Below are 71,445 nucleotides of genomic sequence, written 5' to 3'. Positions count from 1 at the left end.
CGCTCACTGTGCTGTGTGTGTGCACCAGGTTGTGACTGACATGAGGTTGTGGCTGAGAGATGCCATCTCAACCCTGACAGACAATGCCCTACAGCTGATGTCCACCATGGTGGAGCGGGCAGCAGCGTAAGACGGATACACACTGGGACACGCAAACACACACTTGTAGCTGTGCTTTTTAAAAGTTGCCCTATATCCTCTTTCTGAACCTCAGAGAAATTGACGTCCTCTTTCCTGGTTACACCCACATGCAGAGAGCTCAGCCAATCAGATGGAGCCACTGGATTCTCAGGTGACTTTCAATTGAGTGAATCCTACACGTTATATATATTTTTCTATATATATCTCTCTGAATGAGATGATGTTTTGTTCATATCGGTCTTGTGTGTTTGTTTCCCGACTCGCTGGTTGAACCAACCTTCAGTCATGCTGTTGCTCTAAGCAGAGATGTTGACCGACTTCTGGAGATCAAGAAAAGGGTTAATGTTTTACCTCTCGGCAGGTACGCTGTGAACACACACTAACTATCTGACACTGATTTTCACCCACAGAGGGGACCAGTTAATGAGAATGATTACCTTCGCAAAATACTTTTGCGGAGGTTATGTTTTGATCGCTGTGTATTTATTTGTAAATATGTCTGTTTGTTATTCGCATAACTCAAAAAGTATTAAACCGAATCGCATGAAATTTGGTGGGATGATTGGCTGTTTGGCTGTTATCCGGGGACCATTTGATTAGATTTTGGGAGCGATCGGGTCAAAGGTCAAAATCATAAAAATGTCAAAATCATCTTTTTACCATAGCGTTTTTAATTTGTGTCTAATTTGCATGATACTAATGCCAAAATGTTCAGAACTTAATGCCCAATCGTGTGATATCCACCACGACACAATGCCGTCATTACCCTTGTTAGCGAAATGGGGGTCAAAGGTCAGGGACTCACGACCTTCCAAAATGTGCGTTTTGTGTTTTCGGCTGTTTGCAGAGACCTTTTTGCATGATGGTCAACGACTAGGACCGGAACAAATGCTCAAGCAGGACGTTAAATGCTTTCGAGTTGAGAGGCCCCTCGACCACGGTATTCACAGAGGAGGCATTATGATTCAGGCTCCACAGGGGATGGCTCCAGCGAGTTTGGACAGACTATCCACAGCACTGGAGTACACAGGAATCGCCCTCCACACCCACCGAAGGACAATCAACATCGTGACCGTGTACAGGCCTCCATCGCAGGGTCCTACGATTTTCAAAGATCGTCTTCAACAACTAATGACCACACTGGACACAGAAAACCTGACGGTCCTCCTCGGAGATTTCAATTTTGACCTGCTGGACACCCCTAACCATGACATCCTCCAGCTGATGGCTCACCACGGTTTCAGTCAGTGTGTAACCGGACCAACGACTGACCAAGGATCACTGCTGGACCACGTCTACGTCAACCAGCCAGTCACTGTACATGTGGATGTCGTGGACACATATTATTCAGACCACGATATCATTTGCGTCTCTCTGCAAATGTGACTTTTCACCTATGATGAGATGTATTCCTACTTCTAGTTCTTGTATATTATACACAATTATCACTGGTTCATGTATGACTGCACACGCTTAGGTCAGTTAGAATACTACGTTTTATTTTCGGCTGATGTATTGTTAGTAACATCTAGTTCATGTATTGTGTTTCAATAGGAGTATATATGGTGTTGTAAGTCTTCTCAAATTATTCTCAACGCAAACAAAAGTTTCAAAATTAATAAACAAAATCACAGGTATTAATCTTCATGCATTTGGCCTTGATGTTTCAATGGTAATGTTCAGGGAACTTGTTTCACGAACGTCCGGTTTTGGACATGTATGTTCAGGTACTTGTCCAAACAATTAATAAAATACATATCAACAGAACAACCATTTCTGTGTCTTATATCTTCGCAGCACATACAGTCCAAATTGTATCAAATACCATTACATGGTTTTCTTTCGAAATTAATAAATCAAGGCTGATGTTCATACATAATTATTTTGTGATGTTTACCACAATATCTGGTATCAAGTTACATCAATTTACTGTTCCCCACACTCTCATGCCAAGTACCAAAAAGTGGCTGCGGCGAAGGTATGCGCTCTACCGAGTGCCCGTTCTAGTTTGAGTATAGATTATTAACGTGCTATTGAACACCACATTACAGAGTAATCGATGTTGAGCTTGTGAAGCGTTTACTGTCGCGCTGCGACAAACGGCTGTTTTAATAATCTATGAATATATGTATTTAGTTTAATGTGTATTTATTCAGTTTGTTGAATTGATTGATCGTCTATTAATTGGTTTACAGATATTTTGACGACTATTTTGCATTATTAAACGTTTTTAGTCACAGGTGACGTAACGGAAAACACACCCAAAGTTAAGAGGTTACACATGCCTGGAGGTTAAAAGAGGTATTGCTCTGTGCAACAGGATTTTAAAATATATAGATATAACTATATATATATAAAAAAATATTGTTGCATGTGTGTATATATATGTATATTTAAGTATATTTAAGTATATATATATATATATATATATATATACTTTTATATAACTATATATATATAATATATATAAGTGTGTGTATATATATCCCGTGGCGAGCACAGAAATCCAATAGCGAGACACCATATATGAATGTATGGTGTGTATATATATATATATATATATATATATATATATTTATATATATATATATAGTATGTATCGCTCCCCCCCTCCCACCTCCCCCCTCCCCCCTCTGCTTGCGTGAAGCAACCAGTTGGCACTTCGTCAGCAGTGAAGGAAGTGCACAATGCATCACTCCTACCGCCCCCCCACTCCGACTGCGCGCGTGCCTGCCAGAGAGGGTGTAGGGAGCAGAGTGCCCCCTCCAGCCTCTCCCTCCCCTTACTGTTTGCCCACCGTGCAAGCAGTGGGGGGAGGGGGGAGGGGGGAGGGGGCAGAGATCTAACTCTGCTCCCTCCACCCTCCCCCTCCCCTTACTGTTTGCCCACCGTGCAAGCAGTGGGGGGAGGGGGGAGGGGGGAGGGGGCAGAGATCTAACTCTGCTCCCTCCACCCTCCCCGGTCCCCTTACTGTTTGCCCACCTCGCAAGCAGTAAGGGGAGGGGGAGGGGGGAGGGGGCAGAGATCTAACTCTGCTCCCTCCCCCCTCCCCGGTCCCCTTACTGTTTGCCCACCTCGCAAGCAGTAAGGGGAGGGAGCAGAGTGGAGGGGGCAGAGATCTGGCTCATCTCTGCTCCCTCCACCCTCCCCGGTCCCAGTCTAAGGAGTCTGTTGGAAATCACTTCTATTTATATCTTTGCTTCTGTTTTCCGTGATGTCACTGCCTACGTGGCAGAGTCTTTGATCTCTCTCAGTGACGTCACAGGTGACGTCACTGAGAGAGATCAAAGCCTCAAATAACTGCTATACGCTGCCAGTGACATCATCTGTTCTGAGTTGTGGGGGAGGAGCTACTTTTCTTTTGTTGTTATTTGAGTCTTTGATCTCTCTCAGTGACGTCACAGGTGACGTCACTGAGAGAGATCAAAGCCTCAAATAACTGCTATACGCTGCCAGTGACATCATCTGTTCTGAGTTGTGGGGGAGGAGCTACTTTTCTTTTGTTGTTATTTGAGTCTTTGATCTCTCTCAGTGACGTCACAGGTGACGTCACTGAGAGAGATCAAAGCCTCAAATAACTGCTATACGCTGCCAGTGACATCATCTGTTCTGAGTTGTGGGGGAGGAGCTACTTTTCTTTTGTTGTGACATCAGAATAAACTGATGTCACTGGTAGCAGTTATTTGAGTCTTTGATCTCTCTCAGTGACGTCACAGGTGACGTCACTGAGAGAGATCAAAGCCTCAAATAACTGCTATACGCTGCCAGTGACATCATCTGTTCTGAGTTGTGGGGGAGGAGCTACTTTTCTTTTGTTGTTATTTGAGTCTTTGATCTCTCTCAGTGACGTCACCTGTGACGTCACTGAGAGAGATCAAAGCCTCAAATAACTGCTATACGCTGCCAGTGACATCATCTGTTCTGAGTTGTGGGGGAGGAGCTACTTTTCTTTTGTTGTTATTTGAGTCTTTGATCTCTCTCAGTGACGTCACCTGTGACGTCACTGAGAGAGATCAAAGCCTCAAATAACTGCTATACGCTGCCAGTGACATCATCTGTTCTGAGTTGTGGGGGAGGAGCTACTTTTCTTTTGTTGTGACATCACTGTTGTGACATCACTGAGAGAGATCAAAGCCTCAAATAACTGCTATACGCTGCCAGTGACATCATCTGTTCTGAGTTGTGGGGGAGGAGCTACTTTTCTTTTGTTGTGACATCAGAATAAACTGATGTCACTGGTAGCAGTTATTTGAGTCACAGGTGACGTCACGGAAAACACACCCAAAGTTATAAATAGAAGTGACTTCCACCAGACTTCTTAGACGGGGACCGGGGAGGGTGGAGGGAGCAGAGTAGAATCTCTGCCCCCTCCACCCTCCCCCCTCCCCTTACTGCTTGCACGGTGGGCAAACGGTAAGGGGAGGGGGGAGGGTGGAGGGGGCAGAGACGCCACTCTGCTCCCTCCACCCTCTCTGGCAGGCGCACAAGCGGTGGGGGGAGGGGGGAGGTTGGAGGGATGCATACTGTATATTTACATATACAGTATGCATCCCTCCAACCTTACTGCTTGCGCGGGGTGCAAACAGTAAGGGGTATATATATATATATATATATATATACACATTATATATATATATATATATATATATATATATATATATATATATATATATATATTTATATATACACATCATATATATATATACACACCATATATATACAGTATGTATCTCTGGCCTGAATGTTACCATAGTGCAGCAGACAGATAGAAAACCTCTTTAATTTCTTAAAAGTTGGTTTAATTTAGTTTTTGGCCAGAAGATGAACCATCTAGGCGCATCTCGCCCCTCCCCCTCCCCTTACTGTTTGCACCCCGCAGTTGTTGTTGTTTTCAGTGGCGCCATCGCTGGAACCCCATTCGACATCGACAGGGAGCTGCTGCGGAAAGGTCAGGCTACTAAAATACTACCAGATTATTAGTCTCCTGTCAAACGTGCACTCATGAGGCAGCTGTCTTTTGTGTCTTGTTTGTTAATGAAATGCGTATTTCACATCTCCTCATCGGTAGAGTTGGAGTTTGATAGCATCAGTCTTAACAGCATGGATGCCACGGGCCAACGGGACTTTGTGGGTACGTAAACCATACATGAGTGTCAGCTCTCATCTATTACAATGAAATGGCCCTTTTTCTGTTTTCCTAAGTGACCTCTTGTTTGCATGTGTGTTTCTTTAGCGGAGTTCTTGTTCTGGGCTTCGTTGTGTTTGACCCATCTCAGTAAGATGGCCGAGGACCTGATGCTGTACAGCACAAAAGAGTTCTCCTTTATCTCTCTCTCTGACGCTTACAGGTGAGTTTAGCTTTTATTACGTGGTCCTTAATTTACAGTTTGCTTATGTTCTTAAGGCTGCACACACTTTAAAACATTAATTTGTGGTTATTTACTTCTCCATGTGTGCATTAATTAATATTTAATATGTTTAAAGCTCTGGGTGAATTTTAATGGTGAGTGATGTTTGTAAAACATTGATTACTGCACTTGATGATAAATGTGTACATCTGATCATTTTAATAGAAATTCATTAATGTAACCTTTTTTTTGTCAAATGTCAAAATGTGTGATATATTTGTATAATTTCATCAAACATATGTGATTAGACACGGTTGCTTCCTGTTTCAATGCCAAAATAAATCCTTTTCTAATCTTTTACTGATCATAAAAGGATGAATGTGTCAATGTGCATCGACCGCAGACTTTTCACTCTGTCCACCATCAGCTAGAAGCTTTTGTCTGTAAGATCAGATCCTTCATGGGACTTTCTGCAGAATCAAAGCTTTCTTGTCAAACTTTTGACTTTCCGTATTTCAGTGTGCTGGGTTCATGATGACACTGAAGGGCCTGCCCAGCAGCTACAACAAAGACCTGCAGGTATGAAAGTGTGTCTTAGTGCTTTCACTTCATAAAAGGACTTTCTCTCTAACTTTACACACTGTCCTTCTTCACCAGGAGGACAAGGAGGCCATGTTTGACTGCTATGATACGGTTCACGCTGTGCTGCAGGTGACAACTGGAGTCATGTCAACTCTCAAGGTCAGAGACTTAAAACATTATTTTGAAAAAAACTTGGTTGTGACTACTTGCTTTTACTTTTATATAAAACCTTTTTCTTTTTTGTTACACCCAAGAAAAAAAGTGTTCAGAGTCTGTCACTGTTTGTCGTTGCATTGTCAGAGGCACATAATGTAGAAACCATGCATGTATAAAGAAGGTGATATTTACAACATCCCAGATTCACCAATTTCACAGCACTGCAAACTATTTCCTGATCTTGGTTTGATAGCCTTTTAATGTTCCTCCTGTAAAAAGCAGCATTGTCGACTTGTAACAAACATTAAAAGAGGAGAAAATGTATTCAAACTGATTTGGATTCAATTAGATTGTCGGCTGACAATAAGTGATTTTCCTTTCAAAAGACAACATGACAATGATTCTGTTTTCGTTGATGTTTTAGATTAACCAGAGTGTGATGGAAGCCGCTCTCAGTTCGGACATGTTGGCTACTGACTTGGCCTACTACCTTGTGAGGAAGGGGGTGAGTGGTGTTTAGCTATACTCCCATTCAAATGCAAATTGCAAGAGTATTTTAATTTTTTTACCAAATTTGATTCTAAATAATCTGAAGCTGAAGAAGGAGGCCTTTCGAGCCTGATTGGTCGAGGGGTCTCCTGAAGCAGCTGACGGGTACCGGCAAGCCAGAAGAGCTACAGCTGCGGACAAAAGAACTAATATATGATTTAATGTGTATTTGTGTGTAATCGTGTGTTATTCTGTGTTGCAGGTGCCGTTCAGAGAGGCCCATGGTATTTCAGGTAAAGCTGTGTTTGCAGCTGAATCCAAAAATATCGCCCTGAATCAACTCACTGTGGGTGACCTGAGTGCTGTTAGGTGACTCTCTTCTTCTCATTCTAACATTAAACACCTTGTTTAATGAAACAGGATTGTTAGGATTTTCTACAACAGCCATTTAGATTTTCTCAATTTACCCTCTCTTTCTCCATTTCAGCCCTCTGTTTGGAAGTGACGTATCCTCAGTGTGGGACTACAGGAGCAGTGTGGAGCAGTACAGCGCCCCCGGAGGCACAGCCAAGTGTAGCGTTGCTGCACAGGTAGAACACCTGAGGAACTGGCTCCATGTTTTAGTTTGTACTGCAGAACGCCCTGTGGATTTTCACTCCGATGCCTCTCGACAACCTGTTCACGGTTTTTAGTTGGAACTATAAAGCATGGATCCGCCTTTTTCGGAGAATCATCAGGATGCTCAATAATGCAAATTCCTCCACTTTGGGGAAGGAATCCGAAGTGTGTTAACAGAACATCAGGCAATGTCTGATCAGCACCGATCCTCAACAACGCCCAGTCATGCTTGTGCCCTGACGCATCATGGCAGTTTTCAAATCCAGCAACTTCTTCCACTTCTACTCCTGACTCCATCTGGCCTACACTTTCATAAGAGAAATCGACTGTGAGCTTCTCATTAAGCTGCCCTGTACTCTCATTTTTTCTTTTTCAGGCTGAGTTGTAATGACAGACAAGAAGGTGATGTAGTATCTTACCAACAAGAAAAGGTCATACAAATTATTAACTGTTACAGTACACATGGAATCCTCATTATCAATGATATGTATTGTGATTTACTAATGACACCGCAATAAAAACCACAGATGTAACATGGCCATTAGTCTTTTTTGCGTGTGGCATGACAACATTGTATTAAACCTATCCAACCAGTGTGTGCACCTCTTTTGTTACTGGAGCACCTATATCTCGCTCACTCTTATACACAAAACTTAAGAGACCAAACGAAACCTAATGTGCATCGTATTAAACCAAGGAATGTATAACCTATTAACCAAATTAATAACAATACATATGCCTAAAATAATATTAGATTTCAACAAAATAGTAAATGCCGATTTTGTATAACTTAAAATTGGCATGATGCCCTATTACATATTTATATAATCAGCAACTCATATCCAAGCAACCAATACCACAGATAAAGTGTTTTGTCATTACTTTAGGCTAATGTGAGTAATATGTAAACGTGTTCGATACACACGGCTATACCTAACCGCTGGTTGTACAGTGGTTATAGGAACACCGTCCACTCTGACTTGGGGACAACTTGACTTGTAAGTGTAAAGATAAGTTAAACAATAGTCAGAAGACACCTATTACTTTTGTTTCGTTGTTTCTATATATGTTTCTTATTCATATTCTCGCTATAAAGTCCACTGCAACAGTCTCACAAAAAAAGAAGTTACACAAGAATATTCTGTTAACAAGATACGGTTTACAGAATGTTTACCTAAATTAACCGAAAACGTAGATTATTAAGAACCAGTATGATAATAGTACAATATATATTTAGTTTGAACTCACCAAAAACAGGTATAATCAAACAGTCGGTTTGAACGTGTTGCCTCTTTTACAGAAGACCAAACATGAATAGACAGAGAATGCGCTGTTGCCCACACAAGATGACCGTACTATGTTGTCCTTTGTCATGAATGCAGATTTGGAATAAACTGCTGTTACCACAAGCCTGCTCAGCTCCATGAGATTCATTTGGCCAGGAGACATCTCACAGAGGGTTAGCAAATAACATGATGCTGTTGATTTGCTGTACACAAGTAGCAAATGCTGCCTATAATTCAGGGTGTCCATACATGTGCTATTACGATGTAAAAGTACTGTGTTTGTGTGTATCGATTTAGCCTACTTGGTGATGCAGTCCTTTTTTATACTCCAGATTTCTGGAGAGTGGTCTCGAGGACTTTTTGTGATCAAACCTGAAGATGAGGACATTCACACTGCCAATGAGCGCAGACTAAAGGTGAAGTAGAGCGTGTTTGTTTTTCATTAAATGAGTAAAATTGGATTTCATATAATAATAACATGACGGTTCAGGGTTTGTTACATACTGTATATAGTGTTTTGTGACAATGGACATTTCTATGTTTGAGTCCTCTTACTCAATAAGGACGCAGGCATTAAATGATCTTGGGTTTTTCAGTCAGCTAATTACAGGATGAATCTATTTTAATTGAAAAATAATATAATTTTTTTTAGTTCAGAACTGCGGTAAGCTCTTATTTTAGAGGTTAATGTTTGCTGTCATTCACCTACTTGTTTTTGCTCTTTTCATGGGATATGTTAAAAAGGAATACAAATAGAATAACGGCAGTCTTATCTTTTAAGTGCCAACATCATCATGGAGCAATTGGAAGAATAATCAACAAGGATAATTTTAGTATTTTTATCCTTTTAGTTATGGGCTATAAACTTAGCAGTATAATGTTTCACTGTTGGGTGATGACTGATGAGCGATGTTGTAATGTAGTCCCTTCACTGCTTGTTTTTCCTTGTTTCAGGAGCTGATAGGTGCACCTGCAGGGAAGCTGCACACTGGCAGGAGCAGAAACGACCAGGTTTGTCTTTCTAATATTAAAGCTGTAGTTGGGTACCTGATAAAGTGAGACGCTCACTGTGCTGTGTGTGTGCACCAGGTTGTGACTGACATGAGGTTGTGGCTGAGAGATGCCATCTCAACCCTGACAGACAATGCCCTACAGCTGATGTCCACCATGGTGGAGCGGGCAGCAGCGTAAGACGGATACACACTGGGACACGCAAACACACACTTGTAGCTGTGCTTTTTAAAAGTTGCCCTATATCCTCTTTCTGAACCTCAGAGAAATTGACGTCCTCTTTCCTGGTTACACCCACATGCAGAGAGCTCAGCCAATCAGATGGAGCCACTGGATTCTCAGGTGACTTTCAATTGAGTGAATCCTACACGTTATATATATTTTTCTATATATATCTCTCTGAATGAGATGATGTTTTGTTCATATCGGTCTTGTGTGTTTGTTTCCCGACTCGCTGGTTGAACCAACCTTCAGTCATGCTGTTGCTCTAAGCAGAGATGTTGACCGACTTCTGGAGATCAAGAAAAGGGTTAATGTTTTACCTCTCGGCAGGTACGCTGTGAACACACACTAACTATCTGACACTGATTTTCACCCACAGAGGGGACCAGTTAATGAGAATGATTACCTTCGCAAAATACTTTTGCGGAGGTTATGTTTTGATCGCTGTGTATTTATTTGTAAATATGTCTGTTTGTTATTCGCATAACTCAAAAAGTATTAAACCGAATCGCATGAAATTTGGTGGGATGATTGGCTGTTTGGCTGTTATCCGGGGACCATTTGATTAGATTTTGGGAGCGATCGGGTCAAAGGTCAAAATCATAAAAATGTCAAAATCATCTTTTTACCATAGCGTTTTTAATTTGTGTCTAATTTGCATGATACTAATGCCAAAATGTTCAGAACTTAATGCCCAATCGTGTGATATCCACCACGACACAATGCCGTCATTACCCTTGTTAGCGAAATGGGGGTCAAAGGTCAGGGACTCACGACCTTCCAAAATGTGCGTTTTGTGTTTTCGGCTGTTTGCAGAGACCTTTTTGCATGATGGTCAACGACTAGGACCGGAACAAATGCTCAAGCAGGACGTTAAATGCTTTCGAGTTGAGAGGCCCCTCGACCACGGTATTCACAGAGGAGGCATTATGATTCAGGCTCCACAGGGGATGGCTCCAGCGAGTTTGGACAGACTATCCACAGCACTGGAGTACACAGGAATCGCCCTCCACACCCACCGAAGGACAATCAACATCGTGACCGTGTACAGGCCTCCATCGCAGGGTCCTACGATTTTCAAAGATCGTCTTCAACAACTAATGACCACACTGGACACAGAAAACCTGACGGTCCTCCTCGGAGATTTCAATTTTGACCTGCTGGACACCCCTAACCATGACATCCTCCAGCTGATGGCTCACCACGGTTTCAGTCAGTGTGTAACCGGACCAACGACTGACCAAGGATCACTGCTGGACCACGTCTACGTCAACCAGCCAGTCACTGTACATGTGGATGTCGTGGACACATATTATTCAGACCACGATATCATTTGCGTCTCTCTGCAAATGTGACTTTTCACCTATGATGAGATGTATTCCTACTTCTAGTTCTTGTATATTATACACAATTATCACTGGTTCATGTATGACTGCACACGCTTAGGTCAGTTAGAATACTACGTTTTATTTTCGGCTGATGTATTGTTAGTAACATCTAGTTCATGTATTGTGTTTCAATAGGAGTATATATGGTGTTGTAAGTCTTCTCAAATTATTCTCAACGCAAACAAAAGTTTCAAAATTAATAAACAAAATCACAGGTATTAATCTTCATGCATTTGGCCTTGATGTTTCAATGGTAATGTTCAGGGAACTTGTTTCACGAACGTCCGGTTTTGGACATGTATGTTCAGGTACTTGTCCAAACAATTAATAAAATACATATCAACAGAACAACCATTTCTGTGTCTTATATCTTCGCAGCACATACAGTCCAAATTGTATCAAATACCACTACATGGTTTTCTTTCGAAATTAATAAATCAAGGCTGATGTTCATACATAATTATTTTGTGATGTTTACCACAATATCTGGTATCAAGTTACATCAATTTACTGTTCCCCACACTCTCATGCCAAGTACCAAAAAGTGGCTGCGGCGAAGGTATGCGCTCTACCGAGTGCCCGTTCTAGTTTGAGTATAGATTATTAACGTGCTATTGAACACCACATTACAGAGTAATAGATGTTGAGCTTGTGAAGCGTTTACTGTCGCGCTGCGACAAACGGCTGTTTTAATAATCTATGAATATATGTATTTAGTTTAATGTGTATTTATTCAGTTTGTTGAATTGATTGATCGTCTATTAATTGGTTTACAGATATTTTGACGACTATTTTGCATTATTAAACGTTTTTAGTCACAGGTGACGTCACGGAAAACACACCCAAAGTTAAGAGGTTACACATGCCTGGAGGTTAAAAGAGGTATTGCTCTGTGCAACAGGATTTTAAAATATATAGATATAACTATATATATATAAAAAAATATTGTTGCATGTGTGTATATATATGTATATTTAAGTATATTTAAGTATATATATATATATATATATATATATATATATATATATACTTTTATATAACTATATATATATAATATATATAAGTGTGTGTATATATATCCCGTGGCGAGCACAGAAATCCAATAGCGAGACACCATATATGAATGTATGGTGTGTATATATATATATATATATATATATATATTTATATATATATATATAGTATGTATCGCTCCCCCCCTCCCACCTCCCCCCTCCCCCCTCTGCTTGCGTGAAGCAACCAGTTGGCACTTCGTCAGCAGTGAAGGAAGTGCACAATGCATCACTCCTACCGCCCCCCCACTCCGACTGCGCGCGTGCCTGCCAGAGAGGGTGTAGGGAGCAGAGTGCCCCCTCCAGCCTCTCCCTCCCCTTACTGTTTGCCCACCGTGCAAGCAGTGGGGGGAGGGGGGAGTGGGGAGGGGGCAGAGATCTAACTCTGATCTATTTCTGCTTTGATCTCTCTCAGTGACGTCACAGGTGACGTCACTGAGAGAGATCAAAGCCTCAAATAACTGCTATACGCTGCCAGTGACATCATCTGTTCTGAGTTGTGGGGGAGGAGCTACTTTTCTTTTGTTGTGACATCACTGTTGTGACATCACTGAGAGAGATCAAAGCCTCAAATAACTGCTATACGCTGCCAGTGACATCATCTGTTCTGAGTTGTGGGGGAGGAGCTACTTTTCTTTTGTTGTTATTTGAGTCTTTGATCTCTCTCAGTGACGTCACCTGTGACGTCACTGAGAGAGATCAAAGACTCAAATAACTGCTATACGCTGCCAGTGACATCATCTGTTCTGAGTTGTGGGGGAGGAGCTACTTTTCTTTTGTTGTGACATCACTGTTGTGACATCACTGAGAGAGATCAAAGCCTCAAATAACTGCTATACGCTGCCAGTGACATCATCTGTTCTGAGTTGTGGGGGAGGAGCTACTTTTCTTTTGTTGTGACATCAGAATAAACTGATGTCACTGGTAGCAGTTATTTGAGTCACAGGTGACGTCACGGAAAACACACCCAAAGTTATAAATAGAAGTGACTTCCACCAGACTTCTTAGACGGGGACCGGGGAGGGTGGAGGGAGCAGAGTAGAATCTCTGCCCCCTCCACCCTCCCCCCTCCCCTTACTGCTTGCACGGTGGGCAAACGGTAAGGGGAGGGGGGAGGGTGGAGGGGGCAGAGACGCCACTCTGCTCCCTCCACCCTCTCTGGCAGGCGCACAAGCGGTGGGGGGAGGGGGGAGGTTGGAGGGATGCATACTGTATATTTACATATACAGTATGCATCCCTCCAACCTTACTGCTTGCGCGGGGTGCAAACAGTAAGGGGTATATATATCCGCTGCTGCGGAAAGGTCAGGCTACTAAAATACTACCAGATTATTAGTCTCCTGTCAAACGTGCACTCATGAGGCAGCTGTCTTTTGTGTCTTGTTTGTTAATGAAATGCGTATTTCACATCTCCTCATCGGTAGAGTTGGAGTTTGATAGCATCAGTCTTAACAGCATGGATGCCACGGGCCAACGGGACTTTGTGGGTACGTAAACCATACATGAGTGTCAGCTCTCATCTATTACAATGAAATGGCCCTTTTTCTGTTTTCCTAAGTGACCTCTTGTTTGCATGTGTGTTTCTTTAGCGGAGTTCTTGTTCTGGGCTTCGTTGTGTTTGACCCATCTCAGTAAGATGGCCGAGGACCTGATGCTGTACAGCACAAAAGAGTTCTCCTTTATCTCTCTCTCTGACGCTTACAGGTGAGTTTAGCTTTTATTACGTGGTCCTTAATTTACAGTTTGCTTATGTTCTTAAGGCTGCACACACTTTAAAACATTAATTTGTGGTTATTTACTTCTCCATGTGTGCATTAATTAATATTTAATATGTTTAAAGCTCTGGGTGAATTTTAATGGTGAGTGATGTTTGTAAAACATTGATTACTGCACTTGATGATAAATGTGTACATCTGATCATTTTAATAGAAATTCATTAATGTAACCTTTTTTTTGTCAAATGTCAAAATGTGTGATATATTTGTATAATTTCATCAAACATATGTGATTAGACACGGTTGCTTCCTGTTTCAATGCCAAAATAAATCCTTTTCTAATCTTTTACTGATCATAAAAGGATGAATGTGTCAATGTGCATTGACCGCAGACTTTTCACTCTGTCCACCATCAGCTAGAAGCTTTTGTCTGTAAGATCAGATCCTTCATGGGACTTTCTGCAGAATCAAAGCTTTCTTGTCAAACTTTTGACTTTCCGTATTTCAGTGTGCTGGGTTCATGATGACACTGAAGGGCCTGCCCAGCAGCTACAACAAAGACCTGCAGGTATGAAAGTGTGTCTTTGTGCTTTCACTTCATAAAAGGACTTTCTCTCTAACTTTACACACTGTCCTTCTTCACCAGGAGGACAAGGAGGCCATGTTTGACTGCTATGATACGGTTCACGCTGTGCTGCAGGTGACAACTGGAGTCATGTCAACTCTCAAGGTCAGAGACTTAAAACATTATTTTGAAAAAAACTTGGTTGTGACTACTTGCTTTTACTTTTATATAAAACCTTTTTCTTTTTTGTTACACCCAAGAAAAAAAGTGTTCAGAGTCTGTCACTGTTTGTTGTTGCATTGTCAGAGGCACATAATGTAGAAACCATGCATGTATAAAGAAGGTGATATTTACAACATCCCAGATTCACCAATTTCACAGCACTGCAAACTATTTCCTGATCTTGGTTTGATAGCCTTTTAATATTCCTCCTGTAAAAAGCAGCATTGTCGACTTGTAACAAACATTAAAAGAGGAGAAAATGTATTCAAACTGATTTGGATTCAATTAGATTGTCGGCTGACAATAAGTGATTTTCCTTTCAAAAGACAACATGACAATGATTCTGTTTTCGTTGATGTTTTAGATTAACCAGAGTGTGATGGAAGCCGCTCTCAGTTCGGACATGTTGGCTACTGACTTGGCCTACTACCTTGTGAGGAAGGGGGTGAGTGGTGTTTAGCTATACTCCCATTCAAATGCAAATTGCAAGAGTATTTTAATTTTTTTACCAAATTTGATTCTAAATAATCTGAAGCTGAAGAAGGAGGCCTTTCGAGCCTGATTGGTCGAGGGGTCTCCTGAAGCAGCTGACGGGTACCGGCAAGCCAGAAGAGCTACAGCTGCGGACAAAAGAACTAATATATGATTTAATGTGTATTTGTGTGTAATCGTGTGTTATTCTGTGTTGCAGGTGCCGTTCAGAGAGGCCCATGGTATTTCAGGTAAAGCTGTGTTTGCAGCTGAATCCAAAAATATCGCCCTGAATCAACTCACTGTGGTGACCTGAGTGCTGTTAGGTGACTCTCTTCTTCTCATTCTAACATTAAACACCTTGTTTAATGAAACAGGATTGTTAGGATTTTCTACAACAGCCATTTAGATTTTCTCAATTTACCCTCTCTTTCTCCATTTCAGCCCTCTGTTTGGAAGTGACGTATCCTCAGTGTGGGACTACAGGAGCAGTGTGGAGCAGTACAGCGCCCCCGGAGGCACAGCCAAGTGTAGCGTTGCTGCACAGGTAGAACACCTGAGGAACTGGCTCCAGAAACGGACACAGTGACCTCCACCTAATTTCACTTTAAAAGGTTCAGGTTTACTGTCACAATTTAGATTATTAGGAAATGTCAGATTTAGGTCAAAGGGACTTATTTATGACTTGAAAACCATACTGCCTTTCAATAGTCTCCTCTCCTGCTTTAAAGTACATATCATGTGTCAGTTGGTAGCTATGTAACCAGGGGAGGTTTCACCGTTCATAAGTGTTGCAAAGGAACCGACAATAAATAAATGTTACTCAAACTAACAGTGTTTTATAGGTTGAGCCATTGAAACAACTGATTTCCACCACACAGATAATCCAAAGTAATTCATCTTGTTAACACCCCACAGATGGTCCTGCTTAATGGCACAGATAGGCTTGTGTTAACTAATAAGTCATGAATGGTTTAACCAGAGTTACAGCTAGAACAGCAAAAATGGGTGTGGTGTTAATTTAACAATAACATACATACTATCACTGTCTAATACAGTTACTTAATGTAATAACACTCACCTGTCAATGAGCTCCACACAATGCATATTGTGATGAGGCAAAGCAAATGGAGTTCTATAGGATATATATATATTTAGTTTAATGGGTTATATAGATGTTTGAGGGAAAAGTGCAACACATTTCAAAATGTTTGTACAGAAACCTGCAAAAATACTTCAGAAACAGAAACACTCCGTGATTAGTGTCAGACTCTAAAGACGATCGGTATATCGAAACATTCCCAGAGAAATGCTTCAAGGGTTCAAGGGAATTTGCTGGTTTGTACTGTCAATTTCTTTTTTTCTAGTTAATCTGGCAGTACATTTCTCCCCAGTGTTCATTTAAATGTTAGTTATACACAAAGCATTGCATTAGGCACTTGATAAGTCATATCATAAACAGGAGTTGTTACACTGGCTTAGAATTACAGGTATTTATGTACATTTATAACTTATTTGGGTTTTTTCAAACACAAGTGTACAGTACAAATGAAATGCCTTCATCATCTAATCTGCTATGTTAAATTGTCACAGTGAATAGAAATGGCAGTAAATGAAAAAGTCCCAGAGCTTGTAACTCTTACTTACTGTAAACCCCTAATTCTACACTTTGTCATCACACTTCTATCAGAAAAACACATTTAGGGAAAAGATTTGAATTGAGTGTGAAAATTTAAAATATAGACTTCTAATGGCAACAAAAATAAGTAAAAGTAAAAGGCCTAACTGAGGTAAAGACTAAACAGAGACTGAGCGTTATCCAGAGGTGCACAGTTTACTTTCATGTTGCACAATAACGTCGCTGTAATTCATGTGCAAATGCAGGTGACTGATTCTTTGAATGAACTATCACACAGGTAAAAGTTGCCTTTATACATCCAGTAGTGTTTGTCATTTGCATCAATCATATGTTTCATGTGCTGGATCAGTGAATCAGACACGTTGTCCCGAGCACAACGGGGAGAACACCGAGCCAAAGGCGGGTCACGCTCGTCAGAGCTGCGCTCGCCTTGGACCGGTACACAACTCTGCCATCCAGAGGCTGCGTGGGTCTGAAGATGTCAGTCATGGGCTGTCCCGTCCAGAATCGACACTGCTGAACTATCACATCCAGCTGGAGTGGAGAGAAAAACAGATTTAACATGTTTTAGTCAGAAGTTGCATACTTATTGCAGTTTTATACTGCAAAAAAGAGACATTGATGTGTATTTTAGTGACTCAAAGATTACTTTTCCAGGCTCAGATCCTTCTGACTTTCAGCATTTACGTTATCAAAGTTGAAATTATAAGAGACACATCCTATTTTTAAAAGGGCAATTCAACCCCCAAAAAAATAGCAGAGTGCCATACAGTCCCGTAAATTTGAGAGAAGGCAAACATCTCTACAGCCCATACCTCCAAAACTAGGCAACTCGCACCAGTAACATAACATCTCTTTACCAAACGTGGTCATGTAGGAGTCATTTCATGAATAATTTCAAGGATATAAAAATGTTTACCTGGATCTGTATTTTATATCAAAAGTTTGAAGGTTTACAGATTTGTTGAGGAAATCCAACCTGGAGCACTATCTCTTTATAGCTGCTCACCTGTCGACTGCTGATGGACAGGGTCCTGTGAAACACCGTCCAGGCAACTGCCTGTTCACATCCTGGAGTTGTCATGGAGCCCACATAGCGGTAGTAACTGTGCAGGTCCTTCGCTGACGGGATAATATCACTGAGTTGAAAGTTAGGGATCACTGTGCCGCTGCCTTAACACAGAAAGACAGGTGGTAAAAATTCAAGGTTTAATTCAGTTTATTTTGTATAGCCCAATATCACAAATTTGCCTCAGAGGGCTTTACAATCCGTACACATACGACATCCCTGTCCCAGGACCTCACATCGAATCAGGAAAAACTCCCCAAAAATAACCTTTCACAGGGAAAAAAAGGGAAGAAACCTTCAGGAGAGCAACAGAGGCCCGGATGGACAGATGCAATAGATGTCATGTGTAGAGAAGGTTAACTTACATGTTCAAAAAGACCTAAAAAAGGATCTCAATAAAAGGCTCAGGGCCCTTTACCTATAACAACTCTTACCATTGTTTTGCACTCGGCCCAAAGCGGCTATTACTGCGTCCAAAGGAGGATAATCATCTGAGGTTTCCTGTGAGGACGACACCATCAACATTGGGACACAAGCCTCAATTGTCTTTTTCAATTTGTATTAAAAATGTCATCAAGAAGAATAAATATGAATACATTACCTCAAACAGGAAGGCAAGCAGAGCTATACCCGCCATGTCATGTTCTGCCTCAGCCAGAGAGCCGTACGGCTCCTTGATGTGGACTATATGCAGCTGGAAACCCAAAACACAGCGAATGAGTTACAGTATTATGATTATGTTCTATTAAAGTCTACTTTAAGTAGAAGGGGATGAATTTGAGACTTTACGACAGCTCACTGTTACACACAACTGTGTTAAACATGAACTCCCCTCTGATTGTAATGTTCATTAACTGTGTGGTTGCAAATGATATTGTGGCTCCTGTGTGACATACCTCCATGGGGTACCTCTCTCCGTCAATGGTGTGCTCGGATCCTGGCCTCCCATTACCTCCCCAGTGGAAGTGAAATTGGGCGGCTCTGTAGTGACCAGGCAGAGCTCCTCCTGTCAGTCGGACCGACTGCGGCAGAGCAAAGTGAGCTACAGGGAAAAGTATGCAAATGTAAAATTTAAGAGAATATCAACAAACCAGAGATGTTCAACATCTGGTAAAAATCTGCAGGGTACGAGAGTAACAAAGTGGGCTCTTAATTACCAGAGTGTCCTTTGTTTTCCACTGTAATGTTGATCGCGTCGGTGTGGCCGATGAAGTTGAAGGGTGGCAGGGCGCTGTTGACGTGCACTTTGCTGGTGACGATGTTAATTGGTGATTGGCGTAATCCACCACAGCTGGGAAACTGAGCTGACCAGTGGATAGGGTCTAAAAGATTCAAACAGCAGCAGCAACAGCATCACATTTTGGGCTTTACTGACTGACCCTGAGCTCTTTTTCTCCGTGCTCCTGAAAGAACAGCCGTCAGTTCACCTCTCTGTTGTGAATAGATTGTGCTGCTAATACCACTGGGAATGAACATTATATAGTTGGCCTGTAGTTGTTCTCCGCTAATTGTTTTGGTGCAAAACTATAAATAAGATATTGAGGGCGTGATCAAGAAGGACTATTTTAATTTAAACCGCCTGATAACATGTTTTCAAAGCTTCTAAAAGGTAATCTGGGTAATCTCTGCTTCAGCTTGATAAACTAGAGGTGTTTGAAAGAAGTGGGCATTTAGGACACATGTAGGGGGATCTAAAGAAGGACAGAACTGAGTGGCATTATGAATCCAGTAGAGAAACATGTTGTCCACTTACACAGCCTCAGAGAACAAGCTGTGAACAAAACACTGATATGTTTCCAGATAATTCAATTGATGGGGTGAACATTTGAGTTGCCTTTTTACACATCCAGCAAACCATAATATTAATGTGGAGTTGTATATCTGTCCACCTGATGAATGTATATGCATATTAGTCACTCTCCCTTCTTAGCTCTGTTTTTGGTCTCCACCAACTCCTTTCGCCGCTAACTGTTCCTCAATGTGGTTTACAGACGCTTTGGCAGATCACAAACTTGTTATTGATTTGTCAAGTGTGTTTGTCTCTTATACTTGGTAGTCTTTCCAGTTGCGTCTTACCTCTGCATGTGTCGTCACAGGAGTACTGGCTCTGGTAACACCACTGAGCTGCAGAGAAAGCACAGCACTCAGTTCAGACACAGACAGACAGAATGCTTCCCTTGTGCCAAACAACACAGCGTTCAATAAATTAGTATTAATTCTTCTCATTTTTACACTTCATTAGACAGTGTTTTTATTCTCAGTCAGCAATCTTACTGGTGTGGAACTAATGTGTTTGCGCTCTGCAGTTGAACTTTGAGAAGTCAGAGCGGGTCAAACATTTTCTTTCTCACACACACACGCACACGCACACACACACGCAAACACACACAAAAGCCAAGATAATTATTAGTCTCACATTACTTATCCTGTCCTTCAGATGCCTCTTTGTGTTCATTAGTTCAACATAAATTCTCTAATACCACTTATATGAACAAACCATGACAATAGTCAGCAATGTTATATTAACAGTATACAACAGTCACAGGACACCTCTCAGTGACGTCCTCAGCAGTTGTTATAGGTGCTCAGTTCAATGCACTTTAACTTTAACACTTTTACACAAACACTAAATAAATGACTTTGACCTTGATCATCTAGGGTTAAAAAGAAACCACAATGACTGCTTAATGAGAACGTATGTATTCAGCCAACTAGCTAGAATGCTGCTGTATTGACAATAGGCTAAAATACACAAAACAGTCATTATTTACAACATGTGCTTTGTTGGGGCATTCATTAAATTAAATAAATCTAAAATTAAGTGTTCCTCTATTGTTATGATGTTGGGTTTTTAAGACAAAACATCTGTCACCTGTTAGCTTACTGAAAAATGTGTTCTCATAACACGGTCAACAAGACACCAGACAGCTTTGATCGAAACGCTACGAAACGTGCTGCTAAAGTTCAACCCACAGGCAGCGAAGTGACCACCACCCTCTATCTTAAAACATTTTAAGTATGACTACAGTGATAACAGTGATATCACCATCGCCACTGACCTCTAAATGTGACCTCTACGTGATTCGTGTTTGCGAAATTTCTCACAAACTCACTTCCTTAGACAGTGTTGTGGCTGTTAAATAACATAATGTCAATATAGCTGATATAAAGTCAATATAGTGATTTAACATAATGCCTGTTAAATCACAGCAGAAGCTATATTGACTCTGTATATATTTTTTAAATGAATAGAAGCCGTTATCTTTTATTGTTTCCAATGATCATGTCGAGAACCAAAACCAGTGAGTTGTAGATAAGAAGATATAGACAGATTTGTCATCTTTCAGACAAGTGAGTGGTGTGTTGTGCAGAAGTGGTTGTGATTACTCTGATTGGATCCGACTCCCTCACTGCGCCGCTGCATTAACCGTGTCCATCACACAGGTGCTGGTGAAGTCATTCAGTCTTGTGCTGGTGTTGTGTATTGTGTTGCAGATGTGAATGAAACTCCAGTGTCTGACTCAGTGGTGGGAATGAAAGGCGCTATAGAGAACCATTTAGCTAATATAGGAACACAGATTAACCCCGCCGAAGCTCCCACAATGCCATTCTCTGAAAGGGGACTACAGTTCTCACCAACTGAGAACAATGCACAGGTGGAGTTTGGCTTTGCTCCACCTGGCTCATACACATGCACCAAACTGAGCAGCACAGAAAAGTCAAACCTGAGACAACCCACTGTAAATACACCAGCTGTATTTCTTTTCTTTCCCTTATAATTATTATAATTACAACATATTTCTAATGAACCAGCATCCTGGAAACATTTATTTAATCAGCAATTTCCAACTTTTTAAGCCTTTGAAACAACACAATGTACATTTTGAAAGAAGAAATAACACATTGTTCCTTGTGCAATAGATAAGTTGAACTCATAATATAAAGCACTTAAGATCAATTCAATATGCTTTACTTGGTCTGGTGTGACCAGTAGATTGTGGTGGCTAAAGTTACTGCCTGCTGTTAAACGAAGCAATGCCTTTTAGAGCTGCAAAGCTTAGCACATTATATGCAATTAGGTCATCAACAGAAATGTAGGCAGCAACTGTTTTGATCATTGATTAACTTTGTTTTAATCTTTATTTTGGGGGGGAAATTTGCTATTTGTTATAGTCTTACATTGTAGTTTTATGTTTTGGACGGTTGATTTGACAAAACAAGACAGTAAATGATGTCACCCCAAGCTAAAAAAGAAAATTGTGTTTTTTGGATGTTTTATACATCACAAGGCAAAGATGAAAGACACACTGTTACAAACATTAATATGTTTGTATGTTGTGCTGCATAAATGTTATAGTTGTAAATGCCAAAATGGTTTTAGGTGTCACATGAAGTATTTCAAGCCACATTCACAAAGAAGAACAACTCTATTTATCTTAATTAAATTCTGCAACAATATCTTTAGTATATCTTCAGTAGCTGCAATCTCTGCAACATAATATTCTTAATGTTGTGCTGAAATAATGCTCTCAAATTACAAGACTGAAGTGTAAACTGAACCCAAGCATAGCTTTTGTATGCCGTTTTAAATGTCATACTGCTAGAAGTGTGTGTGTGTGTCCTACCTGTGCACTGAGAGAGGAGAGAAAGCACAGTCAAGAGGTAGACAGAAAAATCCATGATCAGCACAGAGACCAGAAAAGATCCTGACAGACTAAATTCAGCTGCCTTCACATATTGACTCTGAGCTGCATTTGAGGGTGGGAGGGAGACGGTCAGGTGTTTGACAAAAGGTGTGTGTGTGTGTGTGTGTGTGTGTGTGTGTGTGTGTGTGTGTGTGTGTGTGAGAGAGCGAGAACTGAGAAAGTTGTCAGGTGTCTGATCAAAGAAAGACGGACACCTAGTGGAAAAATCATTTATTGTGTTGTCATTTTCAGTTAGTTTCCTGTGTGTTAAAGTCTTAAATCTGCCTTTTTTAAAAGCTGGGTCACAATCCAAGAAACACATTACAACTGGATATTAAATGTGTCGCACATTTACAAAAAAACTAAATTAAAGGGAAGCTCCGTATTTTAAACAAAGTCTGTTTCCAAGTTTGGGTAGGACGACATCATATGTGAAAATATTTGTATCTCGTCTTTTGGCTCCAGAGGAAATTCATTCTGATAAATTGTCAAATGAAAAGATTCGGGAGTGTGGAATTAGAAAGAGGTGAGTTAAACAGACTTCTATAGCTCATTCCTCATCTCTGCTTCATGCGGATGCAAAATGCATTCACTTGAGAGAAAAAGATTTGCCGTTTCTGAATGAATGAGATCATTATCTCAGTAATTATGAAACATGATATAACATGCAACCAAAAATCTGTTAAGTGCATCTTAACATTTTCTTTGATTGCATGTCGGTGACATTTAGCAGGTCTTTCTCTCTGTGTGTGTGTGTATGTGTGTATGAAAGCGCACACATACACACACACACCACTTGTCTCCCCGGTACACAGTAAAATGCCCAATCCAATTCAAAGGCACCAGTTTCATTTATAACTGGAGATTGTAGCTTTTGGAAAGAATAATGGTAGTACATTAAATAAAGAGAGTAAATGTAAAACATTAAGCGTTTAAAGAGCCTATCATGCAACCAAAGTTCTGCCTCTGGCCTTATTGCAGGCTTGGTGAAAGATGTTGTGTGCACCTAAATGAAAAGGTTAGTAGCACCAGAGCAACACAAAGTTCATCTGGGCCTCTGTGGTTTGGGTTTGAGACTTTGTGAGACTTGTGTCTTTAAGTAATTTGGTGCTATTAGTTTGTCAACTTTGCACATCAGGAAGTTGCAGTTGTCCAGTGGTAAAGCCCATTTTGATCTGCTGGACATCGCCGTGTTTCAGGGTCAGTTGAACCGGCATGTCTAGCTTCACGGATATAAGAGGATGTATCTGAAATTAATTCAGGCTGGTTCATGATGTTAGTGACACAATCAGGCAATTGTCTCACTCACATCATTCTTCAAAGGCCAGTTTGCTGGATTCTACTAAACAGAAGGACTTAAAAGTTTTTTCAAAGTACTAATGGATTGGTGCAAGCCCTTCTTTAGCACACCATGAAGTGATATATGCACGATTACTAGCTGAGAAAAGGAACCAAATTAAATAAAACCAATGGCTGTATTTTCCCTTTAAATGGAGGGTGGAGGTATTTGGCTTATCTGTACGATGTAGAGATGTACGATGAAGAGATGTGGAGTGACTGAGACCTCTTGACTGGTGAGATGCTCCTCTGCACACGCTGTGCGTCCTCCAGTCTGTTGGTTGGCCCAAGGAAGTCGCTTTCTCTCACAAAGCATTGGGTGCAAAACAAGAAAAACAACAGCATTGGCAGAGCAATATTTGGTTAATCTCTTTTAAATAAAAAATATTACCAAATCTAGTATCTCAAAAATCTAAATGATTGAATTAACCGTACATTCAAGGTTACAATTCAGAAAAGCTGCTGCACATGAAAAACTCATTTACTTTGTGCTTTCAGCTTGCTATCGTTCTGCTCTTATTCTACTCTCCCTGTTGTTTATCTCCCTGCAGCCAACAAAAATAGTACATTAGCATTAAAATATACTTCAATTACCAAAAGTAAAAGTACTCATGTGCAGAGGTGACCGTTTCAGAAAAATATATTTTATATCATTGGATTATTATTATCATTATTGATGCATTAATGTGTTCATCATTTTAATGTTGCAGTGGTTAAAGGTGCAGCTAATTTCAATATACTGCTGAGTTTTGTACTACTACTAACTAACTAACTAATACTACTAACTAAAATAAATGTAGTGCAGTAAAAAGTACAATGTAATGGAGTAGAAGTATATAGCATAACTTGGAAATATTCAAGTCAAGTACTTCAGTGCAATCCTTGAGTCAATGTATTTGCATTCCACCACAGACTGAGTGATTTTTAGGTATCGTGTTAATTCATAAAAATAGAGCAGATTTTATTTTCCTCTTCCCAGAATTACCATAATAACTATCTTATTAATTAAGAAAAACAGCAAAAATGCATTATGATTCTGTACCGGATTGGCTATACAAATGAAATAATTTATTTAAAACAAACAATACAATTAAAATCAAATCACAAACTAATAGATACAATATGTTTAATTGAATAATAATCCAATATAGAAATACATGTATGTATGCATTTGTATATTACAATATTAATTACACATCCCTTAAAATGTCAATCAATAGGATAAAAAAACAAAAATGGTTACAAGCTTGCTTAAATGTGTTACAGTCATGCAACACATTTAAGTTCAATAGCTGAACCATCATTGAAATGGAATAGACACAAAGTGAACTGTAGGTTTCTCTACACAATAAAAACTGCTTACGCAGAAATTGCAACTACCTTCATTTGTTTCAGCCCTTCATTTAACGCATTGTGTTACTTCAATGTACATGATATTTAATAGCAAAATCAATAATGTCTATTTAAAGTTTTTTTGTAAGTATGTACATGTGATCTTACGGGTTACATTGGAACATACCAATGTTGAACACAAATTTAAGAGCCATACATAAATAATTACCTTCATGAAAAATAAGATGCTTGCTACATTGAAACATATGACACAGTTATTGAAAAACTAAAACATCTCCCCCAAAAATGTCCCATCTTATGGCGCTCCTGAGCAGACGCTGATCTGATTCATACAGACACTCATTGTTGAAATGGTGTGACATTCATGCTTTTCTTTTCTTCAAACAGGACACTCGTTGTCTGTGGAGCAGCAGGAAGTCTTCAAAGGACATAATTCTGGAGGGAATAAGCAGACATTTGATCACCTTTCTTGAAGTCCTATACTTCACCGTCAAGCATCTCAAAGCTATAAGCTGTGACCTGTGTGCCGCACTGGGGGCGCCGTCCTGTTTGTATCACCAGTAAAAGTGTGTTAGTAGTATCAGCTAAATGTACTCAACGTATCAAAAGAAAGTACTCATTATGCAGTAAAAGTATCCTGTGTTTTACTATTAATGTTGTTGGATGAGTATGACCGATGCTTCCATGGTATGCTGCTAATTTGAACTACTTTACATACTGATGTGTTGTTTGATAAATAGCAACGCATGCATATTCGACAAGATCATCATTCGTCAACTTCTCATGAGCTCAGAAAAACAGCCTTGTTTTTCAGCTTTGTTATTATACATTTTCCAGATGATCTTTGTGGTTTTTTAATAGTTTATTTATCTTAAGAAGGAGGAGATTTTTCTCAACATATGAAGGTTTATCAGAAAGCATAATCACCAAATTTGGAGATATGTGATTTTAACTGCACAGGAAGGTTATGAAATATCGTAATTTGAAAGGAAACTAAAGCCGGCGGACAAATGCAAAGAAGTAATATATCTATCTCCATATCTGCCCCCTCCCTCTGGAACTCTCTCCCCAAACTCATCCGAGACTGCACTGATCTTTCCTCATTCAAATCCCAAATCAAAACCCACCTGTTCAGAACTGCTTTTAATGTGTGATTGTTTGTTTTTATTTTTGTTTTCTTATCAGGGTCCGAGCGACTCAAAGTCCCTATTTATTTGTTTTACCTGTATTTTAGCTATTCTTATTTATTTATTTTTAGCTTTTAGGATGTTTTAATTATGTGAAGTGTCTTTGAGTACTATGAAAAGCGCTATATAAATTAAATGCATTATTATTATTATTATTATAAAAAATGTCCCTCTGACATGTAGTTTGCATGAAATGGAAACACTCAAGTAAAGTACAAGTACCTTGAATGTGTACTTTTTGAAACTGAAATGAAACCTCTTGGCATCTACATATACACTAGAAGAGCGATCAGTGTTCGGCCTCCTTGTGACTCACCGTGTGAACATGTTTTATCTGTGTGTGTCTCCTGAGCGACTCACCTGCAGCACCACAGCAGCCACCACAGCCAGGACGGCCAAGAGCGCCCTGCGCCCGATCCAGCTCAGGTCCACGTTATTGAGGATGAAGAAGCGCGCCCAGCCCAGTTTCTTGAGCGTGTGAGGCGGGTAGCGCATGCTGTTCACACCCTCCATCTTCAGCTGCTTGATGAGACAACTACGCAGGTGGCTCAGCTGGTCAAAGCTGAACTTCCCGTGGTAGCAGCCCATACCACTGTTTCCTGTCCAGGAAAACAGAGGGAGACGGTTCGACTGTGTGGACACATTTTGGAGTCTAGCTTTAAATCAATCAAAAATATTCTGATGTGGGATCCAATATTTGAGCACGTGGACAGAAATTAAACCGAAAACAGTAAAAGAAGGTAAAATAGACAATGTGATAAGAATGATCATATCTGGTTGTTTCTTGTTTAACAGATCTATAGATGAAATAGATATTACTCAGGTTCATTAAGCCATCAACTCTAAAATCTCTAAAGTACTAACTTTAAAAACAGTTGGATTTCTACATGATGGTAACTGAACACACATGTTGCACATGTGCTCTTTTCTCTTCAATTTAAACACTGCACAGCTTTCCATTATACAATATATATATATATTAATTGTAGATTTCTATTTGTATTCATAGAGAACTACATTCGTATTTATATTTGTATATTTTGTAAATACAAATATCAAAGTGTTTGGATGTGAAAACCTGATCCTGAACCAAATATCTTTACTGTGATGGATTGATAATCTTCAACAAGTTCCAATAACTTTTTAGACTGATTTCATTATTCTTCCATGAAGTCACACTAGAGGGCAGCGTTATGCCCCTCTGCATGACCTTCACAGTTCGTACTGAGGGAGTGAACAGCTCCGTTCCCCAATGAGTCAAAAAGCAAGAGAGAAACTAAGTGAACTCTTGTTTTTAGTGCCATGTCTACAAAGAGTTGTCTCTGTTAGGACTCACCCACTCCTCCGAAAGGCAGCGAGCTGACAGAATAGTGCACAAGACAGTCATTGGCCAGCAGTCCTCCACTGGAGGTCTCGTCTGTCATTCTCTTTATCACCTGAGGAGAGAATTCATTCATATGCTCATGAATCTGTAACTGCACACTGTAGACGTCTGCATCCGTCAACTGCTCTGCGTCTGCATGTGTGCAACGATGTCTGTTGTTAGATACCTTTTTATCTGATGAGAAGACATAGAGGGCCAGAGGTTTCTCTCCTTTATTGATAAACTTGATTGCTTCGTCCAGACCATTGACCGGCAAGATGGGAAGCAGAGGACCAAATATCTCCTCCTGCATCACCTTCGCCTCCGGCTTTACGTCCCGCAGAATTGTGGGGGCTGAACCACAACACAGAAACGCTGTTTGTCAAATGCATGTTTTCCATAGTCTGTTCCTCATCACTTACATCTCTGTAATTGCCTGAATGAAAACCTCAAAGGACTACCTATGAAGGAGTCTGACTCGTCGTTGTCTCCTCCTTCGGCAATGGTACTGTCTTCCAACATGTTCATTATCCTCTTGAAGTGGCGCTGGTTGATGATGCGTCCGTAGTCAGGACAGGTCTTTGGGTTGTCGGTGTAGAACTCCTGCCAGAGGAAACAATCATTACTTTACAACTATTCTTGTTACTTCAGGGCAAAGACGACTGATTCAACTGAAGAAATCCCCTCCAAAGTTATTGATTGTTTTGTGGTATACTTAGGTTTTAAAACTATTTTACATTTTAACATGACTTTTCAACACTACAGGTTACAGCTATGACAAATTGTGGAGTCTTTGACAAAGCCTGTTTTTGAAGTTCACAATTGAATAAGTTACTTTTCCTTTGTGTGTATTAAGGTCTTCAGTACCTTTATGGACTTCGTGACCTCTTCAATGACCCGGTCCTGGATGCTGGGCTCACACAGGATGTAGTCTGGGGCGATGCAGGTCTGACCACAGTTGGTGTACTTTCCCCAGGCAACACGCCTACACAGTAGTGGAAGAGTTAACAGGAGGATCTAAACAGCAGCCATGGTAAAAAGAGGGACTGGATGGAAAAACAACCGTTAAGCCAAACCCTGTTCAATCATCGTTCTGACCTGCAGGCGATGCTCAGGTCACAGTCCTTGTCGATGTAGCAGGGGCTCTTGCCGCCCAGCTCCAGGGTGACAGGCGTCAGGTGTTTGGCAGCAGCCTCCATGATCAGTTTTCCCACCATGCTGTTGCCGGTGTAGAAGATGTGATCAAACCTCTGACGCAGCAGCTCCTGGGTCTCTGGCACGCCCCCGGTTACCACAGGGTAAAGCTCCTGACACACAAGGTAGAAACACACATTTGGTTACTACACTGTGGCACGCAGACCCACGAGCAACATGTCTTTGGAGCGCTCAGTTTTAATCAAGTCTTGTAATGCGTCTTTTTCTGTTTTTTTAGAACTTTTGTTGAAATAATAGCGATTTAAAAAAAAGAGGGATTAAAATTAATCTGGTTGCTGGATATTTTTCTCAATAAAAGTGCCCATCAAAGACTTTCACTTTACCTGTTATGAGCCTTTGTAAGCACGGTTGCCCCCCATATTTTTCTTGAACTCATCATTTACATGCTTAAGAAACAATATTTGTACATGTCTTGTTTCACTTTCATGTCATGTCATCCTTACTTTGTCGATGTAAAGCGGCAGCAGGTCCTCCATGGCCTTTGCAGTGTGAACACAGACCTCGGAGGGCTTGACCACAGCGGCATTACCTGGACAGGGAAATGGCAAAAGCAGCAGATATCACAAGATGGAAACACATGGCCCACTCTTAAAAGTATCATTTATTTCTCCTTTCCTTTAACGTTCTCAATTGTTTCTCTCTTGTTCCCCAAGTCTTGTTTTCTTCCACCGTATCTTCATAGAATCTTGCTATAACTTGATTTCTTTTGCCCCTTGGGGGCAGCAAAAACAAGTTCAACACTAAATATATCACATGCTAAATTGACAATGTGAACACACCTAGCAAACAGTGGCATATTTACACAACCAGTATTTACAAAGCACCATTACCATTAATTTTGAGTCAATATTTACAGTTTTTTGTTTTTACTAAATCCTGATGGAAATATGTTTCACATTATTGCCCAGCTACTGTCTATTTTCCATTTGTTGCTGAGCAGGTTGTGTATATATCAGGGGTCTTTTTGTATGGAGACGATACAACATAGACTACATCAGTAGTTTAAGGCTTTCATTGTCTGTTATCAAAGATACTAGCCAACTTTATCCAAATCCGTTTTCTTCTCCCCTGTTTCTCCTTATCATCTCTACAAAATGTATTTTTCAGTCTTGAAGGAGCTGCATTTAATTTATGCAACCTGTGATGTACCTCGCTGTCAGCAGGTGGCGCATGATGACAGTGCACACATGTTCTCGACCTGTACCTGTGTGTATGTGTTAAAGGTTATTATAAGAGTCTATATTTAAAACCTTCAGATTTGTTAAATCTGAGTCACTTTTGTCTGGTGCTGTTGACAGCTGCCTTTGAACTCAATGCTTAGATTGATTATCTGTATTGTCCAATAAATAAAGGGGAAAGACTTGTTCGGCAGATACGACTGTGAGACTAAGACCTGATAATGCTGGAGCGAAGGATAAAGTCCATGCTGTTCAAACACGTACTGCATACAACAGTCAGTTCATTGAAATGCTTTAGCCATCAATGTCTTAATTCTAAAAAAGCCTTTATTCAAATTAACCACAAATGAGCCGTCGGCCTGCAGCCGCTCTCATGGCGCTAATATGTAAAACTATCACTGAGGAGAAGTTACAAACAAAAGACTCAAGCACACGGGGAACAAGACAAAAGACTGTTAAAATACTGCAGTGTCATGCTAAACAGTCGCAAGAAAACTCTCCACACTGAGGTTTGCATCACAAAGTGATGACAGTCAAGCCAAAACACTCACGGTAGAGTGGCCATTTAAGGGTAGGCTGCGAGAGAGAAATCAATGCTACATTAGTTCACTTATTATCTCGGATGTTGAGTTGTGAATCACTCGGGCTCCGACATTGTACTTTGAGCCATCCCTGATAGGATCGAGGCACAACGTTGAGACATGTATGTTCACACGTGAAGACACACCAACATCGGCACATGATCACCTGCATGTGTGTTAAGTACAGCCATTAGAGGACACACACTTTTTTATTCTGAATCTACTGCTAATCTTGTAACTTCCTCATGACTGCAGTGCAGAGTGCCCTTTGACCCAATAATCACAAATGGAGAGCGAGAGAGAGAAAAGAATGCTGAGCAATGCCTGGATTAAACAGGAACTGAAGTGGTTATGATCACAAGACATGAAATGGATCAGGATGTTTGCCAACCGGCAAGAAGGCTCATGAATGTTCAGATTTGACCAGCCAATCAAAATATTAGCTTGCATAGACAGATCCCTTCTCAAGGTTCATCAGAGGGGGAATCAGATAGAAACGTGAACGCTGACCTGGTTACATCACACATATGCAGACACACACACACACACGCACACACACGCACACAGTGCCGTACCAGCTGCGATGGCTCCTATCAGCGGCTGGATGGTGACGGCCCAGGGGTAGTTCCAGGCCCCGATGATAAGCACCACTCCCAGCGGCTCCGGCTTGACGTAGACGGTGTCCGAGATGGTCATCAGGTTCTTCTCCACGGGCCGAGGGGCCGCCCACTCCTTCAGCTTCTTGATGGCCAGGCTGAGCTCCCCCTCCAGACCCAGAGTCTCGTACAGCTGTGTCCCCACCTCGCTCTGGGGGTGAAGATAATAACGTTGAGCTTGCTCATGGCTGATGTTGTATTGTACAATTGGAACCACTCCTTTCCTTTGTGGAGATCTTAATATGTTTTCTAATCTACTTTCTACTTGCATCTTTACCTTGTTTTTTAAGAAGTGATTTACTTTTTGGGAATTGGGTGATATTTCTGATTTTCTGAATTAGTTTTAATCATATAATTCTGGTAGTCTAGTTCTTACTTTCTAATCAATCTTAAAGTCAGACCGTGAATGCCTTTCTCTGCCTTGATAAAGGTGTATGAACTGTGTGACCATCAGGGACAACAGTGGAACTAAGTCAACAGACTCAGAACCGATTGTTATATTCTCAAACTCTGACTCGCAAGCTGGTTGGCGACCAGGTACAGATTATTTTAGGCCGTGAGGAAGACCCTGTTACTATTCACCTTATTGAGGTCTTTTTTGATGGCATCTGAAACCGCACTCTGTCTCTCAGTGAACAACCGCTGCAGGTTCTTCAGCTGGAGAATCCGGTACTCTAAGGATTTGGACCTGCCTGTTTCAAAGGCTTTCCTAGCACGAGCCACGGCCTGCTGCTCCCGGGACATCCTGGGAAAAAAAGATTCCAATTGTTTTGCATGCTGGTGTAATACACTGTGCACTACAACTGTCAAACACGTCATGCGATGGCTACAGGCTACGGTTTGGGTTCCCTTCCAAATACTTATTACTTATTTACTAAGAACAAAGAATATTTAACAAATAAAGTAATAAGTGATTAAATAAACAATACAACATCTAAAAATCTCCAGTTTACTATCATTAGAGACTAAATAACCAGGAAATTAATTTGTGATAACCAGGCAATTTAGCTTTTTTTTGTTTCTTAAAATAAACCCAACGGGATTGATTATTGAAATAGTTTTCTGTCAATAGATTTATAATTAAACAATAATGCAATAAATCTCTCCGATACATTCATTACTGTACATGCTACTGTACATTACTGTACTGTAGCAGACAATCTGAATACTTCTCCCAGCATTGCAAAAGTAGGCTAATAATGCAGTTTAATAAAACCAGTTTAAAGAAAAAAGTTCAGCTTATAAACTCTCACTGATCTCCAGTTTAAATGTCTCCCCTCCAGAACGGTGGTCTGTGCTGCTCTTATAATTATTAGGAAACAGAGGATGTGTTATAATAGGATTGTAACAGGAAACCTCCCTGAGAACTACAACCAGCCTCCTCGGTCAGAGTTGAACGTGCAGTAACGACAAAGTAACGTTTCAAACAACATGAACGATCACATCCGGTTGCTACTTGATAAAGACCTCGATGTCTTTTAACCTTGGACCGCTCTACACTTATCGTGCAACGGTTCCCTACTCGGCTACACGGCTGGGTTGGGTTTGTTATAGCCTAAAGGGTTGTTTTTCTTTACAAGTCAACAGTTGTCGTGTTCATCGGGTCGCTTCGCCGTCTGTTACCAAACTAAAGGGCGAGGAAGCAGCGCGCGCTGTTTGGTCTTCAACTCCTACCTGATCGAGTCGAGTTGGGCTTAATAAGCTCTGGAGGTGCTTTCCGCTCTGGATGGAGTAGCCCGTAGCGGACAGGCTGAATAACGACAACAGCAAGAAAACATCGGCCTCCCTCCCCGTTAGGTTACACCCACACGGGGGCAGGGCCAAGGAGCCGGTTAACAATGTCTGATAGTTGGTCGGGTGTTCGAGTCCAGGTCCATCCGGGATATTCAGAACAGACATGTGCGTCCCCAGAGGGTGAATCGAGAGCTACATGTTCCTCTGACGCCATTATGAGGTGGACATATGTACTTTTAGCATACATGTATAGTACTTACACAAACACAATACCTGCAACAGTAATGTCATTACCTTCAACTGCAGCTAGGTACATTTTTTTTAGAGTTTAGGAAATGCCATATGGAGGCCCATTTCTAACACTGTGATACAACAAAAATAAAGATCCTGTCAGACATTACAATTAGAAACGTTCTAAAAATATTGACTTAGTATCTCAGAATTATGACTTACTATCACATATTGTAACTTAGCATCTCAGAATTATGACATAATGCAAACTAAGTCATTACTCTTAGAAGGTTTCTCATATTAATGACTTAAAGGATATTTATTTTTTTCATCACAGTGGCGCAATGGGCCTCCATAATAACATGCTCACAGCTCAACTAAGATGTAAGCCTGATTATACATGATAAACATAAACAAAACCAACCTGCACGATGAGCCAAAGACTAAGAGCCCTCCAACTTTGTCACAAATCATTTTAAAAAGCCCCTTAAAATCCCTCATGAACATATTTAAGTTATGTTGGTATTGTTAACTCTTGTGTTTAACATACACTGGAAATGTAATGAATTGGCTCGAGCTTTATAATGACAAAATATTCTCATTGCAATTTGAAGAGCCATATACTGATTGGCAATACAATTGGCAACAATATACTGTTATTTATCAGACCTGGAGGGGGGAGGGGGGGGGGGGGGGGGGCAGGCCTTCTCCATTGCTGCCCCCTCCTTCTGGACCTCCCCCCAGCACCTCAGACATAACACTTTTTAACCCTGTGATGCTAGTTAAGTTAAGTTATGTTTTTGTTTTGTTTCTCATAGTTATGTCATCTCTTGTCGACATTGTTATTGCTTCTAGTGTTTGCTTTTACAATGTAAAGTGCCTTATTGCCTTATATTGTATGCATATTGTATATTGTATTGTATATATGTATATTGTATTGGATGTTAAGTGCCTTATTATACATCAACATTTGTACATTCAAAAACTGTCAAAAATGCCAATCAAAAATGTTTTTACTGTTGCATAATAAAAGGCCTACAGGCCAACTAAATGTGTCTAATACCTCAAAGTGAAATAGATAATAATATATTATAATATATAATATATTGCGATTTTCCTGCTATCCTGGAATAAGGCTATTTACTCTTGTTCCATCTGGGGCGATGTCATCTTTCCTGGTTCATTTTTTCAATTTTTTATTTTAGCCTGTAATTGTTTGCCACATATGTCAACAGGAAAATATAAACACAAACATTAGTCTATACAGATCTCATTCAGTCAGATCACTTATGCATGTTTTCAGTCTGGAGAAACTTAATGTGAAGACTCCTTCCAGGCTTTAGATGGTATTTTATTTATAAAGTGGTTCAATGTCTGAAAAATATTTATTTCCACCTTCTTCTTCCATATTAAGTTATTGTCTTTACCACCGATTATCCAAACACTGGCTACTGCTGTAATGGAGTTAGTCGCATGCTTAATAGTTTTGAATGAGACAACATCACATGTTAATGTTTTGTTTGTCTGCATACAAAATGAATTGGACTAAACAATAAATGATCCAGCCTAAAACCACTGTTTTCTACATGGAGCTTCTGCTCTGCCCCCCTGCTGTCTTATTGACCTGCTAGATCCCAGTGCTGTAAGTGCTGCTGAGGGAATATCCCAGTGTCTTGTCCTGAGCATTCCTCCTGAGCCCTGATATCTGTTTATTTTGTTCCTAAATCGTGTCTCCTGCGTTCCCTCTTTTCCCTTCACAGTCTGATATCCTCTCATCCCCGGGCCAAGCTGGAATCACACTCAGCTTCTATTTCTCACATCACGGAAAACATTTTACAACGCGTAACACGGTGCAAGGAGTCACCCTCTCACCTCAGCCATGCAGCACACGGATTAGACCCAAAGATCTCTCAAGTTGACAGGAAATGTGGCCGTAGTTTCCACATCAAACAGCGGGCTGCAGAATGGTGTTTGTGTATTGTGACGGAGGGAGTGAGGATGGAGGTGAGGGAGAGGAGGCCACAGCGTCATTCACACCTGAGTGTCAAGACGGATTTCTTAGAGAGGAGTGTGGACACGGAGACCAGCATTTCTCTCTGTGCACACCTGAGTGTGCGAGGTATACACTGAGGCCTTCAGACACAGAGAGAAGCACAGTTTGTGTATTGTGATCTTTTTGTTCTTTTTATGGCGAGGTTAGGAATATATAGTTTGGAGGCTGGAAAACTCAAAGGGAGATGAAGAGTGTCACTCCATAAATGTGAGAGAAGTAAGGATAAATATCTATAAAACCAATATGTCTGTATGACCCCTAACATTTAAGTAGAATGAATTAATACGAAAAATATAACATTTCAAACTCAACTAGTGAAGAATACTTTCAAAAACAAAAATATTTAGTCACAGAAATGTATGTTGACCGTTTGTTGTGTTTAGCCACCAATAATAGTTAGTTAGTCCCTCTCTCTGGTTTGGACAGCATTCCTCTTTATATTCCTCCTTTCCATATTCCCGCAATTGGTGTTTTGATGACGGTCGAGGAGACACGTTGCTCCAAATTCTCCCATAGGTGACTTTTGTTGAGATCTGGTGACTGAAAGTCATAGCCTATTCACATGGATTCACAAACACACACAAACACACACACACACACACGCACACATTTATTGTGTATTTGAGAGAGCGAGAGAGACACAGATAGATTCATTATTAAACTGTCTAATGTCGCCACCTAGTGGCTTCTTTCCACCTCTCACTCTTCTTGTGCCTCCAACATGAACCACTAGAATAACAGTATGAGATACTAGGCTAAACTAAACTTTAACCAATTAAAATAGGGCCAAAGTATATGACAAGCTTAAAAAAGGGAAATCTGAAAGAAGATATCAAGCTTATAAATAAAACATTTACGCCATGTTTCTGTTTGAGAGAATACAATGTTCAGCTTCAGGGGTCACAGAAACTCTGGTAGCACGTGACCCTGCTTCGCCGGCCCATCTATTTTGGTATCGATATAAAGCTGCCTTAATGAGTCACGTGACGGTCAGCAGTAGTTTGAGTTATGATCGTCAGGGCCCATTGTTCGTGGGAGGAGGAGTAAATGTGAATACTTAACTTTTGATGTGAAGCAATCATCCGGAGTAATGTCTCATCTTCAGACTGTTATGACCCCAAATCATTCCTTACATCACGTGCTCTTCATACTACTTGGCAAGAGCAAGTCAACAGATTGTACGGCGTGTCATTTGAGTTCATTTTTATTTTCAAAACAATAAAAGCTAAATACTCAATTGAATTGAATACATGTCCATGCCCGTCTTAGATGTTAGCCTTCTGAGCCCGCCTTATGTTTGTAAATTTAAATTCAGTTTCCAATGGCCCAAACACTGCGAGTCTGACACTAGCCTGGGAACTGGCCGTGCATTGGACTGCGCGTTATCCGGTGTTTTGATGTCTCGATCGGTGGAAACACAACCGACCAGGAAGGAGAAAAAGTTGCCCGATTTGTCACCTCCACACATTACAGCTGACTGAAGCCTCACACTCCGGCGCTTCTTCAATACACTTCCGCTATCCACACACTGGGTTTTTTCCTGATGCGCACCAGGGAGGCAGCTGTGGAGGAGAGGATGTGCCACAGACTGAAGTGTCAGAAAAGTGTGATTGCTGCTTTACCTGTCAGGTTATTAGCCTTGTGTATCCGAACCCGAATGTAATATTTTAGTTTTCAAAATTATTATGGAGTGCACTGTACCATAAGGTTGAAATATAGACTTAGGCAAATTCCTTCAGTCGTCCATTTACCCACAAACTAAACAGGTAGACAATTTAGAAATGTTTATAGGCTACAAATCAACTTAGATGCAGATATTTAACAGAAGATCTCAGTGTTGTGTGACCTGACACTCCTGCGGGAAAGGACCAGCTCTGTCTCGACTAAATAGGCACATTAACGGGTCGGAGGGGATCAAACAGACACCTATTAGCCGAGGCAGTAGATAGGTGTGTAACACATCAAAGGCACGCGTTTGTAAAGCTTGGCATATCCACTAAGATGTGCAAGAGGGTGGGGTGCAGCGGGGGCCGTTCTGTGTCTGTCAAGCCGAGTATAAAACTCTCTTGTGTCCTTTAACCCCCAGTGTCGTGGAGAGACTCGAGGAAACATCTCCTCGTTTGCTTTGTGTTTGAACGCTGCAGAGAAGAATGGCATTCGGGTTGGATTTGACTGGCGGAAATGTTTCCGAGATAAACACGTTTTACTTGGGACACTACTGGCCCGCTGCATGCCCAGACATAAACAACAATGACGAGTACGCACAGGACAGCAGAGGTGAGTGAATTATTTATATATATATGTGTTATATGGCTCAGTGAACCAATTGTAATGTATGCGACGTAACAATATGCTCTCTTTGATTTTGGTTGAGAAGATGTACAAAGTTAAGTTTAAGTCGTTATATAAGATAAGATAATCCTTTATTAGTCCCGCAGTGGGGAAATGTACAGGATTACAGTAGCAAAGGGGTAAAGTGGACACAATACATAGTCAAATCAAATATAACAATAGACATAATCTCCAAATTGAGTTACTTACAATGTGTCTATTTCCAATTGGGAGGTCAGAAAAGCTGATAAATAACTGTAACTATGTTTCTCCCCCTACAGTGCATCATTATGCTCGCCACAGGTCGCGCTCGGACACCCAAAGCCGCCGGAAGCGCACAACTTTCAACAAGGCTCAGCTTAGAGAGCTGGAGAGGGCCTTCTCTGTCACACAGTACCCGGATATTAAAATGAAGGAGTCTCTTGCATCTGTTACTGGGCTACCGGAGTCTAAAATACAGGTATGCCACATGCTTCTCAAACTTCCAGTGCGTATATTTGGATAACTATGTCAAACAAATAACCAAATGTCTTTCTTTTGACCTGCTAGGTCTGGTTCCAAAATCGACGCGCGCGCTATTTCAAGAGCAAGAAACCAACTAAAGAGGTCCCCTCACCCTCCACAGACTACCTGTATCAAGTTTCCTACACCCAATGTCCCAGCCCACCATTCCCACAGTTGGTTCCTTCTTTTCCTCCTACTCCCAGCCTGCCGTCCCCAGCAGGGTACCCGGCTCCAAGTCTACCTCAGTCCACCAGGCTCTCAACCATACTGGGGAGTCAAGCCATGACCCTGCTCGCACATACATCCCCTGTCGCCGCCGACCGAGCTACGCGCTGCTCCCCGCATGGACCGGGTCTCCTGGGAGTCCCCCAAGACCACTATTACCAAACCCCAGACTTCACTGATTACTGCCATGATATGTTCCCACGCGGGGGGCTCAGTGAATGGGACTTAACGGAGGACTTTGAGGCTTTCCTCGCAGATGCACAGGGATCCCAGCCTGTTGGTAGCCGCTGCGCTGCAGTCGGACACCCTGGACCCAAGGAGAGCGTCCAGAGTCAGCTAGAGCCTCAGAGCTTAAACAGCACCGACGAGTCCATGGACGACCTGCCCGATCTCTGCTTTCAGCAGCTGGGCGACTTCAATCTGTCGAATTTGGATATTTCTGCGGCAATGATTGATTATCTTTTGGGTTGACTGAAATGTTGGAAGCAAGTTATGTAGTTTATAGACCACATTGTAAATACGCTTAGATAACACATTATTTATAGTGGGAATGCTCTAAAGAAAATACTTTCTGATGTTATTAAATGCATTGAACTATTGTTATTTATTCATTGTAGATTATTACTAAGACTATTACAAAAAAACAACATATTTATTCAATACCATTACGATGTCGTTCATGTAGATTATTACTAAGACTTTACAAATAAAACATGTATTCAATAGCATTACGGTGTCGTTCATTCATTATCGCTTATATCGGTCGTGGAGTCACACGGCTCCGTGGCTTAGATGGTTAAAGCGCCTGTTTAGTAAACAGGAGATCCTGGGTTCGAATCCCAGCGGGGCCTTTTCGTTACCGATTCAATTGAGAGTATATTATCGTCATACAGACCACATGGAGATTTTTGCCTAAACTGCAGCTGCTTTTATACTGTGGTGGTCACGAGAGCGTGTTTATTCGACACTTCGAGCTCATCGTTGATCCAATCAGAAGTCGTTTTTGACAATGCTACGCAATACATTTGCAAACGTTTTACAAATCACGTTGTTGTTGTCCTGTGAAGGATCTGTTGGAGTCAAGATAATGTCATTCACAATTCTAGCATTCATGTACACTATATTAGCAACCGAAACGAGAAAGAGAACATGAGACTTTATGATATACGGCAGGCTACAGTATGTCCTCACTGAATCGACATTGTCTATTGTGTATTTAGGCAGAGTAAGTGCATCAGTGGTGTATGAAACAGAGCAGTGTCACAGTGAATTAATTACATAGGATGACATAGGTCTACACATACATATAAGTATATGTATGTATGTACATATACTTGTATATTTATATGTGTATATATATATATATGTATATATATATACATATACTTGTATATTTATATGTGTATATATATATGTATATATATATACATATATATTACACAGATTATTCAGAGCTCAACAGACTATTTTCTTTAATGTTTCCGTTCACGTTTCTTTCTTTTGTAAATACCTAAGTCTACAAATAGATAGATAGATAGATAATGTGTCTTTTTGTAGACTTAATACTTACAATATGCAATACTGCTGTACTGTACTGAACATTGTTTCACTAGTACATTTCACTTTATAATACATTACACTTATACATCATAATATGTATAATTGATTGAAATACTTCCACTAACATCATTATGATAAATGCAGTCTTTACTAATTATCAGGCCTACTTTAGTCATAAGATTGCCACAGAGTGCCAGTTAGGTGTCAGGGTGGCTTTACGAATTATTCCAATGGAGTATCACGATGGGTATCACAAAGGTGGTTTACAAATGTCTGTTAATAATTACTATAATACAAAATATTAAAACCAGTCTACTATTATTTATGGTAAATACATGTCCTCGACTCAATGAAACATGTGGAATAGGTAGTCCAGTATTTTCATGTGCTCCTCAGAAAATAGACATGAGGGACTGATATTTTCTACGCCCTAAGAACTTAAAGGCAGTGTGGAAATGTTGCAATTTTGCTTTAGCTGTCGACCATAAGCTGTGTCATACTTTATCAGGCTTTACAAAAAAACATTTGGATCCACATCAACTATGAATGTTGACAAAACATACAACCTCTGTAGCACAGAGTTTCAACATGAACCTTCAGATTAAATGTATTGTCAATACCTAAGTGTCTAAAAGAATTCAATAAAACATTGAGAGACACTTTTTTGTGTCTTGCGCGATTATAACGTATTTCTATAAACATTCACAAACAGAAGGAGATTATGAAATGAGATTAATGGTTTAGCGAGATAAACCTAAGGAACACAAACTGTTTTAATATTTTCATTCGGTTAGTCTTTACGGACTATACTATAGCCTACACATTTTTAGTGGGGGGAATACAATACACAGGTCTATAGTTTCTTAAGCTTGTGAAATGTGAAAACATGGAATGGTCAATCAGCTCGCCATGTCATATCCATCATGCAGCCTGTTTAAAGAGTCTTTGATTTGACCTCCACACCGGCATGCAGCGTCGCGGCCACATTCCTCACACAAGACTCATTAAATGTAATATATGTGAGATAAATGTACAGGTTATAGTGTCAGAAATAAAACAATAAAAAAAGGTCTGCTCCTTTTTTGAAAGACATCCAGGATTGGTCACTATCATGTGGTACATTAATTGTCAGGTATTTAATCAGCCATCGAAGCAGTTGTCACATGGACACTAGATGTCGCTGTAGACTACCATGCTATTGCTAGGACACAAAGTCAAACATGATTTTGATTTTATAGAAAACAATATAAAAACTAAGAAAAAAAGATATAAATAAAAATAATTGTAAATTAATAAAGCAATGGGCTGCACGGTGGTGTAGTGGCTAGCACTGTCACCTCACAGCAAGAGGGCCGTGGGTTCAATTCCCGGTCGGAGCAGTCCTTCTGTGTGGAGTTTGCATGTTCTCCCCGTGGCAGCGTGGGTTCTCTCCGGGCTCTCCGGCTTCCTCCCACAGTCCAAAGACATGCTGCAGGTTAATTGATCTCTAAATTGCCCATAGGTGTGAATGTGAGAGTGAATGGTTGTATGTCCCTACATGTGCCCTCGATGGACTGGCGGCCTGTCCAGGGTGTCCCCTGCCTTCGCCCTATGTCAGCTGGGATAGGCTCCAGCGCCCCCGTGACCCTAATGAGGATAAGCGGTATTGAAAATGGATGGATGGATGGATGGGAACAAATAGTAAAGAGACATCTACAAGACCGGAGAGGCAGCCGGTTTTGAATTACCAGTTCTAGGTTTAGGGTTGTGTTTTGACATAAATACATTCAAGTACTGGCCTCCCTTTCAATTTCTATATCCAAAACAAAATGATGTAGAAATATCACCTATGTGAAGCCTCTATACCATTTATTATTGAAGGGATTCGGTTTAAGGGCTAGGGTCAGTGTTAAGGGTGTGTGTATGTGTGTGTGTGTGTGCGTGTGTCTGTGTGTGTGTGTGTGTTTACTATCATTTGGACAAGAAGATTATCAAGACATTCAACTAAAATCTCAAGTTTATTAAAGCATGCATAATTTTAGCCTATCAGAGGAGGTGTTTATCAAGAATAAAATGCAAACAACAAAAATAACAGAAGCTATTCTAAGCTCATATTAAAATTACGTTAAGACTTCTCACTACGAAGTGTGTTTAAAACAGAGTGAATTTCTCTGGTCAGCTGACCTATCTCTTCTCTGCCCTTGATGCATCAGGTGTCTCTTCATGCTTGCAGCCCAGCCAGTATTTTGCAATGGATCGTGGGTAAGGAGGGTTGGCAGAGTCCACACGTTTTGTCTGCAGATCCACTCTGTAGTATTTATCTGCCATCATACAAAGATAAGAAACACACAATCCAGTACAGTGTTAAAGGGGAAGCTCAAAGATAATAATCTTTGTCATTCCTGTAATTGTTTTGTGTTGAAACACAGCCGAGCCGACCAAGGGATACAAATAACTCCATGTATTCATACCTTTCTTGAAAAAATACACATTTTGCAGGGGGGTGCTTTTGTACTCTGTGGGGATCTCATCAAAGATGTCGGTGTAGTCGCTGTAGTCATAACCGAACAGATCATCATAACCCCACAAATCATCAAACAACGTTTGGCGACTCTGCCTTCTCCGCTGTGCACGCTTCTTGCTGGGCCTCCTCCTCCGACTGCTGGGCCTTCTCGCTGGTGGAGGAGCCGCTGGCGTGGGTTTGGGGCTGAGGTAGACTCGTCCCACCATGGCAGCGTCTACAGATGGCCTGACGCCCTGCCAGTCCCTGCTGGTGAAGCGAGGGCCTGTTTGGTGACTGCTGTCTGAGGAAGGATGAAAAATGCCAGACGATTGGAAACAAAACACATGTGTAAAAACCCAATGAAACACACAAACACAGCGGAGCCTTACAGGAGCTTCCAAAGAGGTCGGTGAAGAAGTCCTCCCATGTCTGATCGCAGAAGAGGTCCGTGTATCGAGTGAACAGCACAGAGGGGGAGGTTCTGCTCATGCGGACGCACTCCTCATGGGAAGGCTGGTGCTTGAACTCATACTGGTAATACTTGTTCCCTGAAGAAAGAAACAGACTCATTTGGACATGTCACATTGGGAAACACTAAATAATCAACTTGATGCCTGAATTTCATTTCGGTGCTGCAGTTTCGGGATCCTGCCATGGTTACATCTGTTGTCCACGGCAAAAAGTTTTAGGTGTCCTATTTCCTACTTTCACCTGTAAGAAAGGATGAGACGAGGTACTTTCCCTTTTAGCAGAGATTTCCATACTCTTTTCTTTTACTTAAGTAAAAGTAGCAATACCACAGTGTAGAAATACTCTATTACAAGTCCTGCATTCAACCATTTTACTTAAGTAAGTATAAGCATCGCAATATACTAAAAGTACCAAAAGTAGAAGTATCCATTGTGCTGAATGGCCCAATTCAGAATTGTGTATATTATAACTCTAGATGCATTGAAGCATCACTTTAATGTTGCAGCTGGTAAAGGTGAGGCTAACTATACTTTATATTCTACCAGCTATTCATTTTGAGTTGAACTCAGACACGTATGCAAGTTGAGCACAGCATTCATTCAGTGATCACGTCACGTATGATCAAAACCCATCACAGTCTAAACTCAAGGAGCTTCTGAATACTGAGAAATGCCACACATCCTGACAACGTTACCTTTGAAAAAGTAGGCTTTCTCTTTGCCAAGGTGACTTGGTGCCGGTATGGCGAAAGAGGCGTCAGCGTCATCCGGTATGCCATCAAAGCCGGCTGAAATGTCCCGCGGATAGTTCTCATCCAGAACATCACCGTCAAACCTCCAGTACTTTTTCCCCTGAGGGAGAATAAAGACATGGCACAAAGCAGTGAGATGTAATGCTACCACACAGGAGACAATGCACGCCTATTATAAATATTGATCCAATGGTCAAATAATACATAAAAACATGCTATGGTTGGCTTAGTGAGCACCACATATTTTACTCGATGAAGATTTGAGAATTGAAACATTGTTAAAGAAGTGAATAATCAAGAGTGTACAGGATTCTGTGGCTTTTTCACATGAAAATATATATTATTGATTTGGGTTTCCCATGTAAAGAGTAGTCATAATACACCAACCACCAGTGGAATATGAAGACTCACTGTTTGCAGACTCTAGAGAGGTAGAAGTTTCTACCTTAAAGATATAGGATTTTCCGTGGCAGTTGATGCGTGTGAATGCCGCGTCTACGGGTCCAGAGATCCCCCACACATCCTGGATGAGTTTTGGGTAACCAGGAAGTACGGACTTGTCATCCAACTCAAAGAAATATTCACCTAGCAGTTAAAACAGGCTTTGGATCAATATGCCATAAGAAACTCAATTCATTCAACCAGGATAATATCAAGTATCAACGCTGAAAAGGAAAAATTATCCAATAAAATGTACAGCCTGCACAGGTTTGTCCAGTCAAGGGCACTGATTTAATAAAACATACATTATAAGATGCAACCCCATTACAGTTTACCTCTAAAAGCATATATCGAGCCATTCTTCAGCTGCAGAAAAGCATCAAAAGGTCGACCACTGCAGGCCGCTGCGTCAGGCTCGACAGAAGGAGCAGAAGGAGCAGGAGGAGCAGAAGGAGCAGGAGGAGCAGAAGGAGCAGGAGGAGCAGAAGGACCAGGAGGAGCAGGAGGAGCAGAAGGACCAGGAGGAGCAGGCTCTTGTGTGGTGACGGGTGTGGGAGAGGCAGTTTGGGTCGGTGCAACCGTGTTGAAAGTTGGTTGGAGAGTTGTTCTGTCTGTTACTTCTTCTGCTTCCTGGAAGGTATCGCCACGAGCAGCTGAGGGCATAACAGAGGCACGTTGTGTCACATGAACGTGTTTCTGTAAAAATGATTCATTTACAAAAGCAAGATTCAATACAATGCAAACGGTTAATTCTGTGAGATGGTATTCAACTGCTGTACAGACTTTTTTTAGGGCAGATGGTATCAAAGTCCCCGCAGCAGCTCCCATAGTACACACAAATGGAGTCACACTGGCATTTTGTCTGCGGGTCGAAGGAGCCACAGCGACCCACACAGGACTCTGAGGAAACGCAGTTTGTTTGTTTCAAATGACACGACATTTATTGATATAGTGCAGACTTGGACAAACAGTGGCGGAGGAAGTACTCCTTTACGTCAGTGAAAGTACATTAGTAGCATTGGAAAATACTCCATTACAATAATTTACAATCCTCTATTAGTCCCGCAGCGGGGACATTTACAATATATATGTATAATATATTATTATATTGCACTAATTCGTCAATGTGTTGGTTACTGTAAGTAACATTTGACTGATGTAGCAGTTTGAGGTACATCACTACACATATTACTGCAGTCATTCTTTTATTTTTAATATGCAGTGTGCATGTGTAACATTTCATTTAGCTTTGACATGAGTTAAATTAGAAAAGACAATCTGGAAGACTTACGTTCTGCAGCAGAGGTGATGTCGAGCAGCAGGACGAGGCCCAGCAGAGCCACTGCTGGCTTCATGTTACTGCCCCAAAATATGACACTTTTGAACAACAAACCAAAAATGAGGAATTTTAAACTGCGTGCCTGTTCACATCAGTGAACTACAGTCAAATGAGTTTGAGTGCCTCAATTCAGGGTGCAGATAGATGATCAATAGATATTTGAAGCCGTTGACCCCCAGGCATCGGCCATCCTGATTGGTCAACACTCAGCTGTGACAATCATTAAACTGTGACACTGATCTCTGTCCTGTCTGTCCAAGAACATGAACATGATTACTATAAGGCTCAGAATACACCCATAGACTTTCCCGTTATGTGGCAAATTTAACACCCAACATCAGCAAATTATTAATTTATTTTATTAAAAAACAACAGATACTTCAAATAGGCCACCAATTTAGCATTGGTGGCCTATTTAGCATGAGTTGCCCTTAATAAGGACAATAGTGTAAATGCAAAACTACAATCCAGACTGGACACTACAGAAGTGAGCTATTGTCTCATGAAGTCGATATATACTGTTTATACACTGTGACTTCAGCTCGAATGAGGGAGCGAGTATCTGAGTATCTGTGTAACCAGGGCAGTCATTTTCCTCTTATTGATCTGTGGTGTAAAAAACAACCCTAAAGCAAACACAGTGCCTTCCAACAAATTAAGCCTTGATAATTAAAAAGAGTCAAAACAACACACATGTATGGTATTTAAAAAAATCATAGTATCTTTTCTTTTTCATTTGACCAACAGGCGATTGTCTCACGGAAGTTAGTGATGTGATTCAGCACCATGGAGAGACTCAGAGGGCGAAATCAGCAAGTCACCACCAACTGATTAAAGTGATACTAATAATACTTCCTCTTTATTCTGTTACAGTTTGAAATATAACATTTCAAATAACATTTTAAAAAGATCATACACTGAAAATAACAGAAATGTTTTGAAGAGTGTTTTAATCTAGAGTTGAGGTACTTATATTATCATTATAATGATTATTATTATTGTTCAGATAGTTATTGAGGAGCGATCTGGTGTTGTCAAGAGTGTTTATATAAAGCCTAACCTCAGCATCTGATGTTTGAAAAACCTGCAACAGGTCTGACAGAGGTGACTGTGGGTCAGTGCTTAGCAGGTCTGTCTTTCAATCAGGGGGTTGGTGGTTCAATCCCCGCCCTAGTCGATGTTTCCTTCAGCAAGACACTTAACCCTGAATTGTTCCCTGTTGCTGTATCTACAGTGTATGAATGTAAGTTGCTTTGGATAAAAGCGTCAGCTAAATGACATGTAAGATTAGATGCAGATTAGATTTGTTTTTAATCATACTAGATTTTGAAATGCTAGCCAAAACTATATTTAAATTTAAATTGACTGCATGTAAATATGTATTTGAATATGGTGCAAATAAATGTTCTTTAGCAAACTAGAAGACTTTAAAAGCAATTTTTGATCAGTACAACCCTTACAAGCTGAAATCTATATTGTCTTTAAAGGGGGAGTCACACAATTTACTATTGCACTTCAATAAAGTCGGGGGACTCAAGAGAGACAAAAAAAGAATGGTGAAAATAAAGAAACACAATATCCTGAAATGTAGTCCTTAGGGTCAAACTATAAACGCAATAGATCTTACATTGTCCATAATGCAACTCAACACCATCTTTCTGCACACCGCCCCCTTTTTTTAAATCCCACATCTCCAGGTTATAATGCAGATGTTCTGTTTTATTGTTATTCTATTATTTATAGATTGTAGATCTAAAGCCAGCATGACATAATCAGGGTTATTTCCTAAGACTTTAGAAAACTTGCTCAGATTATTACTATTGTAGAAAACTTTCATATGTGACATGGGTGCCAATCTAAGATAATAATCCTTATTGCACCAGTATGTATGATGGCATGTGAAGAAACTCTTAACATATGTACATATTAACCACCTTTCGGTACATACTTCTGTATCGTGTTTTCTTTTATATTTTGTGTTTTTTCTTTCTTATTATAGTGTTATTTCTAAACTCGGAGAGCCCTGCACAAGATTTTCAATGTGGCTGGACTGTTGGTTGCTCTGTGTGAGCTAATTGACTGAGAATTCAAAGATGTATATGCACCTTCTCTCCATAACTTTTGTCTTTTCAGCATTTATATACCAATTTAAATATGCTTTTTTTAAAATTGGCATGAACTTTATTAATGTTAAATATCAATCCAGTCAATGGAGGAGTCAGCTGCCCCATTTATGATGAATGGGAGACTGGCTTTCAGAATGATTGCCAAATAAATGCTTCTCTTCATATACCATTACATTATATAACAATATGCAATATCTAACAGATAGCTACCGCATTTAATTTAGACCTATATATGCTTTCGGTGACATGACATGCACTTAATTTGATTTTTAAGGGGAGACAGTGTGTTTTATGACTTAATTGAAGCTATTCCTTGGCCTTATCTCACAAATGAAGAATAAGTCATTAAACAACAAAGGGATCTCAGTGATTTCTGTGTGTTGTGTAAGCTCATAAAACACAACAGTGATATGTTTATTGATAGTTTAAGACTTGGCTGGTTGTTCTCACGCTCTTTATTCGTTTACACACTTGTAAACTAGTAACTGCTGATATTTCAGTTATTTCTGTGACACAATTTTTAAGGAAACCTTCATCTCCAGCCAAGACAAACAATGCTAAAAACTACTTTAAATTGACTTGAGTTGAGCAACATACATTTAACAAATTAGACATCTGGTACTGGAGCCGTCAGTGTTATCAATTAAATATGATTAAATATGTCAGATGAGCATAACAGCGTTCATGACAACTTATTTACGATAGAAAAATAAATACACACACACATATATATGAATAAATTAAAAAAACACCTTGGAACAACTCTGCATATTTCTTGCTTACATGTTTGCAAACAAGCATGTCCAGTATCTCACAATGTCACATGTCAAGATTATAGTACGGTAGTTGAATTAGTAGCCTGCATTCAATATGAAAACACAAGTAATATATATATATATATATATATATATATATATATATATATATATATATATATATATATATATATATATATATGTATGTATAACCTATGTGTTTGCAAACATGTAACATGTAAGCAAGAACTTTTCTGAGTTGTTGCAAGGTGTTTTTTATTTCATTTGTTTACAACCCAACGTGAAAGGACAAACTTTGACTCTCTGGTTTTATGTTAATCACTCGAGATGTAAGTGTTAATAAGTGAGCTTAGAGGTGCTATTGTTACGTTTACAGCGCCAGCCTTGCTGTTTCCAGGGTCTGTGCTGAGCATTGAATCACTGCTGTCCTCGGAAACACGGTGGCAAAGTGGCTCCATGCACAGAGGCTTTCCCTTCCCTTCAGCCCAGCTGGTCATGTGAAGGACCTGACCTTTGGCCACACCTGACAGACGGCTTTCCTTCAGTTGATAAACCTATCGTTTGGCAATCTTTTCCCTACAGTCAGACCCCCACCTCTCTCTACCTTTACTGTCACCATCCTCTCTTTCCCAATAACTGCATCTCCCTCTCTGGCAAGGATTGTGATCTCTTTGGTGTTGAGTTAATGTTTGATTTGCAACTAGAGATATAAAGGTGGTTTCCACCCATTCATTTTAGCCTCATTACTTCAGTGGTTCTCCGAGGAGCACATCTGTGTTTCCTTATCTTCGCTTGCACTTCACTGTTGTAGGTAGATTCTGTCTTGATCAGCTGTTCTTCTGAGTTACATTGTGGATAGCGTTTCCCCTGCTGGTGGCTCCTTGTCAGCTTTGCCAGGAGGATCATGCCTCGTTGGCTGATGTGGCTGTGGTACCACAGAAACTACCTCATCATCGTTGGCACTCCGCTCGCACTCCTTCCCCTGCCACTCGTCATCCCTACATCGGTGAGTTTGTGTGCATGGCAGTAACTTGACTAAATTGTTTTTATCTGTGTTTGTTTTGACTGAAAGAACATCACAGGTGTTAAAAACAAGAGTCTTAAACAACAGTTGCAGTGGGTTTGACTTTTGAAAAAGATGTTTGCTTCTTATATGTGCATCTGTTTTCTACTTGAATGCGCTGAACATGCCAGAGAGGTACATCGTGGAAACAAATGCTCATTCATTTTGCCTGGCTTAGGCTTTCTACGTTATCAACACCTGGAGATGATTGCAACAGATGTGCACATGTTGTTTCACATGCACATCAAATATTTGTCCACAGGATTTAATATCCGTTGAGTAGCCTACAACCTGTTGATTAATCCGTCAATTTGCCTTCGAAATAGTTATTTTATGTTGGTACACATTTTTTATGTTGTTTTATAGTTGCAACTAGTAATCTATCTGTCAAATTTCAGGATACACTACATGCATGTGTCAGCAACTCAATCGGCAAAATCAAGCAAATGCCACACTGGAGACTTTTTTAGAACAAAAATGTATGCCATCACAACTATTTCAAAGATGCGTCAATCGCATATAAACACATTATGGCTTTAAATAATAACTTAATTAAAAGGAAATCAGACACTTTACTTCCCACTTTTAGAAATGGGTGAAGTCACACAGGTTTCGTAGTCTGTAAAGGATAAAATAAACCAGCAAACTGATAACATTAATAACAAACAGTAAATCCAATAATGTGCAATACATGCGTGTGCTGGTGTTTGGCTATTAAATGTCACTCTCTAACATTCCTAACTGGGAACTCGCAGACTATCGTCTGACGATGGTTTAGCTTTTCCATTGTTTAAAATTTGTGAAACAATTTGGTCAGACACAATGTCTCTGCAACTCCAGTCTTGCATCTCAAGTCGGTTATCTCACTGTAAACAACAAACAGAGCACGCAAAAGGAAGTCTTTATCCAGATATCTGCTGGAACCCCTGAAGTGAAGCCAGTCTCATGTCTGACCATTAAATATACGTAGCCTATAGCCACAGGCAGTACTTCCTAGCTTAGCTTAGCATAAAGACTGGAAACAGGGGAAACAGCTCGCCAGATTCTATTAGAAATACAAACCCTCCCAAAGAACACTGACCAACATTACTGTCATATTGTGTGTGTTTAATCTGTACAAACAACTGTGTGTCAAGGACAAGTTGTTGTTTTATGAGCGGATTATTCTTCTTTTTGTCTGGTAGCAGTGACTTCCTGCAGTCCCTAGCTGCAAAGCAACTTCTCTAAGCTAAGCTAAGGAGAACCATACAATTATATTATAATTGTAAAATAAATAAAAGGTATTAAGAGCAAACAAGATACACAATACTGTTGGAGTGGGCTATCATTTCACATTGTGTATACAGATATTACAATAACATATTTTACACATTTTGTGATTGCTACTTTCACTCAAAGTGTGGAGCTGACAGTGGAAACTTTTGTGTTGGGTAGTTTAAACAGCGTTTGTGAATTAACTGAGGACCCATAAACAGTTATCTAGTCAGACAAGAGCACAACAAACTGTTTGTATTATCATCAAGGGTTGCTGTTATCTCCATGAGTAAAGTCTCACTGCCTTTTAAGGACAGAGGACGAGAAAGCTGATGTCCTGTATGAACTTCACTGTGAAGTGTGTCTCACTCTGTATGCGTGTGTGTTTACAGGAAGCCAGATGTGGTTACGTTATCATCCTCATGGCTCTTTACTGGTGTACAGAGTGTATGCCTCTGGCTGTGACGTCCCTGCTGCCAGTCGTCCTCTTCCCCATGATGGGCATCATGAAGGCTGGAGACGTACAGTACTTATTTAGGCTACGTTTTTGTGCTTCATTATGCGGCAGCTTATCTGTATTTACCAATATACCTGTATAAATACTACTGCTTCTCACAAGAAGGTTCTCTGATATTTTGGTATGTTTCTACGGTTAGGTTCTTTTGTCGTCCTTGACAGCACAAGTTGTATAATGGGATGCATCATATCTCATCTGAACAAACAATCAGAAAAGGGAATAGACTACCTTAAGTTAAATGCAGCTGATTTGCTATGCAGTCTTCCTCACTTCCTCAGGATCAGCTAAAGCAGAACATTGGCGTGGTTTTAAACGCTGAAACACTGCATGTTGAAAGTGTTGATCCAACCCTCAGTCTCAGGACATATTGTGTAGAAACAGTCAAATCTTCAGTGTTTGACTTGTATTGCAAAGTAATTGGATGATACATTATGGATCTGGCAGCATGTTCACAGGTCACTGCATTAGTTTAAAGACATGCTCTGTTTGTTTTGAACGTGTTTGGATGTTTGATTCTTCGGCTGAAGTTAGTGTCTGTTTAATGTGTTTCAGGTCAGTATTGAGTATCTGAAAGACTCTAACATGCTGTTCATTGGTGGGCTGTTGGTGGCCATCGCAGTGGAGCACTGGAGCCTTCATAAGCGCATCGCTCTCCAAGTTCTGCTGCTGGTTGGCGTTCGTCCGGCCCTGTAAGAAAACGTGACACAGCTCACCTGTACAGCAGTCAACTAAAAGAAATATGTAACCACAGGGTCCACAGGATCCAAGGATCTTTATAGTCTTGACTTGCTCATGTTTTCAAATGTCAGAAATGTCAGAAATGCTCAATTGATTACACAAATCATCAATTCAGCACTTCTTGTGATATAATGTGTCTCTCAGGAGGATAGATGCATACACACAAAAATAAATGAAATACCTCAGCTTCATCCATTTGATAACTACCACGACTGTTCTACCCGCGATCCAGTCCTCGCATTCACTCCCTGTGACCTTCCTCAACAGGTTAATGCTGGGCTTCATGATCGTCTCGTCCTTCCTGTCCATGTGGATCAGCAACTCGGCCACCACCGCCATGATGCTGCCCATTGCCCAGGCCGTGCTGCAGCAGCTGAAGGCCACAGAGGCTCGGGCGGACGAGCGAGATTTCCAGACTGCAGCCGAGGACAACCACGCGTTTGAGATGGAGATCGGACAAACTAAAGAGGAAAAGATGGACGAGAAACAGCCAGACACCAAGGTTGAGCTGGAGGACGCAGAGTGTAAGTAACAATGTCTGCTATAGATGACAATAACCTTTCCGATAACGTTAACTTACTGAATACCTTGGGCTCCAGATGAGCATGAGTGGAAGCCAGAGTCACTGCTGGAGTCCAAGAGGAAAGCGATGGAGTCAAAGTACCAGCTCCTGACCAAAGGGATGAGTCTGAGTGTGTGTTACGCTGCCAGCATCGGAGGCACGGCCACGCTCACCGGCACAACCCCTAACATCATCCTTAAGGGTCAAATCGACAAGTAAGGCATGAACAAACACAGGAAAATATTATTCCAGCTGTTCGAGCCCTTCTCTCATCGCTCCGTCTTTCTCATCTTGTGTGAAGGCTCTTCCCTGGGAACAATGATGTCATCAACTTTGCCAGCTGGTTCAGCTTCGCTTTTCCCAACGCAATGCTCATGCTGGTGTTGGCCTTTCTCTGGCTTCAGTTTATGTTCCTAGGCTTCAAGTAAGACAACCTCAGCCTATTACAGTCAGTATGTTTAAATGGTCATTATCTGGTCCCATCTAGCAAAGTTTGACACATGACTGAACCTCAAACATGTATTTAAGTAAAAAAAGTTAAATGACATACATGGACTTTATTTCCTGTGTCTTTTGAAGAAAAATAAATGCGAAATTCTATTTCCATGCTTCAAGTTTCAGGGTCCTGGTATTATTCATGCTGGCTCACTGTCACGCTGCCACAGTCTTGGAAAGAATAGAGCCATCGTTAATGTTATTAGTAAACCCTGAACATGAAACATCTGCTGTGAAAAAAGTGTGTTATGACACTAATTGCAGTTACACAGGCCGCTAGTGATCTGTTTGTTGTGAAGTTTACCAGCTTTACTTATGTCACACATGTTATCATTGTGCTGACATTACAGCTGTTGGATAAGATACAGCAACAGAGCTACCACTGTGATTTTATACTTTTAAATATGGTTCAACCTGACTCCACATCCTCAAACATTTCTTTGATTTCCAACCTGCAGCATATTTGTACTTTTCTCCTCAGCATGAAGCAATCATTCGGCTGTGGCTACAAAAGCGACCGAGATAAGGAGGCGTACACGGTAATAAAGCAGGAGTACAAAAAGCTGGGGCGCGCTCCGTTCGCTGAGTGGGCAGTGCTCACCATCTTTGTCCTGCTGATAGCCCTGTGGTTCACCAGGGAGCCGGGCTTCATCGACGGCTGGGCTACTGTGCTCTTCAATAAGGGGGGACCGTGAGTCTTTCTCTTTTTTACTTTGTTTTGTTCACGACTTTAAACAGTACGCGTGATGATATTCTCTATTTCTCATATTGTCAACAAATCCCAAGAAGAGACTCAAACAAATGAACTGATTCTCTGTATTGTCTGTGTCACAACTGCCTGATATCAATTATTCCTCTACGCCATACACCTCCATTACTGTCTGAAAACTATTGAAAACATACCACCGTTGCTTTTGGTCACATGGTCCTCAATTACATGGGCTCTGTAGTTTATTTTTGGTCAATCCTACGTACAATTTACTGCTTCTTTAAATATTCACAAGAACAAAGCTGCAGCTGAACAAAATACATGATTTATTCCTGTTTGAGTTAAATTTACTAAAAAGTACAACTGATTAATGAAGTTATTAACCCTTTTTTATAGATGAAACTAAATGTTTGTGACCCTTTTGTAAAGAGAACAAATGGCTTTGGGGCTGATCGCCACAGACAGGCAGGGGTGGTCTGGGCTGGACTGTTCCGCATTGTTGGTTTTGGTCTTTTCATCGGGCTTGTTGACAATTAGAAACATGTAGAATATGTTCAGATTTATCCTTTAAACTTCTCTCCTTTACTTCCTTTTACTCTTGTCCTCTATCTTTCCTTTAAAGTATTCAGAAACACACAAGCAACATTAAGATGTAAACCTAGTACATCATTTACACATCTCCGTTCTTAGTTCCATAGTGTGCACTATAACACCAATGAAGCAAAGCAGGAAAGATGGCAGCAACACACTCAAACAACAATATGTGGAATAATGTTGTCCCTTAGATTTGTAACCGATGGAACCGTCGCTATCTTGATGTCGATGCTTTTCTTCGTCATCCCCTCCCAGATGCCCAAGTGTGGAGGCTACGGCAACAATGACGAAGGTGAAATGTTAAATCCACTAATCCCTAATAATACAATGCCTTCATGATGTTCGTGTGACCTAGATTTCAGCTCATTGTAATACTGGATGATGATTACCAAGCGGATACGTCACTGCTCTTTAAAACTAATTACTTTTTCATGTTCAAACGTCATCTGGGTCTCGCAGGTAAAATGTTGAACGCTCCCTCCACGCTGCTGAACTGGCAGGTGGTCCACGAGCGAATGCCCTGGCACATCATCCTGCTGCTGGGAGGAGGATTCGCTCTGGCTGCTGGCAGTGAGGTAAACACCCAGAGAGGTATAGCACGGGTTATTTGAAGTGGGGTTGTGTAAGGTAATCCAAAGTCAGTGTATTATCTACAGTAAATTGGGATCAGCATGCCCATAGTTTGGAAAAATTGACAGGAGTACCAGCACGGAAGCAAAGCAATGTACTGCTGTCAAAAAGAAAGACACATATTTAGGTATACTCTTTATTTAGAATCATTTCGCAGCTTCACCTCGCTGTCAGACGGCCCTTTCCAACGTGGGAACTGAAACCGTTATGTCCATCTATGATCTCTTCAAAGCCAACCAAACTCCATTGACAAAAACAGCGATTTGACCTTACAGGTCATGGAAGTTGCTCGCTGCCTCGGTCGGTTAGTTAGTTTGTTTGTGTGACTTCAAAACACCCCAACTCTCCCTATAAGATGTCATGATCCTTTTTTATGGTGCTGAAAGGATTTGTTGACTAATCAACGACCGAATTCTCATTTGTATCTATTTATTTTGTAAAAATTATTCTGGTTACTGCTTTTCAAATGTTTCACATCATTTCTGCTCAAAACTTATGTCAACAGGAGTCCGGTCTGTCCAAGTGGCTGGGAGATAGCTTGGCCCCCCTGCAGCAGATTCCCCCCTACGCCATCTCGTTGCTGCTCTGCATGCTGGTGGCAACGTTCACCGAGTGCTCCAGCAACACGGCCACCACCAACCTGTTCCTGCCCATCCTGGCCTCAATGGTAAGCAGATGTCCACACGTCCACACAGGTGTTAGCACACATCCTCTTCATGTATTTAATTGTGCCGTGTTTCTGATAGGCCATAGCTATCAAGATACACCCGCTGTACGTGATGATTCCCTGCACCATTGCTGCCTCTCTGGCCTTCATGCTGCCTGTGGCCACACCCCCTAACGCCATCGCCTTTTCTTTTGGAAAACTCAAAGTCATGGACATGGTGAGACTCATACTCACAATACACAATCTATGTTACAAGACTCATTCATGTGAGCAAGGTGTAGAGGACCTAATTTAAAAGAAGATAGTCTTTGTGGATCTAGAAGGGAGGAAAAGTGTACTTTACAAAGATTGAAAAGAAATATTGATGCAGCAGAGACACCTTCTAGGTTATTAAACATTGTTTTGAGTCTTTGATTTTAGTGTATGGTGTGTAACATCTCCCTTTAAGGAGACTAAACTTATTGCTTTTAAGACTTAAATTAAAGGACTGTACGTACCCTGTTTTTTCGATCTCTACTCAAACTGTATCCTGACCAGAATGTCACTCTCTGTTCCTTCAGGTGAAAACTGGCTTTGTGCTGAACGTCATTGGGATTCTGACAGTTAATTTAGGCATCAACACCTGGGGAAACACCATATTTGACTTGGGCACCGTACCTCATTGGGTCAACGTTACAAACGACAAACCTTGAGTCTGGAAGGACAGGAATGACACAGAATTGTTTTTTAAAGCCCTTGAAAACTTCAAATCTTAGGGGACTCTCTGAAAACAGTCAAATATTAATGACTAAATAAGAAACAGGGAGAAGAGAAGTAAGGTTCAGTAAATGTGATAAAGAAAATTAAGTTTAAAAACCATTTAGATCAAGTTTCGCTTGGCAGTGGCGCACCACTCTCACACAAACCTGTCAGTATATAAAACGAGACCTTCCTAGAAAAAGAACTGATAAGCTAGAGTTGATATCAGACTCTATAATTAGCTCGGCTCTATAATTAGACGGACTCTCCCTTATATGTATTTAGTACTTCCTCGTGTCATTCCATTAACAGAACAAAACAATAACTAGTGTTCAGTAGTAAAAACACTGAGGTCACTTCCTTTTACACATTTCCATGAATGCGACGTCATCTTTTTGATCTATGTATCCCTCACAGATGCAGTACACTGTGTGTGTGTGTGATTATTTAAATTGTGTCATCCGAGTGATGTTGTGTTTACAATGTGGAAATGAGCTGAAACTGAATTAATGGCATGAGTTGATTTAACTTATTACTTATTACTAATCTTTTGTGGTTAAAGTCTTTGTTTCATTGTCGCACATTTTATCAGTTTATTTGGCGCATGAACAAGGATTTACTTTACATTTCTTAAATCTTAATTTTAAATGTTTAAATATGCTGCCTAGATTAATCTAAGTTCAAGCTATTTAAGGAATAGTTTGACATTTTGGGAACTACGCATATTAGTTTTCGTGCAGAGAAGACCGATGCCATAAGAGTACCCTAAATGTGAAACTACAGCTATCATAAAGACTAGAAACCAGGGGAACAAGTTAACCTATATATAGTTTTGTCCTGTGGTAAAAAAACTAAAACAAAGCCTCTAAAACTCGATACTTGTGGGTTGCTGGAAGGCACATTTTTACCTATCACCAAGTTAACCATCTCCTCACTCTGGCGTCACACTGAAGGGACAAACATGAACAAACATGTGGAATCAATCTTCTTATCTCAGCAGGAAAGTATCTCCGGAAATGTTTAACTATTCCTTTAACAAATAAACCCCAGTTATAATGACCACGTGTCCTTAAAGTGCAGGAGACGCTGAAAAACATCCTTTAGCATCGGGGAAGTCAAAACATAGAAAGTGCACATATCAATAGCAGGAAATTGTTCCTAACGACGGGGAGCATGAGTACAGATGAAAAGGCTGGTTGAAGGACAACTTTGAGATAAGAAACTGCCGACAGGACACTATAGGTACTGACCTTCACTACAACCGTGTATACTGTTGTTATTCCAGGTAAATGTAATAAACTGAAAATGTATAGGAGAGAGGTAACAATCCAGCAGTGTTTTATTTCCATATTAATGTACCAGAGCTGTTTATATTCTAAAAATAATATCTCTCATCAACAATACAATATTAACAGACAAGACACTGTGATATTTCAAATGTCCCATAAATCTTTATTCATTTTTTATTTTTGTTCAGTTATACCCAACATTTGAATAGTCAAGAACTCATCAGTTCAAAATAATTTGTACATGAGTCAAAAATAAATCTGCTCTACTTTATCCGTTACATTTTTTGACATAACATTCAAGTCAGTTTTATCTCAGATTAACAGAGTCCAATTTTAGCTTTTTATTCCCTTCAACTGACAATCAGCAACTTGCAGACTAAGAAAAAGTCACCCAGAGTGTGATCCCTTTGCCCCAATGACAATCTGAATTAATTTCCTCTCATTTCTTGTGTTGAACATACAACAGGTGCATTGATGTAAGTTTCTCTGAACTTACAGACCTCACCTGCACTTGCTGTAACAGACGGGTGGATTTTTACTGCAGAATCACTAAAAACTGCTTGAAATCAAAGAGTATATGCAGATAGGCTAAAATAAAAGAACAATTTGCACACTTTTTCAGGTTGTGTCTCAGCACAGTCATAGAGAAAGCCAAGTGTGTATACTACAATTTAGAGGCATCCCAAGACACTGATTCTCTGTGACAGATTCCCTCTAATAACAAGAGATCAACACACTCTGGTCCTAACTTACTGGAATGTGTGAGAGGCAGAAATTAGAGAAACAACACATGAATAGCCTGATGTAGAAACAGACTTTAAACAAAAAATATATATGGGATTTTAGGGTGATTTCTGCTACATTCCCCTTATATTTTTCCTCTGTGCAACAAATCTGATTGAAACATATCAATATTTAAAAATTAAAATGTTCCTTTTCTTCTCTTATGACATGTTTCTTCCACTCAGATAGGCAACCTAACAAAAGTTGTAACAACTTCTTTATGAACTAAACAAAGCAGCATGAGGCTTGAAAAATACAACTAGTTACATTTATAGTCATATAAGATTAGCTCATCTTTAAAAGTTTCCCCTTTGTTGGCTCTGTATGTTGTGCTTTGAGCAAAAACAATAAAAACATACGCCCTACGGGTAATACACGTTACACAACTCGAGAAATAAATAAAGAACAAAGGAAACAGGTCTGATGAACTAACAGGTTTCAAAAATCTATTTAAGCTTTAGAAACCAAATGACCACATTATTGACATTTAAGTTATTCTATTCTTATCAGACCATTAATCATGCATCACACTGACAGACACAAACAGTCATACAAAGTATACAAACATACACACTCCAAAAAGCTCACTCACTGAAACTGAGAAGAAGAACTGAAGTCCTCAAAACACACAAGTTTAGTTACAATATTTGTTCCTAAACCCTAGCATACAACAATGACAAAACAATAAATAATCTATCAATATTTGAAGATACAGAGTTTTTACTTTTTTTTCACATCACACGACGTGGCTAGAGAGCGAAAATCCATCGGATATTTCCTAAAAAGTTGCTTACTTGCTGGTTTATCATACAAAAACCCTTTGTTACAGCGACCCCACGCCGTGCTGTGAACTGTGTGTGTGTTTGTAGCTTTTAGGCTTTGCCAAACTTATACATGCTAACACACACACACACACACACACACACACACACACACACACACACACACACACACACACACACACACACACGGCCCTTTTCTGGATGGCGTTTGTTCTCTCAGCGGGAGAAAGAGATAGAGAAAGAGAGAGAGAAAGAGAGAGAGACTACTGGATTGACAGGATTTTAATCCCACCAGTGTACTCTGATCGTTCCCCAGGTCAGTCCGTACATCCACCCGTCTCTCGTGTCAGCACACCGTCTCTACGTCCCGCCGTTGTACGAGTAGTCCGCCTTGTTGTGCATCACCAGCTTATTGTCCACAAAGTAGAAGCTGTCGGACTGCGTCTCATACGGGTGCAGCACCATCTCTCTGACTGAGGGCGGACACAAAAACATCACTGCTGTTAGAGCACCGGTTCACAACCAAGATCCCAAGTCCCAAGATGAGTCAATGTTTAGGGATGACAATGTCGGTCTGTCGGTCCTCCACTTTGGTCCAGCCTGAAATATTTTGTCAAGCATTCATTAGACTCACGTGGACTTTGGTAAAGACATTCATGATCCTCAGACAATGAAACCTACTGATCTTTGTGATCCCCTGACTTTTCCTTTAGCATCACCGTGAGGTTATCGTTCGTGGTTTTAAGTAAAAATGTCTCAACAACTTTGGGATTTATTGTTTTGAAATTTGGTACAGACTTGCATGCCCCCCTCAGGATTCATTTAGCGCCAGCACCAGGTTAAAGTGTCACTTTGTCTCGTACTCTGGTTCATGACCAAATACATGCAAAACATACTTAAACTTATTAGTACTTTGCACTGGTGCTAATTAGCAAACGTTAGCATGCTAACAATTGAGAAGGTGACCATGGTAAATAGTATACCTCCTTATCAGCAGGTTACCAGTTATTGTTAGCATGCTGATGTTAGCATGTAGCACCGCTGCCACTAAGTACGGCCTCACAGAGCACTCCAAGACCAGTCTTGTTGCTTTTGAACAACCGTACACTTTTCACTTCTTTAGTTTTTATTTTTATTTTTAAATTTTTTTATAAAAAACTACTTTTTGGCCAAACTGCTATTGCGTTCCAAAAAAAGAAAGCTTTTCAACAGGTGTTTTGTTCATTGAGTATATATTTTAAAGCAAAAACATGTACTTACTGATGTCTTCAGACAGAGGTGGAAATTCGTAGATATGTTCACAGGTGTTTTTGCTGCTGGGCATGCAGAAGCCAAACTCAAAGTCAAAACTCTTGAGCAACTTCTCTCTGAAATAATGTCTCTCAATCATCCTGAAGTTTTCTATCGGCATGTCTCCGACCGTGAACTCAACACTGCAGTGACAAAGACAGACAGAAAATGGTGAGAGGGGCAGAGAAATCACAAACAAAGAAAGACACAAAGGACACGTCCCTATAAATAAAGGTTCACACACGTTCTCACTTACGTGGCTCCAACTTGCCGCAGTCGTAGAAAAGCGGGGGTGAACTGGTAACGGACAAATCGGCCGGCGTTTGGGTCAATGTCCTTTTTCTCTCCTGCTTTGTCCAAGTTAAGGATCAGTGGAACAAAAACAGAATCAAAATGACATATTTTTAGTTATGGACATTTTATTGGCTTGCCTGTGGTTGACTGTTACAAAACACACAGTATTAAATAACTTAAAAAACGAGAATATGTGCTAGTTTTATATTCCAGTTCATGTCTGACTTCAAAAACTATGCATTTTGTTTGATAAAATACCAAACAAAGTGGATATGTACAGCCTACATGTATGAGGCTGTTTTATAATGTTGATTTACTGCAAGTATTTTCATGGTAAATAGCTCGCCTGTGGATGGAGGTTTGGTGATTTCAAACAGCACCGTGGCAGACTCCATGTCTCTGATCCTGAACCTGGTGAAGTCAATGTTGTAAATATTCTCGTCCGGGCTGCAAAGATAATCTGAAAAAGATAAGAAGCGAGAGAGAAAGTATTACAGATTAGACACTAATACAAAGGATGCATTTAAAAAAAATAAAAACACACCAAGTACACTCCCTGATCAACCTTTTGAGAGTGAAATGTGTTCAGAGCAGAGCGGGTCAAAAAGTGACAGTTGGATCGGTCTTTGATCAGATATTTTGAGATGTCATTCAAGAATTATTTCATGAACCAAACTGCTCTGATGCACTGAGCAGTGTGGCATATCTTTGAATGAAAAAGGTTCAAACAATGTTTATGTTTCTAAGGTATTGTTATGTTTTAGCTCAGAAACTCAAATATCGTAATGTACCAATGCCAGAATTCTAAGTTACTTTTCTATTATATTAAAAATACCTAATTTGACAGCTATCAAATATGTTTGTTTTATTTATTATTGAAGATATTAAAACACTAAAATGACTTCTGGAAATAACTGACATGAATCTTGATGTAATACTGTTAGGGGAGCCATTTCCTCACAAATGTGACAATACAGGCACAGACACAAAGTTCTTTTCATTCTTCTAATCCTTCCTGCCCTCAGCGGGCAGTGTCACTACTTATTAGCGTTCCCCAGCAGAACAGACACTTCCTGCTTCCCGCCTGATCCAATGGCACTGCAGGCCGGCATGTGCAATTTCAACATTTCCACTGAGGATCCCTCTCTCCCTCGCCTCACCACGACAATCACAAAGCTCACATGGATGAAAAACCCAAAACATTTGGGATAACGTTGTTTCCGAGAGGGGAGCACTGCAGGCCTGAGTCAGTGAATGTGTGATTACAAGTTTAAAAAATCTGCAGCTGTCACACAGACACACGATGTCCGCTGTATCTGCTTACCACATCCGTGTCTGCTCAAAGACAAAGAAGAACAACTGTGGAGACATGGACGTCTCTCGGTAGACATGGGATCATTTAATCACTACCGATATGAGCTCTGACTGTCCATCCACCCAACAGCTGATCTCTATAACACATCGACAGCTTCCCACTAAAAAACATACCAACGTGGTGTGGGCAGATGTTACCATCAGCTCCCAACTCAATAGTTCATCGCTCATTTTGTTCTGATGTCTTTAAGTTTGGTAGATCAGGACGTGTGTAAGAATGCATTTACAATGCTCCCAGCATGGCATTTCTCATGTTTGCGTATTCATGGTGCAACAGAGAAACATAACCCGAAGTCGCAGCGTGTTGTCGACTCCGTTTAAAGAGTGCTGCTCCCTGACAGAGCTGACCTGATTCGTTGTGACGCTCTGATGCCTTTGCTCCTCTGTCAGCCTGAACGCTGAGGTCGGCTCTTCTGAACACATCAGCTCTGAGTACAGCGCTGAATACACCGGCGTACAACACCTGATGATTCACACAGCCTCCACACACACACACACACACACACACACACACACACACACACACACACACACACACACACACACAAAACCAACAAACAAACAGCAGCCACATCATTCTAAAAAAATAACATACATCCTCTATGGCTGCGAGGAGCTGGGCATTGAAAGCATGTGTACTTGTGTAGGTCATATACACTGTAGTTACCTTTGAACCTCATAATAACGCACGGACAATGTGTTTGAAAGAGAGTGTTTGCTCTCTGTTTGTGCACTCTGAGTTGTTTGTAGTAAATCACACAGTCTGTGTGTATTTCTACAGGACTCATCCAACCTGTGTGTGTTCAGTGACGTGAAGTTGAATGAGGAAACACACCAAGATGACTATAAACAGTCGAAGCTGTGAGTGTTGCAGTAACTCTGAACTGTGCTGGTAGACAGGAAGCTCGTCAGGAAACCACTTCAAACATCAACCGTCTTTTTTACAACAGGGACTTCAGACGTCATGTGACCTTATCACAAGACCAATGTATCGACCTTCAGAGCCAATATTTTACAGCCCTCACTTATAGTGACATCTTATATGAGCATGTTATGTCGGGTGGGTATCGTCAAATGATTTCTGGTGATTTTTTTAACACAATATGTCTTTGTGACTTTTACAGTTTTTTTTAATGAATGGTTTTAAGTGTGGTAATAAAATTGACAAAGTAGCTGCTCAAAAAGTGTTTAACTGCATTACTGTTGTTGCCGTCAGCAACCACCACTGTACCATCGAAAAATCTTACAGTTTATACCTTAAACTATATATATATATATATATATATATATATATATATATATATATATATATATATATTAAAAGACAAAGACAATAATGCCACCACACGTTGTGGTAAAACCCTAAAATGTGCACCACATATCAGAAAAGGGATGTTTTGTGTCATATTTTCTTTCTGTCATCACTCGGCTGAGTCCTTTCGACGTGGCAGACATCAGCAGTTCACTGGCTAAACTGAGTTGGTCAGGTCCACAGTTCACCACACACACTGTACCACATGACCTAGATTCAGCCCAAATAAACGCTTCCGAGCTTGTTTTAGCAGTTCACCCAGATAACGCTGGGACAGGACCGATCTTAGGAACCTTTCAGTATGAAGGTTTAAGATCACCGGTATATGAAGCAACATGCAATGTTATAAAAATGTGTGTGTGTGAAAATGACAGCTGACTGATAATGGTACCTAGTTCAGTCTGTGTGACTGGACATTTTATTTTTGAAAGTAGGATGCACATTTTAATAAGTTTTTTATTTAAACGGTTGAGATTTTGAGTATCCTAAATGCAGTTTTCCATCAATCTAAATTGATAAGACTGTATAGTTTGTGTTCCTCCTTTTATTTGTTGTTGTTTTGTTAACCAAAAAAGGATGAAATATATTCTTGCAGCAGGAAACAACATTTGGATGCATCAATTTGAGGGAAACTATATTCAAACTAATCTTTCCTGTGAAATTGAGCAAAAACTGAGGATCATCCATCTTAAAATGGTGACGTGCATTTTAAATATGTTGGGATCACTGTGCATGCTAACATGCTAGCATGCTCACATTTTAAAGCACCGCTGTGCCGAAGTGCAGCCTCACAGAGGCGCTATAGTGTGGCTATTGACTCTTAGTCTTGTTGTGAATTAAACTTGCCCACATATGAAGCGGAACACGTGTCGATCAACAAATGCTCACGATGAAACCTCGAGAACTGGTGGCAATAAATCAGGTTTTAAAAAAGCAATTTGCAACAAGTTTAAGCAGTTAAGATAGTTTTGAACACTAGTACCAGCAAGCCTCGCGGGAAAAAGATTGGAGGTTAATTTAATGTCCTTGCATGAAATCCATTGCGTGCTTGTGTTTCATTACAGTAATTAACACCCACCACTCTCAGGTTTGTTATCCCACATGAGACATAAGCTTCCCTTCAGCTCAGTGAGGGCTTCTCCACTATACACAACACAGCCAGCTCCCACTCTGTCTCGTCGGCATGGAAACCACACATATTGTCTCCTGCCCTCTTAGTAACAAGTAAGATTCAAGAGTATCACATGTGGACAAACATAGAGCTTATTTACTCTCATTTTATACAGATGAGGGTCCACACACACACACACACACACCCACGAGAAGTGCATGTGCACTGCAATACATTTATGAATAATACAAACAAGCGAGTGTGAAGTCAGAAAAAATATATATTAATCCAGTCAGTATACCAAATTGTTTGCATTACTACACACAGGTTGAAGTTCAACACATACACACATTCATATTGTGTGTTTAATTTCTATATTCATCTAAAAATCTGAAAATTTGAGCCATCAATATATCGCTGAGCGCTGACGTTGGCTTATCACAGCTATATCAGAGCTGGCCTACATTTTGTCAGGACATACATATTTTATTGGCTTCTTTTTATATATATTTGATCTTTTTGAAGTTGTACAATGTTCATATGAATGTTGGTTAAAGTATCATTTTGTTGTATTTTGTTGTCACAACTCCTGACACGACTGGTTCAAGATTACGTGGATGACATAGGAATTAACTACTGGGTTAAGGACAACTTGTAGTGCATTATTTTGTAGGTATAGCGGCAAACGGTGTATGAGAAGAGGCTGACCAGATAAGTGGGAGGTGGAAGGCACTTAGGTCCAACACAGATCACATGGACTGATCCTGTTTAGTTTCTTGTATGAGGCCAAATCCAACTAGTCACTGGAGGGAGGGGGCAGGGTTAAAGCAGTCAGGTGAAGGACTGGAAAAAATCTAAAATAACTTTTGTCGTCATCACTTTACAACTTTTGAATTAGTTTGCATCATAAGAAGAAGATTGTGTCACAGTCACAGCTTTCATTTGCAAAACATTTGCTCAAATAGTGCAAGCAGACAGGACTGCAGGCCAAAGTGGGTTATTTGAGATCTGGGTACAAACGTTGTAACACTGAATCTATTCTCAAAGATAATTACTCTGTTTTGCGTCCTAACCAAAGACCCCACAGGCAGTCGTGTTTGTGTGAGTTTTGTCACTGATTGACAACATTTCTAAAAATGTAATGGTGTTATAACACCTGTTAAAACATATACTGTGACTTAATAACCAGAGCAACAAAGATAATGCTTTATACTCAGTAAGTTAAACTTAAAAGCTAACTTGCAGTTACAACAAAAGTACTCAAAGTGGTTAAACAAATGTTTTACTACAGATTAATGAGGTATAAGTAATGCAAGGTCCAGATATCAATAATGAATCAGTCCTCTACCCCAACCAGGATGTTCCTACGACAATCCGAGTAGGCAACAAACAATTACTTCATTATCAATTAATCTGCCAGTTGCCAAAACCCCAAAAATAATGCATTGCTTATATCAGAAACTCAAGTTGTTTATCAACCTACAAACATGTGCTGGTTCAATCTTCCAAAATGTGAGGAATTGTAGCTTTTCTCTGTTTTATAATGTAAATTGAATGAATGTTTAAGAAAGAAATGAGCTACTTGAAAACATTACTGTGGGCTCTGGGAAATTGTGGAGGGCATTTTATAAAGAAAACTAATAATACATTTGCAAATCATTAATTCATTAATGTGTATTTGACCAAAATATCCAAATATATTCAATTTCAATTATCCATGATTTTCTCTGAAAAACCATCAAATTCCCACATACCAAAAGCTGGAATCAGAGAACTGTTGGCATTTTCTTCATATGTTATGTACACAATATAATTAATCTTTCATCAAAAAAAGTTACTGAATCAATAAATTGTTTCAGCTTCAAACAAAACAACTGATTAATCTATAAAAATAAAAAAGTATAATACTGAAAATAACTTTGTCGCATCCCTAAAAGAAACAGGAGTCTGCAGGGAGTCTTTCTTGCAGATCTGAGTTAGTGATCGCTCCACTGAACATACGTTTGGATCAGTTCAGTAAACTGAGCATAAAGCCAGTTACTTCTATGCAAATCTTAATCAATTTCAGCAGCTTTGATTACCAGATGGATTGAGCAGAACATTATTAGTAGCGAAGTTATGCTATTTGAAAGTCCTTTTTCTGAGAACGTATCCAACACAAAGTAAAATTTCCCCTCCTGTGAGACATCTATGCTCCAAACAATGTTTTTGACTCAACTGTTGTCAAGCATAACTGAGCCCTGCTGAGTTGTCAATTTTGTATCATGCCACTTCGGGAGGGAATCAATTTCAGCCACTTGAGAATGTGCAGCAGCAGTAAAAAAAGAAACCGAGGCAGACGAGTCCCAAAACAACAGAAGGGCTGCTGTGGCTTTCTTCAGGCTGTATGCTGCTTTGTTTAACCGCCACAAGCAAGCGTGAGTGCGTGTGCACATATGTGCGTTTTGTCTGTATAAATCTTGAAGTGACAGCACGAATATGTTAAACAGCGATGCAGAGGAGAAGAAAGAAGAGGAGGAAATGTGGAGGAGAACAGAAACGAACGCTCCAGTGGCTGTAACCACGGAAATATGCTTCATGTTGCCGTAGTGATTCAAGCGTGTATTCACGTTGCTGTGGTGATTCACACATGCCTCCTTATTACCTCCAGCGGTGATGCTGCAAGATTGAAAAGCGAGAGTTTCCAAGACCATAATAAGTTCAGCATGGGAGACAAAATCATTACGATGTTGCCATCGATGTGCAGCTGGACACCGATCTCACACAGACTCACTCATGTAAATCACCAGACAGATAAAAACACAAAGACAGACACTCATACGTGTAACATATGTATCAAAAACACAGCTGCAGTTTAAGGACATTTAAGAAACTTTACAGTGGCGGTCAGAGAGGAACAAGCTGAGCCAAAAGGATGTTCCCAGAGCTTTTCCTCTTCTCAGTAAACTGTGATTATGTTGGAGTGGACGAGCAAGGTCTTATTCCTCGTCACAACATAAACGTCCTGTGCCATCATGAGCGACACGAGAAAGTAACACAAATACGAAAAAGGATAACATGACAAATATGATTAGAATTAGTTATCTTCACTGTAGAAACAGTTTGTAGAGAGACGTGCACTCCTTGTGTTGTTGTGGCCTATGTAGCCGTGTTGTGTAAGGTATTATACAGGTCTTTAAATAGACAAATGCCCTGCTGGCCACCTATTAGCTAAATACTGGTTTAAGACCTGAGTTGGTGATACCTGTCGCTGTTGTGCTCTGTGTTTACTCTGTCAGAGGCTGGTTTGAGATTTAGAGGTATGGCATCATTAATAAAAAATATATAAAAACTGCATGAAGCTTTATAATTGTAACACAATGAACATGTCATTAAAATGAGCCATATCAAGTTTTTCAACATGAAAAGGAAAATATATATGAAATCATTTCATTTATCATTAAATGAGATGCTCTTAAAAAGATTGTATATTCAGTGAACCTAAACTTTACTTTGACAGTTGCTACTTTTCAGATTTTACACCACACATGATCAGCTATGATATGCAATATAGGCAGATGTAGGGTCAGTTTGTCTGTATAATAAATACTAAGTGCTGATAATAATAATACTTGGTACTTTAACTTAGATTTTGAGTGCAATACTTTAACTGTGTTGTGGCATTATTATTATTATAATAATACTTAATTTAAAAAACTTGATTCTAAATGAACTCGTGCAAAGGAAGCATAATGCTGCTTTAAAGGATGCCTCCTCAGTCTCCCCGTTCTCACTCTGCATCCTTATCGTCAGATACAATCATCCTGTTAAGAGGATGAAAGATGAGTCGTGCATGTTCAGCTAATTTGAGGAGTCTTTACATCTCCATCACAGGTACTCAAACTGCACATGGGGTTTTAAAGCACGACTCACCCACCGTGAGCTAAACTTAACCTCCAGCAACGCTGACCGGTCACAGGGCAACCGAGATGCCAGCAGAGACGCTTCTGCAGCCAGGTTAACGTTTACCAGAGAGTGATGCATTACCATGTGCTCGAATAGGGCCTAAGTAGATTACATAAACAAGGGGACACGGTAATGACGTGGAGCATGACTCATGAAAGCAGGAGCTGGAACATTTCAACACCTTTCTCCCTCTGTGTGTCACTCAGTAACCGACAGTGAACTTACTCTCCGTGATCTTCTGCAAGCCCAGCACATCCTCCGGAGTGATCGCCGTGCTGCCGAGCACGTCCCCCTCCGTGGTCACCGGGACCCCCCCCACGTCGGTCGAGTTGCAGCCTTTCTTCACTTTCATTGCCGCCGGTTGCTTCGGGCTGCTGCTGTCTGCGCCTCCGGTGTCTCTGGCCGGATTATTACCGGCAGGCTTCTTAGCGGTTGATGGGTCCTGGCTGCTGCCGATGCCGGTACAGGAATAGCTCATTCTCCGATCCTCCTCCCCCTCTCCCAACCCAGGGCTTCCAAGATACAAAACAGTTCCCTCCCTCCCTCCTTCACCGAAGGATGCACAGTCGCTGGATGTTATCCGGTGCTTAATTCAAATCCGCTTCGTCTTTATGAGCCTGCAGTCTGTCTCTGCAGACGGCTCGCGTGCACGCGGCCGCGGGCTCTCGTCGGCTGAGCGCAATATGCGGAAAGCGGGGTTGATTTCTGACTTCTTCTTCTGCGCAGCTGCTTTCCGAGACGCTATTTCAGCCGGGCCAAGTGAAGCTATAGTCTGTGGGACATAATCTGCTGGGTTTTAAACTGAAAAAGAGGCGGCAGATGGCAGTTGCTGTCAAGGAGGGAGGGAGGGGGGGGGGGGCGTCTCAGCGCCTGCGCGCAATCTGTGTAGCAACCGTCAAACGCACGCAACAATCCAGAGGACAAACCCGCTGATAAACACACCGTATATTATATTGCAGGACGTGTTCTGTTGAGGCCCCTAAGAAACTGCGTTAAATATTATCATTAGACTTGAATAACGACTTTTTTAGAGTAGCTTGTAGGAAATAATGGTAAAGTCATTGTAACTCCAACAGCCTTTTCCTCTCAGTGTCAATATCAGTGCCAATATCCCCATGCATTATAATAACATCAGATACAAAAGAGCACACATGTAGCCACTCTTAACCCGGAGGGTGGGGGCTACGATGATGGCGTGTGTCTGAACAGCGTTAACAGCTGTAACCGCTGTGTGGACTCAGAGGTGCATGCGGGGGATTCGGCAGCATCCAACGGTGAGGTTGCACATTGCAACCAACTGAAATCCCCCCTGTGCGCCAAAACAGTTGAACTGGTTGAAAACGTGAAGACACTTGTTGGGTTAGTCCGTCTACTATAGAAACATGGCATTCAGCGCCGTGGAGAGAACAATTCTTATTTATTTTTAGGTGATTCTACACTAATGAAAACATATTAAATTAAATGTTACACACGGTTAATTTAATGTAAAACCAAAGAACGCTGGACAGGTGGACCCAAACCACTGATACAGAGGCTGCACAGCCCATTAGTTGAGATAACGATCTTATGAAATGCGAGGGGTGAACTGGGGTTGATGCGCTGCAGCATTGATGAGTAGATGGGTTGCAGCTGCGCAGCTTGCAACAGGTGAATCAGCTTGGCAGCAATCAGGGAATAGTGAGTGGAGGAGCAACTCCCACAGACATGAGACACTGGGAAATGACAGAAATGTACTATTAATGTAAATGTTTTCATAGTGTGTTATTGATGCATTCACTTCATAGAAGTAACAGTAAATGGTCCACTGTTGTGTTGCAATCATTTCCCTGAAGTTTACCCAAATATGTAACGTTATTACATCTAAGATCGGCAGCCTCATTCAACAAATATGGTTGATAAATTCAGCTCTAATTGCATTTTTTGTTCTTCTTCCCAGCCTTTACATTTAAAGTTGGTGCTGGTAACAATCACACACCTGTTGAACTGTATGAAACAAAGAGTCATAGGCCTATGTGTGGCCCTAGGGAGCAGAATGGAAACAACTGTGTGAGGTATTAATCCTATTTCTGTCTCTCTTTCACTGATGCATGTAGTTAGTCTCTGCATGACTCACTGGAGATCTCAGTACACATGACTATATATAACAGCTCTGCAGTGGCACTGTGTGTGATGACCTGCAGTTAACAGCAGCCGCCACAACAAAGTCCCCGTTAAGCCAAAGACCGGCCTAATAAATTAGTGTATGGAGCTTGTTTATATCCTGGAAGAAATAACGTCTTTTTGAGCTACATTAAGGTTTCACACATGGCTCTGCACTGAATGGCCGGGTTTATGTGGAAATGTTGCCCCCTAGAGGCAGTCATTGATAAATGAGATCGACTTTTCTTTTGACGGGTGCCCTCCACCCAGAGTAAGGAAGGCAGGAAGTGAATGTTGCTTTCGTTCAAATGCTGACCAAAACTTTAATATTCAATTCTAAAGTTAACAAAAACCCTGTTGGGAAAAAAGCTAATGCTAGCTAGTGATAGACTTTTACAAACATCAAGTTTTGGCTTGTTTCTTTGTAATTAGTATTACATATGGTGTATGTATCAGAGAGAGAGAGAGAGAGAGAGAGAGAGAGAGAGAGAGAGAGAGAGAGAGAGAGAGTAGAGGTGTGTGTGCGGCAATGTTCTCTGTTAAATATGTATAGAAGAAACTGCGGTTTTGTTATGTGGATGTCTGTGAGAGTCGGCTTTATGGTC

At 40.5% G+C, this 71,445-nt stretch overlaps 5 protein-coding genes, 1 non-coding gene and 2 pseudogenes across 7 annotated transcripts; 4 read left to right on the top strand and 4 right to left on the bottom strand.

Moving 5' to 3' along the window:
- Window positions 1–7,871, top strand: part of LOC117743233 — an 8,749-nt pseudogene extending 878 nt beyond the window's left edge.
- Window positions 7,872–8,680: 809 nt separating this feature from the next.
- LOC117742853 lies at window positions 8,681–15,978 on the top strand (annotated as a pseudogene).
- Window positions 15,979–17,250: 1,272 nt separating this feature from the next.
- Window positions 17,251–22,693, bottom strand: ca4c (carbonic anhydrase IV c). The gene is made up of 8 exons (XM_034550854.1): window positions 22,600–22,693; window positions 20,051–20,098; window positions 19,132–19,296; window positions 18,871–19,016; window positions 18,576–18,668; window positions 18,409–18,475; window positions 17,915–18,078; window positions 17,251–17,439 (listed from the first exon to the last, which is right to left on the bottom strand). The coding sequence occupies exons 1-8, from the start codon at window positions 22,652–22,654 to the stop codon at window positions 17,251–17,253; spliced, it is 927 nt and encodes a 308-aa protein (XP_034406745.1). The 5' UTR covers window positions 22,655–22,693.
- Window positions 22,694–25,098: 2,405 nt separating this feature from the next.
- On the bottom strand, window positions 25,099–33,374 carry aldh3a2b (aldehyde dehydrogenase 3 family, member A2b). The gene is made up of 11 exons (XM_034550779.1): window positions 33,205–33,374; window positions 32,113–32,275; window positions 31,450–31,681; window positions 29,559–29,644; window positions 28,999–29,207; window positions 28,768–28,885; window positions 28,362–28,503; window positions 28,088–28,254; window positions 27,874–27,973; window positions 26,898–27,136; window positions 25,099–25,785 (listed from the first exon to the last, which is right to left on the bottom strand). The coding sequence occupies exons 2-11, from the start codon at window positions 32,272–32,274 to the stop codon at window positions 25,771–25,773; spliced, it is 1,470 nt and encodes a 489-aa protein (XP_034406670.1). The 5' UTR covers window position 32,275; window positions 33,205–33,374; the 3' UTR covers window positions 25,099–25,770.
- Window positions 33,375–39,385: 6,011 nt separating this feature from the next.
- Window positions 39,386–39,459, top strand: trnat-agu. Its single transcript has one exon. It is a non-coding gene; the product is annotated as a tRNA-Thr (tRNA).
- Window positions 39,460–42,331: 2,872 nt separating this feature from the next.
- Window positions 42,332–45,668, bottom strand: vtnb (vitronectin b). Its single transcript, XM_034550502.1, has 9 exons — window positions 45,605–45,668; window positions 45,097–45,213; window positions 44,832–44,966; window positions 44,649–44,738; window positions 44,318–44,457; window positions 43,816–43,972; window positions 43,040–43,198; window positions 42,619–42,951; window positions 42,332–42,468 (listed from the first exon to the last, which is right to left on the bottom strand). Exons 1-9 carry the CDS (start codon window positions 45,666–45,668, stop codon window positions 42,332–42,334), a joined length of 1,332 nt encoding a protein of 443 aa, XP_034406393.1.
- A 5,610-nt stretch (window positions 45,669–51,278) lies between these two features.
- Window positions 51,279–56,475, top strand: LOC117742851 (solute carrier family 13 member 2-like). The gene is made up of 11 exons (XM_034550501.1): window positions 51,279–51,392; window positions 51,941–52,077; window positions 52,394–52,650; window positions 52,726–52,903; window positions 52,990–53,112; window positions 53,665–53,874; window positions 54,678–54,778; window positions 54,946–55,061; window positions 55,622–55,783; window positions 55,863–56,000; window positions 56,344–56,475. The coding sequence occupies exons 1-11, from the start codon at window positions 51,294–51,296 to the stop codon at window positions 56,473–56,475; spliced, it is 1,653 nt and encodes a 550-aa protein (XP_034406392.1). The 5' UTR covers window positions 51,279–51,293.
- A 1,477-nt stretch (window positions 56,476–57,952) lies between these two features.
- On the bottom strand, window positions 57,953–69,564 carry unc119b (unc-119 homolog b (C. elegans)). 2 transcript variants are annotated; one of them, XM_034550881.1, is made up of 5 exons: window positions 68,927–69,564; window positions 61,306–61,419; window positions 60,922–61,012; window positions 60,636–60,808; window positions 57,953–59,848 (listed from the first exon to the last, which is right to left on the bottom strand). In XM_034550881.1, the coding sequence occupies exons 1-5, from the start codon at window positions 69,177–69,179 to the stop codon at window positions 59,736–59,738; spliced, it is 744 nt and encodes a 247-aa protein (XP_034406772.1). In that variant the 5' UTR covers window positions 69,180–69,564; the 3' UTR covers window positions 57,953–59,735. The 2 variants fall into 2 exon arrangements, with proteins under 2 accessions (XP_034406772.1, XP_034406773.1); XM_034550882.1 differs by lacking the exon at window positions 57,953–59,848 and adding an exon at window positions 59,885–59,975 and having other exon boundaries at window positions 68,927–69,533.
- Window positions 69,565–71,445: the final 1,881 nt, after the last annotated feature.

Source organism: Cyclopterus lumpus, chromosome 14, assembly GCF_009769545.1.
Source record: "Cyclopterus lumpus isolate fCycLum1 chromosome 14, fCycLum1.pri, whole genome shotgun sequence".
Classification (NCBI taxonomy): domain Eukaryota; kingdom Metazoa; phylum Chordata; class Actinopteri; order Perciformes; family Cyclopteridae; genus Cyclopterus; species Cyclopterus lumpus.
Note: the sequence above shows the minus strand (reverse complement) of the source record. Positions and strands in the feature narration are given on the sequence as shown.

Coding starts and splice junctions, on each gene's coding strand:
- ca4c (XM_034550854.1), bottom strand. CDS start 22,654: ATGGATTTTTCTGTCTACCTCTTGACTGTGCTTTCTCTCCTCTCTCAG. Junction 19,017..19,131: donor GGAAAACAAAGGACACTCTG/GTAATTAAGAGC, acceptor TTTTCCCTGTAG/CTCACTTTGCTCTGCCGCAG. Junction 18,476..18,575: donor TGCTTGCCTTCCTGTTTGAG/GTAATGTATTCA, acceptor TCGTCCTCACAG/GAAACCTCAGATGATTATCC.
- aldh3a2b (XM_034550779.1), bottom strand. CDS start 32,274: ATGTCCCGGGAGCAGCAGGCCGTGGCTCGTGCTAGGAAAGCCTTTGAA. Junction 28,886..28,998: donor GACCTGAGCATCGCCTGCAG/GTCAGAACGATG, acceptor ACTACTGTGTAG/GCGTGTTGCCTGGGGAAAGT. Junction 28,255..28,361: donor CGAGTCAGACTCCTTCATAG/GTAGTCCTTTGA, acceptor GTTGTGGTTCAG/CCCCCACAATTCTGCGGGAC.
- vtnb (XM_034550502.1), bottom strand. CDS start 45,668: ATGAAGCCAGCAGTGGCTCTGCTGGGCCTCGTCCTGCTGCTCGACATC. Junction 44,739..44,831: donor ACAAGAGCCTGCTCCTCCTG/GTCCTTCTGCTC, acceptor CTCCTTCTGCTC/CTTCTGTCGAGCCTGACGCA. Junction 42,469..42,618: donor TGTGTATTTTTTCAAGAAAG/GTATGAATACAT, acceptor GTATGATGGCAG/ATAAATACTACAGAGTGGAT.
- LOC117742851 (XM_034550501.1), top strand. CDS start 51,294: ATGGCTCTTTACTGGTGTACAGAGTGTATGCCTCTGGCTGTGACGTCC. Junction 52,651..52,725: donor TGAGCTGGAGGACGCAGAGT/GTAAGTAACAAT, acceptor CTTGGGCTCCAG/ATGAGCATGAGTGGAAGCCA. Junction 55,784..55,862: donor TGCCCATCCTGGCCTCAATG/GTAAGCAGATGT, acceptor TGTTTCTGATAG/GCCATAGCTATCAAGATACA.
- unc119b (XM_034550881.1), bottom strand. CDS start 69,179: ATGAGCTATTCCTGTACCGGCATCGGCAGCAGCCAGGACCCATCAACC. Junction 61,013..61,305: donor CACCAAACCTCCATCCACAG/GCGAGCTATTTA, acceptor TGGACAAAGCAG/GAGAGAAAAAGGACATTGAC. Junction 59,849..60,635: donor ACCTCTGTCTGAAGACATCA/GTAAGTACATGT, acceptor GTCCGCCCTCAG/TCAGAGAGATGGTGCTGCAC.